The 61,709-nt window shown below is 35.6% G+C and overlaps 2 protein-coding genes across 3 annotated transcripts; both read right to left on the reverse strand.

Annotated features, from left to right (window-relative positions):
- Positions 1 to 3,366: 3,366 nt before the first annotated feature.
- Positions 3,367 to 7,668, reverse strand: LOC145213390 (uncharacterized). Its single transcript, XM_080081644.1, has 3 exons — positions 6,833 to 7,668; positions 6,650 to 6,742; positions 3,367 to 6,005 (listed from the first exon to the last, which is right to left on the reverse strand). The coding sequence occupies exons 1-3, from the start codon at positions 7,665 to 7,667 to the stop codon at positions 5,986 to 5,988; spliced, it is 948 nt and encodes a 315-aa protein (XP_079937770.1). The 5' UTR covers position 7,668; the 3' UTR covers positions 3,367 to 5,985.
- Positions 7,669 to 7,670: 2 nt separating this feature from the next.
- Positions 7,671 to 45,467, reverse strand: LOC145213388 (NACHT, LRR and PYD domains-containing protein 5-like). 2 transcript variants are annotated; one of them, XM_080081637.1, is made up of 23 exons: positions 45,330 to 45,467; positions 43,775 to 43,947; positions 42,631 to 42,750; positions 39,626 to 39,820; positions 39,006 to 39,107; positions 38,523 to 38,636; positions 32,768 to 34,491; positions 29,474 to 29,608; positions 25,906 to 25,968; positions 24,745 to 24,912; positions 24,394 to 24,552; positions 24,044 to 24,205; positions 23,295 to 23,456; positions 20,925 to 21,086; positions 18,567 to 18,728; positions 16,209 to 16,370; positions 14,113 to 14,274; positions 13,361 to 13,522; positions 11,712 to 11,885; positions 11,023 to 11,145; positions 10,861 to 10,958; positions 7,861 to 8,064; positions 7,671 to 7,730 (listed from the first exon to the last, which is right to left on the reverse strand). In XM_080081637.1, exons 1-23 carry the CDS (start codon positions 45,341 to 45,343, stop codon positions 7,712 to 7,714), a joined length of 4,719 nt encoding a protein of 1,572 aa, XP_079937763.1. In that variant the 5' UTR covers positions 45,344 to 45,467; the 3' UTR covers positions 7,671 to 7,711. The 2 variants fall into 2 exon arrangements, with proteins under 2 accessions (XP_079937763.1, XP_079937764.1); XM_080081638.1 differs by lacking the exon at positions 14,113 to 14,274.
- Between the last annotated feature and the right edge of the window lie 16,242 nt (positions 45,468 to 61,709).

Below are 61,709 nucleotides of genomic sequence, written 5' to 3' on the forward strand. Positions count from 1 at the left end.
TTACCAAGCGAGGTACCAAGCGCACTTAGCGCACCTAGCGCACCTGTAGTATTCGAAGGCACCCTGTTTCGTGTTCCACAACTTCTCCTGGGAATATAAATTCCCCTGTAGGGAAACTCCCTATTTATATTTACATTCATCTTCTGCAGCAAGCAATAATTTAATCAATCGCTGTAGTTTATTGTTTTACAAGATATTTGCAATTCGCTTTTGTTTTTACAAGATATTTGCAATTCTTTTTCGGTATCCGAAATACTGAAGGTTTTGTTGGGATAAAAACAAAAACGATCTAACAAAACGCACAAAAACTCGTCTGTCTTAAACAAATGCAGCTGTGCGTCAAGCAAGGTGCTGATAAAAACATTTTAAACTACAAAAAGGACATGCGCAGTTTGTCCAGCGTTTACGAAGCTGACTCGTGCAGCATAAAAGGCAGACAACGGTGGATGTGATTCGATTTTCGACGCGCTCTCCACAGTTCCAAAGGAATGAATGGTGTATTTGATTTTGTTCGTGGTCACATTATCAGCACCGATTTACGATTTATGTGTGGGTTCTATGCAGTGAAATTATAACTGAACCGTAACATATAGGACACTGACTTTATTATTTGTCAAAAGCCCTATACGCGACAGGTAAGCACGTAAAATTCCACTGGAAACAGCCCCGGATAGGCTCCTGTCGTTGGTTCCCACCGCAATCTCACCACATGCCTTGGTCTGTGGTAATGCTTGGGAGGCCGGTTGATTCGACATGACGCCTTCAATAGGCTTGGCACAAAAAAGGGGGTTGAGAAAAAACGCAAAACTTAAAACGGATGTGACATAATCTCAAAGTAACTGGGATCAACGCACGTCCGGCAAGACCATCGCTTGTCGTCAGGTTCAGTCATTTATTTTCACAAACCTTTGATTTTTTTTTACTTTTTATGAAAATTGTGATACTGCAACTGCGTCTCTTTGTTTTCCTTTATTAAAGGAAAGTAACTCCCACGACAGAAGTTTATGGGTATTTTTGCTTGGTTAAGTGCAAGTGCAAAGCAAAACATGGTTTAGTCAAGTTTAACGACTCAGTACTTCACCTAGCGGAGAAACAAAAACCTTATCTTGTTCGTTTTGAGACTGCGGATTGAAATCACCAGAGCGTACAACGATAGAATGTAGAGAAGAAAACGTTCCACGCTGAAGTGAAAGACAAAGTAAAGGAGAACGTAACTCGGCAACTGAATCTTTTACTTGAAAGTTTTAAACCACAAATAAAACCAGTATAAATGTTAAATATTGCCGTATTTATGCATGACCACCAGAAACAACTCGGACAGTTTCGTTTCAAGTGACCAGATTTTCCACACAAGTGGCAAAGATCGTTGCCGGTTGTTGGTGATTGCCAGTCAAAGCATCGAGGTTTTTCATATAAATAAATGTTCAATAGAAAATCCACGGCTTCACTTAATGTCTTCGGATCAAACAAAATAATTCGTATTTTGCAATCTGTTATTTGTAAAGAAACAGACAAGCCAATAAATTGTAAAAATCTCCAGTTTCGACAATCCTTACGTCATTCTCAAATAAAGTGCAAAACCAAACATCAAGAAAAACAAGTAAAAGCGGATAAAAAGGCTAGAAAATAAAATAGAAAATAAACTGCCGCACTAAAAATTCTTATGCTTTCTGGAAGGAAAGGGTGGGATGACCTTTTTAAACTTATCGAGCGCCGCAGAATCTGCGCATGACTCCGAAGGCATCCATCGGAAGCATGAAATTCCAAAGTAGCTCGGGACTGACTAGTTTGTGGAAATCTTTTGTCCAACGCGACCACTAATAAGTTGCAATTCCACTTACTCCTAACTGCCAAGTCACATTGAATCATTACTGCTGAACCAACCAAGTTAGCAGTTAAAAACTAAATTAAGATTTGCCATGCTTTGCTGGTTTTTGCAAATCAGGACAAAACGTTAATGTTGGAGAATTAAACAACAAAGTTTTGCCTACAGACCCCAAGAGAAATTAAAAAAAAATTAAAACTCGATTCTGTCGCGAATTTGTCTCTTTGCTGCTCAGCAAAGCAAATTTGAATAACACGTGCTTGATTTGGGCCTGAGTTTGCATCTGTGCCAGGAAAAGTCTTTGTGTTTGTATCTGGCCTAAACCGAGTTCGGTGTCGTTTCACAATATACGCCTGCTTTTTGTTGCGCCGAGAAGTGAATCAGTATTTTGATTGCGAAAACCTTCATGTCGTCATAACAACCGTACGATCCCGCTAATCTACAGAAACAAAGCGAAACCGACCGATTTCGTGTTCCGGTCAAACCCACCCTAATACATTACCACCGTTTGCTGCATCACCAACAACGACCACAACAAATACAACCTCCCGTACGACCTGGACCAACGTCAAGATTTCCAGCGAGTCACCAACATGCTCTTTAGCGACACCTTGTGCTAGGTTCCAACGTTGATCGAGCTCCACCAGGGGGCGTGCCCATCAACAGCACGCCGATTCATAAAAAAAACCTGATCGGGATTCGTCCCCGGGAGAGTCCTGGGTTCGAACCCCGTGAAAAAAAAAAAAAAAAAAAAAAAGTACAACAATCTCCAAATGGCTGCAACTACCATAAGCATAGGCGCCGAGTTTTACAAAAATGCAACGTGGCGGACCTAAAATATGACGTCATTTCATGTGACGTCACTAATGCGTGCGTCCAAACTCACAGCCCAACAAACTTCAAAAAAATGCAACGTTCGTCGAAATCATAATAAACGAGAATTTTTAAAATAATGGTTAATTAGCACACTTTGTTGTAACGTTTATCATTTGTTTAGCACTGTTTAAAAATGTTTGTTCATGTTGTTGTTGCTGTGTATCATCTAAAATAACCATTTATTACAGCACAATAGCATTGTAAACAGTAATGGCTAAACATTTCATTCACTTGCAAACAATTGTGTGTTTTACGTCGTAAGCAACCAAAACAGGTTACACTTTTGAGGTACGCTTGTTTAAAGCAAATAGTTCCCGATTTTCTTTATATTATACTATGTTCCGTATGATACCGCTACAAACAACCCAAATTTTCCACGGTGTCCGCCACCGTACTCTAGAAACCCAAGGTAGCGCCTACTCGGCGCCTATGGCCATAAGTATGTCGAAATCGTTTATTCAGCGCGTCTACTAGTGAGTTATAATTCCACGTTTCTTTAACAATTGTTGAATCATAATTAAACGCGCTGCAGCTACACTGTAGCAGTTCGGCGACATGATGCGTCAATTCACGCATTTCACTCTTCAGACAACATTCTCCGCTAATTATAATTTACTCACAGTATTTTCAGCACTGTTGGGCACAGAGTGCTCGTCACTCTAGAATAGTTTTTACATTTTATTTCACACCAGCACAACAATGTACTTCCACCTCCAACCAACAACAACCCTAGAATGAGCAGAGAATCAACCACCGCCACGAATGACCGCACACTTAAAGGTAGCCCAACTTAAAGGAAAAAGTAGGAATAAAACATTTTATGGTTACCTTAATAAGTTGATAATTATATTAAAATAAACAACATAGTATGATTCATTCAGTAGCCAACTTTTACAAAATGATATTTAAAATGCAAATTCCTAATCTACCTACAGTATATACAAAGTTAGAACAAAAGACAAATAATGCGTGTGCTGGTCGTAGAGGTTTAAACTTATGTATTTTTTTCATTTTTTGAAATGAATGCGAATTAACTGCCTATCTTAACTGCGTAAAAAAGTACCGTAATATTTACAACAAAACAGATTTACGCAATAATTGCATATATCCTTGAAAATATTTAAAGTCGTAGAGATTCAAATTTAAATTTCTAATTATCTGTGTGGATATAAAATAGGGCTCTTCAACCGGGGTTCCGCACTACCCTTACAGGGGTTCCGTGATCTTTAAGCGTTGCACAGGGGTTCTCAGCGGTTCGGTGTACAAATTCAAACGTGCATGTATCATAACAATATCACTGTTCCAAACAGCAACGTTTTCCTGCACAATCTAATTAACTTTGGTTGCACCATTGATCAATTGTGACGTGATAAACACAGCCTTGATACACTCAAAAAATGCGAGATAAATCTAGAAACGACCGTTACAAGTAACATGCCAAGTCAACTAATATTGTGTGCTTGGAGTGTGATAGGTAAAAATGCATGATTTTCTTTGATGTAGCCTACTTCTATTACATTCATTAAAACTTTTTTTATTGGGGTTCCGCAAAGTTTGACAAAACACCTTGAGGGTTCCGTGCTACAAAAAAGGTTGAAGAGCACTGATATAAAACAAGCTATTGGAAATAATGACAGTTACCAGCTTACGCGATTGTTTGTTTGTTTGTTCACTTTTTTATCCACGGTGGGCGCCGAGCTGCCTGCTTTATTGCAAATCCGTCGGGTAAAAACAATGCCACTCAAGTTTATTGCTCAGTAAGCTTCCAAGATAGGATTAGAACCCGCAGCCTTGTGACTGCAGGACGGTTGCGATAACCAGTAAGCAATCTTGGCGACTGAATAAGTTCTTCGAACTTTTTTTATGTCCGTCATAAGCAATCAGGATTGTTCTTTCCTGTCAAACTGTCGTTTTTTTTTTATCAATTTATGATACGGTGTAGCTGCAGCGCCTTTAGCCACTATCCACCGATGGTGTCCTCCACTTTTTTGTGTTCCATACCATTTTAATGTTGCGCAGCTATTTCCGTCATGATGATTTTGTGGTTGCGTTTTCTTTTACCAAGCGAAAATGACTCAACTTAAATTCCAACAACTTGTTTTGATTCTGACGAATAGAATCGCCTCTAGAAAAACTCCCTAGTCGTATTCACATACTGGTGATGATTTATTACAAGACACAACCACGGGATAAGCCCGGGTCAAATATCAGTGAGTTTACGTTTGTCTGTGGGTTCGACCATGGTTTGTTTGGCCAAGCGCTTGTCTGGTGGAAAGTTAAGCCAATTTCACTGATTTATTGCGCCGCTTTGCGGAAGTTTGTTACCCTAAACACAAGCCACAAGATGTCGCTTTATATCAAGAAAGGCAAACTACTTTCTCGCGACGCATTTGACAAGACCGCGACCAGGGCAAACCGCGGAAAAAGGCTCCAGCAAACACACAAAACATCGCATATCTTCAGTTCTAGGACAAGTAGAAAGGTAAAATTTTACACCTGTACTAAGTCGAGAATGCAGAATCCAAAAATGCAAAAAAAAATTATATCCCGATTTTGGTAATATTCCGATTTTGGTAACTTAAAATAAAACGGGAAAAATAAAATATTGCTCATTTTTTTGGAAAACCTTTACGTTCCTAAAAATGTAAGTCATATGCGCCAAATTTCGGGGCGGCCGGTTAAAAAAATGCAATTTTGTTGAACAATTTTATGACGTAAAAACGTGGCTGTTTATGTTTGGCGCTCAAATTTTGGGGTCAAATCGCAACGGATTTGAATGAAACTTACAGGAAATGCAAATAAGGGTCATTACTGTTTGTGGATTGGCACAGATCTGTGGAATGCTAGTTGAAAAGCAGAGTGATATGACACTTCAAAACGATTGACACATGCACGAATATGCACATATCGTTAATTCATAGTAGTAGCCCATAAAGTTATTATAGCAGCAGAAACATAAAAAGAACAAACATACAGTGAAAACAAATTGGTGCAAAAGTTTTGGAAAGAAAACAGGTAAAATAGGAGTAGGTGAAAAACACAAATGCCCTAAAAAATACTAACTGAAAATTCGTTTTTGCTAGAAACAAGTACAAGCATTGAAAAAACTGCAAAAATCATGACAACATTTTGCACAAAAATACAGAAATCATTTTGAAAGGTATCACTTTCTTTAAAACTGTGCAGTGCAATAATTTCCATAACTACGTGACTAGGCTGATGAAAACAATCCTGTCCACATTAAGGTTAATTGTTCATGGGAAATTTGGATACACATCGTAAGGTTAACAATTGGGCCCACTGTCTAAAAACAAACAATAAAAATAAAATCAATAACTTTTTGTTACAACGATGTTCTTTTAGCTACATAAACTATTTACTTTCTCAGAGGTTTTACACATGAAATTTGAAAAACCTTTGGCAAATAAATTTGGTTATTGTCAGTGGCGGGATTCAGCTGGTTTGCACCGGTTCTATAGAACCATCTCACGAAATTTTATGAGATCAGCGATCCGGTTAGCATTACTGGTTATACTGTCAATGGACTTTTTATAACAGAAACGGCTAAAAGTATGACTTTTGTGATAGAACCGGCTAACAAAAAATGTGATTCCCACCACTGGTTCTTTCATTATAATTTTACTTATAAGTTGTTAAAGTTACTGGTACAACTGCAACGTAAAACACATCTATGGACAACAACACTTCATTAATCCGCAAACTGTGTAAATTTCATCCAATTTTACCATTGTTTAAAATTTGACTGAGTTTTTGATCAGCTGCCAGGGATACTGGCAGAGGATATTAGAAACAATCTAATAAATGCCAAACCAAATGAATAAGCCAACACAATACATTTCTGTTTTGTTTATTTAAACACAAAATGTCAAGCTTGTAAAAGTAAAAGTGTCCTCTCTTTATTATAACATACTGCTAATCTCAACTTACCCTTTGTAGTGGTAATTTTATCAACTCCAACATTTGATCCTGTTATAGTGGAATGTCTAGCATCTACATATTGCACATTCACCACTAGAGGAACTGGATTAAAAAAATGGGATTATTAATTTAAAAAGCCCTGTTTGGTTTATCGTCCAAATGTTCTCAATTTCATAAAAAAACAATTGTTACCAGTAGGTGGAGCCGCAGTTGGAAGCACATTTGAAGCTGCAGTTGGAATCACATTTGAAGCCGCAGTTGGAATCACATTTGAAGCCGCAGTTGGAGCCACAGTTGGAATCACATTTGAAGCCGCAGTTGGAGCCACAGTTGGAATCACATTTGAAGCCGCAGTTGGAGCCACAGTTGGAATCACATTTGAAGCCGCAGTTGGAGCCACAGTTGGAATCACATTTGAAGCCGCAGTTGGAGCCACAGTTGGAGCCACAGTTGGAATCACATTTGAATCCGCAGTTGGAATCACATTTGAAGCCGCATTTGGAGCCACAGTTGGAATCACATTTGAAGCCGCAGTTGGAGCCACAGTTGGAATCACATTTGAAGCCGCAGTTGGAGCCACAGTTGGAATCACATTTGAAGCCGCAGTTGGAGCCACAGTTGGAATCACATTTGAAGCCGCAGTTGGAATCACATTTGGAGCCACAGGTAGGGCCACAGTTGGAATCACATTTGAAGCCGCAGTTGGAATCACATTTGGAATCACATTTGAAGCCGCAGTTGGAGCCACAGTTGGAATCACATTTGAAGCCGCAGTTGGAGCCACAGTTGGAATCACATTTGAAGCCGCAGTTGGTGCCACAGTTGGAATCACATTTGGAGCCACAGGTAGGGCCACAGGTGGAAATGGATTTTTTGAAAATTGACCCCTTGAGTCATCACCCAAAAGCATTTTACCATTGGATTCAATGACAATTTTAAACCTAATGTCATCATTAGACTCTTCTATTTGTCTTAAAGCCTGAGAAGAACCACCACATGGATTTCCATAAAAATCAATCAACTCCATTGTTGTTTCTTCACACTCAATCCATTTTGGATGCTTTGAAATGATTATTTTTGCTTTTTATAACTAAAAACAAATTTAACAAAAAAAACGGATTTAATAAAATGATCATCTGTTTGAGATTTATTACAAAGTTTATTAAAGCAAACAAAATACATTTTTGATTAGCACAGGACAAGTGTTTCAAAAAAATTACCTGACTTTAAAAGAATCAGAGCAAAGCCTACATCTTCCTTCACTCTGGCTAACCCAATCATAACCACCTAACTCATCAAATACAGAAAGGTGCATTATTCGTGATTTAGGGTTTGCCATCACAGATTGTTCTTCAAATTCACACTTTAATCTCTTATATTTGCTCCAATAGTTTGTAATCCACTCAAAAGGATAGACTTTAAACCTGCGAAGCAACTGTATTAGCTATCAAAACTATATAATCAATTTTAAGGATTTACTATAGTATTATTGCAAGCAAAAATTATATTATTGTCTAGCAAATATTTTTGCATTACATAATAGAGAAAAAATAATACATAGCATCTTTAAAAGTTTTTGTCCAAATTCTTTCTGTATCATTAATATTATGTTATGCAATAGATCAGGGGTTCCCAACCGGTGGTACGCGAGTGGATTCCGTTTCTTTTTCAGAAAAACCTCGATTTATAGCTTTATATTTTGATTGTCTGGTTTTGTTTACAAAAAAATTTCTCCAAGCCTATTGTTATTGTTACGTAACTATTCCTGTTGTTTCGTATTATTACGATCTTCAAAATACCTGTAATGGCAATTGTCAACAAGAAGTACAGTTGCTTCGAAAGGCAACGCTGTAGGATAGTGGACGTTAGTTATGTCAAATGATTGCTCTTGATAAGATATGATCTACTGTTTTCTAGCTTAAGCTACAAATAGCTCCGAATAATGCTAGTTGTAAGCTAAAAATAGATCGAAAAAATGTTTAATAACAATTACATTTGAAGAGGTGGTTTATGCTTCCTCGTAGGCTAGTTTTATGAAAGTACCGATTCTGGTGGTAAAGTGACAATGCAGGAACGTGAGCAGCAATAATGCAAGAAACTAAATTTAAAAAAGTTGTAACTACCATTTTGTGAACAACTTTAGACTGTCACATTTGTAAAATTTGGCTATTTTGTATTTACTTTTGTTACATTTTTTACTCAACCTTGCATCATCACGTCCAAGCGAAAGTATGATACTGCATACGTAAAATATGGTTTCATCTCAACTTTCGACGCGCTGTTACCAAGTTTACACCGCGCATCGACCAATTGGTGGACAGTAAACAAAAACAAAAATCTCATTAAATTTGGTGGTGGTGCTTTACTTTCGTTTAGTAGGCTAACATTCTTTTTCTGAATAAAATATGATTCGTTTAAGTTAGACGTTCTGCAAGAAGTGGTATGCATGGCAGTACAGAGCGTCCAAGTGGTACGAGATCCTGAAAAGGTTGGGAACCCCTGCATTAGATAGATAGTCAAAAAGAAGAAATTATATCAAAATAAAACAAAACTAGATAAGCAATGCTTCCAATCCGTTTAAAACTTAATATGTGGCTTTAAGAGTGCTATGCCTGATTTCAATTAAAACATCTTGTCTCTCATATTTCTATAATATTAACAACAAAAAACTTTTTTGAAATGCAATAAATATTCATGTGAAGCTTTATAACGCCGAGAATTTTCTACAGTCTAAAGATACTGTTGCTTTGTTTGGGATGTTTATGTTCTTGTCAGTTTCAAAACATTTCTAACTTTTGCAGAAAAACCCAAAGAGTATAACAGTCACTGACAAATTGGCAGATGTGCAAAAGTTAATTAGTAACTATGTTTCACACAATGTAGACGCACTTTTTCATAAGCTTAAAGCTTAAAGCAGTTTTTCTTGACCAAATGGTTGGAACAAACCGGCAATAGTCAGAAAAATATAAAACTAGAAGGGTGGCTTAGCACATTTTGTCGTTGCATTTACACTATAACCTATTTTAAAACATAAATATATTTCCCATGCCTTTTTTGTATTGGGTCCCATATTAGCCATAGTGTTTTATAACCTTAGTTGTTTCTGAGGGCAGAAACTCATGGGTCCCCACACATGTAAAGATAAAAATAGTGCACTTCAAGAGATAGCCATAGTCCACATGCTACCCAAATTTTAGCCAATTCCGACACCGTTTAATAAACTTACCCATTTTAGGGGGCTAGTAGGTTAACTAATGGGATGTGACACTAAACTAAAAAAATATGAAACCTTAATGACTCAATCAATAGTACTGCAAAATTTCAGCCCAATCGGCCAATGTTTAAAATTTCGACCACTAGAGGTGTTTTGAGCAACAACCGTTAATGCTTCCGATGTAACCCCCTTACTGCTATGGTGCAAAAATGTCCACCAGGCAACCCACCAACAAGTAACATACAACTAGTTGCCCTTAACACTACTGCGTAACAGAATTATTTCGTTTGTGGTGCCCATTAACATACAAACATGTTTTACACTTTGGGGGCTTGTGGGGTAAATGTTGGGGCTATAGGGTTGAACACAACAATCGACACATATAAATTTCATACTCTACAAGCTGTCCAAATTTCAGGACAAACAAAGTGGGAAGCATATCTACATACCCACATCTACCATCTGTGTAAGTTTCAGCCAAATTAATCAAACATTTGATGGCAAAACAAGTCGGACAAACTTTGGGAAAAAAATACCCATTTTAGGGGGCTAGCGGGGTAAATATTGGGGTAATCAACAAAAACAAAGTGGGATGCACATCTACATACCAACATCTACCATCTGTGAAAATTTCATCCCAATCCATTAAACATTTGATGGAAAAATGAGTCGGACAAACTTTAGGCAATAAATAACCCATTTTAGGGGGCTAGCGAGATAAATATTGGGGTAATCAACAAAAACAAAGTGGGATGCACATCTACATACCTATATCTACCAACTGTGAAAATTTCATCCAAATCCATCAAACTTTAGATGGAAAAGCGGGTCAGACAAACTTTGGGAAGAAAAAAAAAAGAAAACAAAAGAAAAAAAACAAAAACAAATTCGAGTAAAATCAATATGTGTCCCCTTTAGGGAAGGGGACCCATAATGAGAAAAAAAACAGTAAGTGTCCCCATAAAGAAACGGGGCTGATAATAATGCATTTAAACTATTATCTTGCCATGTGAAGTGAGTTGTATTGAACTGGTGTCTCATTTGGTTCCAATAAAAAGCTGTTTCAACATCTTTCCATTCCAAACCATCCTGACTTTCTTTTACCTGTTTTTTGAGTTAAAATGGTAAAACTAATACCATTCCGAACAATGGCACATAAAATATTTACCACAATCATCTGTTGAACTTCAGAAACAAAACAAGTTGGTAAAGTGATGGAAACAGCTTTTTTAAACTTCAGATAGTTTGGTTCACATTTGAGCCTCGGAGTAAACTGGTTTCGTTCAGACTCCTTTAAGATGATTAAGAAATGTACACATAATTAGCTAGTTTACATAAGGTGTATACAATTGGTAGTACATGCACCACTAGTAGTACCTTAGGTAAGCGCTCTTTAACCACGTTTTCTGGAAACCTTAGGGTACTGTGCTAAACTTACAGGTGTGTCCAGTACAATGTAGTTGACCTTCTCAATAAAAAGGTGTGTCTTGCCAAGTTTTGTTTAAAAGAAAGTAAATAAGTCATTACACACAGTGCACTTTACTGATTTATTCATGCAAAAGTAAACTATATTGGTGTGTCCATAAAAAAACATGTTTTTTTGCTTTATATGTTTGTAGTCATAAACAAATGTCATTATTATCAGATGGGTATTCTAAATTCTGTTTTACCAACACAAATGAAATGCAACTAAATTACAGAGTAAACACTTAATCGCAACCTAATACTATTTGTGCGAGTCTAAATTGATGTTGTTCTATTACACACTCTTTTATAATTTGCCTGCTTAACCAACTATACAAGAATGTTATGTGACAAAAATTGGGTGCATTTAATGTGTTGAAAAATATCACTTACTTTTTGACGTTTAGAATAAACTTGTTTAAGCTTTCCATAGTAAGAAGTAAGTGTGATTGTTGTTGGCTGATCCAAAGCATCAGGTGGAATTTCAACAATACATCCACCAACTTTGAGTTTACCTCCGTCCGATCCAACAGTTGATGTGGTGGTTTTGATAAATTCGTAAATATCCTGGATCAAATAAAGCAATGCTTAATAAAATAGCGTTGTTAAACTTTTGAACAAAAAGTTTACAATGAAACATTTTTGTCAGATGGCAGTTTCAAACAATAACACATGGTGTTCAAAATTCATTGCCAACATATTCCATACTAAAAAAAATGGTTTGCTTGATAACATTCATTTTAACTATCTGAAACATAGACTTAAATGGTTGTTTGTATGATTATTTGGACAGTAAATGAAGTGCAGCTGTTAGTGCTGACTTGTTTGTATTTTTTGTGACCATTTTGTGTGAGCAGACCTACAGTCAGTTTATTGTTCTTTGCTTGAATACAATCAATGCATAAAAAATACAAATACTGTTTGTGGCATCACTGTCCTAAATCACTACCAAAATATCCTAACTAAAAAGTCCAAACATTGTTGGTTAAGATCAATGAGCACATCTACTCACTTTAGTTCCAAATTTTTCAAATGACTTTCGTATATAATTTATATGTTCTATATCTTATATAACAATTTTACAAATAGGTCCCAATTTATATGCAAAGTAGTAACAGTGGTAAAATGGTGCGAATAATTTTAGATTCCATAGGACAAATTAGCTGAAGTAATCAACTCCTAAAGTTTTTTTTCCTTACTTGTGTTGTGTTTGGGGCAGAGGTTTCAAAAAAAGGTTTTCAGTCAGCATACACAAGCAATGGTGTGAAGATTTTTATTTTTGTAGATTTTTTGTCCAACAGTCTTAGGATGGTCAATTGCAATTGAAAAATATATCAATGTTTATTTTAATAATTCAGTAATGGATATTCAGTCACAACATATCTATGTTTATGAGATGTTGCTTATTGTACATGTCATAAGTGATTTTGTGTCAGAACCAACTGACACTAAATTGGAGGGTGGCAACATTTGAAGCAGCAAGCATTTTTTAAAAGTTTCATGTGGCTCCTAAAGTAGAGGTTGGTGACCACAATCTAAACCTAACAATTGCACAATTCTTTAACATTTAGCAATAAAAACACTTTAATAAGCACTTGATTAATTAAAGTAAAATTGTTAAACCGATGACAACTACAACATTTTTGGTTGTGGACATATATGCTTCATATTTGTGTGCTGGTGCTTATTTAAAATTTCAACAAATTAGAACATATTTTATATGTGAGTCTTGCCCTGCCCCGGACATACACATAGAACCAGTAAATCAGGGATATACAAAGTGTTTTTATTAAAACAAGAAAAACCCAACTACACTTGTGTGTAGATATATAGAGGTGACAATGGTTTATGAAATCAACTTCAATCCACATTCAACAAAGCAGTCGGGTAGGTTCGGGTGCAGACCAAACATTTTGTTGGTTTTGGATTTTCTATTTCAGAGTATGTAGTCAAGGCGACAGACACAACCACAGCAAACTGTGTTAATTAAGAACACAAGTGTGTCTTCAAGTTTACCAAGCATAGTAACAGATACAACTTACTGGTGTTTGTAGAGTTGACAATCCACCAGTCAATGCTGTTACTCCAGTAGATGTGATTCCACATTCATGCAAGTCAAGTCTCTTCACTTGATGCAAATATTCGGAAAGCTTTTTTGCCCCTTCATCACCAAACTTGTTCCATGACAAGTTCAAACCTTGCATCTAAAAATAAATTAACTTTCCTTTTACCCACACACTGCAGAAAACTTATATGGTTTTTATTGTTCAAACTTGAAAATACAGAGTATTGTTAAGAGAAACAAATTAAATGCAACATTCTTACAATGGTAAAAATCCTTAAAATGTGTAAGACAGAACATTTATAATGCACCATGTTTATTGAGTTTAGCAAGCAAGCAAACAGTTGAATTAACATCGTAATCACGAAATAATGCAGAGTGGTAAATCAAAATTTATATGCAACAGATTTCATATGTACTGATAAAAATCAAACAAAAAATTTAAGATTGAGGACCTATGTTTCTTGCTTAAAGTATAGAGTGTATGAGTTTTGTGTTTATCAGTGCTAACTTGTATATATTAGTTGCACAGAAAGCAAAAAAAGCACAAAATATAGTTATAGCCTCCTAACATTAAAACTCATACCACCAATTTCATTTTTTTACTAATTTCATAAGTAATATTTTTTTGCTACCATTATTAACATATCAAAATCCATTTCACTACTTTTAGTTAAACAATGCAAGATACAAATTAACTTCTTCCACACAAACAACAATTGATGAACTTACTGGTGTTTGTAACTTGGATAATCCACCAGCCAATGCATCTGCACCAGTGGAAGTGATGCCACAACCCCTCAACTCAAGTTCTCCCACCAGATGTAAACATTTTCCAAGTTCCTGGGCCCCATCATCACCAAACTTATTCCCTGACAAATTCAAGTAAGGAATCTAAGCAGGAACAACTAGTTTAGTCTTTTTGCAAAAACAAACCACATAATCCCAATACATTTAAAAAACTGAAATGTGAACAGTAATTTGAACTCAAATATCTCTTATTTTAAATTTTATTTTATTACACAACCAAGCAAAAAAATTTTTTTAACTGTGTGAATATCATCAACAAAATGACATTTTTTCTTTACACTGAAAACAAACAGTCCTATTTCTTTACAAAGCCCTGTTATTACTAAGTACTGTAAAATGGGGCAAAACTAGAAGGGTGGCGAAGCACATATTGTCCTTGCATATACACTATTACCTATTTTAAAACATTAATATATTTCCTACACTTTTTTATTTTGGGTCCCATATCATCCACTGTCCTTTATAATTTGTGGTAAACCATTTGTGGTAGCTAGTGGGGTAAATGTTGGGATGACAGGGTTGAACACAACAATCAACAATTATAAATAGCACACGCTATGAGCTGTCCAAATTTCATCCAACTCGAACATTGTTTAAAAAATTCATCCTTTTTAGGGGGCTGCAGGGTTAAACACATCAAGTATATTCTATAAATGACAAATTCTACCAGCTGTTAGGGGGGAGGGGGGGGGGGGGGGAACTGATGGGGTTTAACATGCAAAAGTATAAAATATGAAACCACAATAACCCAATTAACAGTCATATTTTTTTTCCAAATCAGCCAATGTTCAAAATTCTACCCACTAGAGGTGTTATTAGCAACATTCATTAATGCTTTTGACGTCATAAGGTTGTTAATACCCCTCTAACTGGCATGCGTAAAAACTCCACCAAGTAATGTACAAACAAAAGTACCATATGTTTGTGGCCTTTATTATACTATTTAGGGCTGTTATCAAACAAATAATTATTCGATTATTTGAAATTTTTAATTATTTGAGAATTTATCAAATAACTTTGTACTCAATTTCAAATATTCAAATAATTTTGTTCCTGGCAGAAAACTTCAATTTAGGTGCAAAATCAATTGATTTGAACACATTGGTGACATTTTTATGAAATAAAGTGTAAACAAAAGCACTGCAACATTTGTTTCCAGCATTATATAACCCACTTTCCCAAAATAATTTGGACTAGAGCATGATAATTTATATTTGAGCTTATATTTTGGTATTAATTGCACCTAGTAACATTTAAGGTTATTCAAGCAAGTGATTGAAACGTTAAAGACCAAAGTTTAACCAAGTGTCTACAGAAAAACTGTTAAAATGATAAAAAATACTTGTGGGGAATACATGGCTCTGCCAAATTAAGGAGAATAACTGAAGCATGTCTGTACCATTTGTTTTTATTTAAAAAAAGGTTTAGCATAAATTTAATGACAAGGAGCACAACCACATTGTCATTTTTGTTTAACAAGTTTGAAATATCCTTATTCTTTAATGGTTCTGGACCTTATATTGCTAAATTTTAAAATTATTTGAATTATTTGATTTGAAAGGGAAAAAAATTATTTGAATATTTGAAAAATTCAAAACGTTTGTTTGATAACACCCCTAATACTATTACACCACAGAATTCTTGGTGCATAGCAACATTTTTAGTTGTGGACATATATGCTTCGTATTTGTATGCCGGTGCTTATTTAAAATTTCTACAGTTTAGAACAAATTTTATACATGTGTCTTGCCCTGCCCAGACATAGAACCAGCAAATCAGGGATATACAAAGTGTTTTTATTCAAACAAAAAACCCAACTACACTTGCATGTAAATATATAGAGGTGACAATGGTTTATAAAATCAACTTCAATCCACATTCAACAAAGCAGTCAGGTAGGTTCGGGTGCAGACGCAAATTTCGTTGGTTTTGAAACTTCTATTTCAGAGTATGTAGTCAAGGCGACCGGCACAACCCCAGTAAACTGTTTACCAAGCATAGTAACAGAAATAACTTACTGGTGTTTGTAGAGTTGACAATCCACCAGTCAATGCTGCTACTCCAGTAGATGTGATTCCACATCCAAGCAAATGAAGTCTCTTTACTTGATGCAAATATTCGGAAAGCTTTATTGCCCCATAATCACCAAACTCGTTGTATGACAAGTTCAAACCTTGCATCTAAAAAATAAATTAACTTTGCTTTTACCCACATACTGCAGAAAACTTATATGGTTTATTATTGTCCAAACTTGAAGATACAGAGTGGTGTTAAAAGAAACAAATTAAATGTAACATTCTTACAATAATAAAAATCCTTAAAATATGTAAGACAGAACATTTATAATGCACCGTGTTTATTGAGTTTAGCAAGCAAGCAAACAGTTGAATTAACATCGCTATCACTAAATAATGCATCTGGTAAATCAAAATTTATAGGCAACAGATTTCATATGTACTGATAAAAATCAAACAAAAAAATTTATAATTGAGGATCTTGATTAAAGTATAGAGTGTATGAGTTTTGTGTTTATTAGTGCTAACTTGTATATATTAGTTGCACAAAAAGCAAAAGAAGCACAAAACATAATTATAGCCTCCTAACATTAAAACTCATAGCACCAATTTCATTTTTGTTTACTAATTCCATAAGTAATGTTTTTGCTACCATTATTAACATGTCAAAACCCATTTTACTACTTTTAGTTAAACAATGTAAGCTGTAAAGTAACTTCTTCTAAAGTAACTGTCTTTTATAATTTGTGGTAAACCCATTTGTGGTAGCTAGTGGTGTAAATGTTGGGACGACAGGGTTGAACACAACAATCAACAATTATAAATAGCACACTCTATGAGCAGTCTAAATTTCATCCAACTCGGACATTGTTTAAAAAATTCATCCTTTTTAGGGGCCTACAGGGTTAAACACATCAAGTATTTTCTATAAATGACAAATTCTACAAGCTGTTAGGGGGGAAGGTGGGGGGGTGGTAACTGATGGGGTTTAACACGTAAAAGTATAAAACCACAATAACCCAATTAACAGTCATATTTTTATGACGTCAAAAGCATTACAAATGTTGCTAATAACACCTCTAGTGGTTAGAATTTTGAACATTGGCTGATTTAAAAAAAATGACTGTTAATTGGGTTATTGTGTTTTTATACTTTTACGTGTTAAACCCCATCAGTTCCTCCCCCCAACTCCCCCCACCCCGTTGTTAATACCCCTCTAACTGGCATGCGCAAAAATTCCAACAAGTAATGCACAAACACAAGTACCATATGTTTGTGGCCTTTATTATACCATTTAGGGCTGTTATCAAACAAATAATTATTAGATTATTTGACATTTTTAATTATTTAAAAATTTATCAAATAACTTTGTACTCAATTTCAAATATTCAAATAATTTTTTTCCAGGCAGAAAACTTCAATTTAGGTGCAAAATCAAATGATTTGAACACATTGGTGACATTTTTATGAAATAAAGTGTAAACAAAAGCACTGCAACATTTGTTTCCAGCATTATATAACCCACTTTCCCAAAATAATTTGGACTAGAGCATGATAATTTATATTTGAGCTTATATTTTGGTATTAATTGCATCTAGTAAGAGGCTATTCAAGCAAGTGATTGAAACGTTAAAGACCAAAGTTTAACCAAGTGCAGAAAAACTGTTAAAATGTTTAAAAAATACTTGTGGGGAATACATGGCTCTGCCAAATTAAGGAGAATAACTGAAGCATGTCTGTACCATTTGTTTTTATTTAAAAAAAGGTTTAGCATAAATTTAATGACAAGGAGCACAACCACATTGTCATTTTTGTTTAACAAGTTTGAAATATCCTTATTCTTTAATGGTTCTGGACCTTATATTGCTAAATTTTAAAATTATTTGAATTATTTGATTTGAAAGGGAAAAAAATTATTTGAATATTTGAAAAATTCAAAACGTTTGTTTGATAACACCCCTAATACTATTACACCACAGAATTCTTGGTGCATAGCAACATTTTTAGTTGTGGACATATATGCTTTGTATTTGTATGCCGGTGCTTATTTAAAATTTCTACAGTTTAGAACAAATTTTATACATGTGTCTTGCCCTGCCCAGACATAGAACCAGCAAATCAGGGATATACAAAGTGTTTTTATTCAAACAAAAAACCCAACTACACTTGCATGTAAATATATAGAGGTGACAATGGTTTATAAAATCAACTTCAATCCACATTCAACAAAGCAGTCGGGTAGGTTCGGGTGCAGACGCAAATTTCGTTGGTTTTGAAACTTCTATTTCAGAGTATGTAGTCAAGGCGACCGGCACAACCCCAGTAAACTGTTTACCAAGCATAGTAACAGAAATAACTTACTGGTGTTTGTAGAGTTGACAATCCACCAGTCAATGCTGCTACTCCAGTAGATGTGATTCCACATCCAAGCAAATGAAGTCTCTTTACTTGATGCAAATATTCGGAAAGCTTTATTGCCCCATAATCACCAAACTCGTTGTATGACATGTTCAAACCTTGCATCTAAAAAATAAATTAACTTTGCTTTTACCCACATACTGCAGAAAACTTATATGGTTTATTATTGTCCAAACTTGAAGATACAGAGTGGTGTTAAGAGAAACAAATTAAATGTAACATTCTTACAATAATAAAAATCCTTAAAATATGTAAGACAGAACATTTATAATGCACCGTGTTTATTGAGTTTAGCAAGCAAGCAAACAGTTGAATTAACATCGCTATCACTAAATAATGCATCTGGTAAATCAAAATTTATAGGCAACAGATTTCATATGTACTGATAAAAATCAAACAAAAAAATTTATAATTGAGGATCTTGATTAAAGTATAGAGTGTATGAGTTTTGTGTTTATCAGTGCTAACTTGTATATATTAGTTGCACAAAAAGCAAAAGAAGCACAAAACATAATTATAGCCTCCTAACATTAAAACTCATAGCACCAATTTCATTTTTGTTTACTAATTCCATAAGTAATGTTTTTGCTACCATTATTAACATGTCAAAACCCATTTTACTACTTTTAGTTAAACAATGTAAGCTGTAAAGTAACTTCTTCTAAAGTAACTGTCTTTTATAATTTGTGGTAAACCCATTTGTGGTAGCTAGTGGTGTAAATGTTGGGACGACAGGGTTGAACACAACAATCAACAATTATAAATAGCACACTCTATGAGCAGTCTAAATTTCATCCAACTCGGACATTGTTTAAAAAATTCATCCTTTTTAGGGGCCTACAGGGTTAAACACATCAAGTATTTTCTATAAATGACAAATTCTACAAGCTGTTAGGGGGGAAGGTGGGGGGGTGGTAACTGATGGGGTTTAACACGTAAAAGTATAAAACCACAATAACCCAATTAACAGTCATATTTTTATGACGTCAAAAGCATTACAAATGTTGCTAATAACACCTCTAGTGGTTAGAATTTTGAACATTGGCTGATTTAAAAAAAATGACTGTTAATTGGGTTATTGTGTTTTTATACTTTTACGTGTTAAACCCCATCAGTTCCTCCCCCCAACTCCCCCCACCCCGTTGTTAATACCCCTCTAACTGGAATGCGCAAAAATTCCAACAAGTAATGCACAAACACAAGTACCATATGTTTGTGGCCTTTATTATACCATTTAGGGCTGTTATCAAACAAATAATTATTAGATTATTTGACATTTTTAATTATTTAAAAATTTATCAAATAACTTTGTACTCAATTTCAAATATTCAAATAATTTTGTTCCTGGCAGAAAACTTCAATTTAGGTGCAAAATCAATTGATTTGAACACATTGGTGACATTTTTATGAAATAAAGTGTAAACAAAAGCACTGCAACATTTGTTTCCAGCATTATATAACCCACTTTCCCAAAATAGTTTGGACTAGAGCATGATAATTTATATTTGAGCTTAAAGTTTGGTATTAATTGCATCTAGTAAGAGGCTATTCAAGCAAGTGATTGAAACGTTAAAGACCAAAGTTTAACCAAGTGCAGAAAAACTGTTAAAATGTTTAAAAAATACTTGTGGGGAATACATGGCTCTGCCAAATTAAGGAGAATAACTGAAGCATGTCTGTACCATTTGTTTTTATTTAAAAAAAGGTTTAGCATAAATTTAATGACAAGGAGCACAACCACATTGTCATTTTTGTTTAACAAGTTTGAAATATCCTTATTCTTTAATGGTTCTGGACCTTATATTGCTAAATTTTAAAATTATTTGAATTATTTGATTTGAAAGGGAAAAAAATTATTTGAATATTTGAAAAATTCAAAACGTTTGTTTGATAACACCCCTAATACTATTACACCACAGAATTCTTGGTGCATAGCAACATTTTTAGTTGTGGACATATATGCTTCGTATTTGTATGCCGGTGCTTATTTAAAATTTCTACAGTTTAGAACAAATTTTATACATGTGTCTTGCCCTGCCCAGACATAGAACCAGCAAATCAGGGATATACAAAGTGTTTTTATTCAAACAAAAAACCCAACTACACTTGCATGTAAATATATAGAGGTGACAATGGTTTATAAAATCAACTTCAATCCACATTCAACAAAGCAGTCAGGTAGGTTCGGGTGCAGACGCAAATTTCGTTGGTTTTGAAACTTCTATTTCAGAGTATGTAGTCAAGGCGACCGGCACAACCCCAGTAAACTGTTTACCAAGCATAGTAACAGAAATAACTTACTGGTGTTTGTAGAGTTGACAATCCACCAGTCAATGCTGCTACTCCAGTAGATGTGATTCCACATCCAAGCAAATGAAGTCTCTTTACTTGATGCAAATATTCGGAAAGCTTTATTGCCCCATAATCACCAAACTCGTTGTATGACAAGTTCAAACCTTGCATCTAAAAAATAAATTAACTTTGCTTTTACCCACATACTGCAGAAAACTTATATGGTTTATTATTGTCCAAACTTGAAGATACAGAGTGGTGTTAAAAGAAACAAATTAAATGTAACATTCTTACAATAATAAAAATCCTTAAAATATGTAAGACAGAACATTTATAATGCACCGTGTTTATTGAGTTTAGCAAGCAAGCAAACAGTTGAATTAACATCGCTATCACTAAATAATGCATCTGGTAAATCAAAATTTATAGGCAACAGATTTCATATGTACTGATAAAAATCAAACAAAAAAATTTATAATTGAGGATCTTGATTAAAGTATAGAGTGTATGAGTTTTGTGTTTATCAGTGCTAACTTGTATATATTAGTTGCACAAAAAGCAAAAGAAGCACAAAACATAATTATAGCCTCCTAACATTAAAACTCATAGCACCAATTTCATTTTTGTTTACTAATTCCATAAGTAATGTTTTTGCTACCATTATTAACATGTCAAAACCCATTTTACTACTTTTAGTTAAACAATGTAAGCTGTAAAGTAACTTCTTCTAAAGTAACTGTCTTTTATAATTTGTGGTAAACCCATTTGTGGTAGCTAGTGGTGTAAATGTTGGGACGACAGGGTTGAACACAACAATCAACAATTATAAATAGCACACTCTATGAGCAGTCTAAATTTCATCCAACTCGGACATTGTTTAAAAAATTCATCCTTTTTAGGGGCCTACAGGGTTAAACACATCAAGTATTTTCTATAAATGACAAATTCTACAAGCTGTTAGGGGGGAAGGTGGGGGGGTGGTAACTGATGGGGTTTAACACGTAAAAGTATAAAACCACAATAACCCAATTAACAGTCATATTTTTATGACGTCAAAAGCATTACAAATGTTGCTAATAACACCTCTAGTGGTTAGAATTTTGAACATTGGCTGATTTAAAAAAAATGACTGTTAATTGGGTTATTGTGTTTTTATACTTTTACGTGTTAAACCCCATCAGTTCCTCCCCCCAACTCCCCCCACCCCGTTGTTAATACCCCTCTAACTGGAATGCGCAAAAATTCCAACAAGTAATGCACAAACACAAGTACCATATGTTTGTGGCCTTTATTATACCATTTAGGGCTGTTATCAAACAAATAATTATTAGATTATTTGACATTTTTAATTATTTAAAAATTTATCAAATAACTTTGTACTCAATTTCAAATATTCAAATAATTTTGTTCCTGGCAGAAAACTTCAATTTAGGTGCAAAATCAAATGATTTGAACACATTGGTGACATTTTTATGAAATAAAGTGTAAACAAAAGCACTGCAACATTTGTTTCCAGCATTATATAACCCACTTTCCCAAAATAATTTGGACTAGAGCATGATAATTTATATTTGAGCTTAAAGTTTGGTATTAATTGCATCTAGTAAGAGGCTATTCAAGCAAGTGATTGAAACGTTAAAGACCAAAGTTTAACCAAGTGCAGAAAAACTGTTAAAATGTTTAAAAAATACTTGTGGGGAATACATGGCTCTGCCAAATTAAGGAGAATAACTGAAGCATGTCTGTACCATTTGTTTTTATTTAAAAAAAGGTTTAGCATAAATTTAATGACAAGGAGCACAACCACATTGTCATTTTTGTTTAACAAGTTTGAAATATCCTTATTCTTTAATGGTTCTGGACCTTATATTGCTAAATTTTAAAATTATTTGAATTATTTGATTTGAAAGGGAAAAAAATTATTTGAATATTTGAAAAATTCAAAACGTTTGTTTGATAACACCCCTAATACTATTACACCACAGAATTCTTGGTGCATAGCAACATTTTTAGTTGTGGACATATATGCTTTGTATTTGTATGCCGGTGCTTATTTAAAATTTCTACAGTTTAGAACAAATTTTATACATGTGTCTTGCCCTGCCCAGACATAGAACCAGCAAATCAGGGATATACAAAGTGTTTTTATTCAAACAAAAAACCCAACTACACTTGCATGTAAAGATATAGAGGTGACAATGGTTTATAAAATCAACTTTAATCCATATTCAACAAAGCAGACCAAAAGTTTTGTTGGTTTTGGATTTTCTATTTCAGAGTATGTAGTCAAGGCGACCGACAGAACCCCAGTAAACCGTGTTAATTAAGAACACAAGTGTGTCTTCAAGTTTACCAAGCATAGTAACAGAAATAACTTACTGGTGTTTGTAGAGTTGACAATCCACCAGCCAATGCTGCTACTCCAGTGGACGTGATCCCACATTCACGCAAGTCAAGTCTCTTCACTTGATGCAAATATTCGGAAAGCTTTTTTGTCCCATCATCACCAAACTTGTTGTATGACAAGTTCAAACCTTGCATCTAAAAAATAAATTAACTTTGCTTTTACCCACATACTGCAGAAAACTTATATGGTTTATTATTGTCCAAACTTGAAGATACAGAGTGGTGTTAAGAGAAACAAATTAAATGCAACATTCTTACAATGATAAAAATCCTTAAAATATGTAAGACAGAACATTTATAATGCACCGTGTTTATTGAGTTTAGCAAGCAAGCAAACAGTTGAATTAACATCGCTATCACTAAATAATGCAAAGTGGTAAATCAAAATTTATATGCAACAGATTTCATATGTACTGATAAAAATCAAACAAAAACTTTAAGATTGAGGACCTATGTTTCTTGCTTAAAGTATAGAGTGTATGAGTTTTGTGTTTATCAGTGCTAACTTGTATATATTAGTTGCACAGAAAGCAAAAAAAGCACAAAATATAATTATAGCCTCCCAACGTTAAAACTCATACCACCAATTTCATTTTTGTACTAATTCCAGAAGTAATTTTTTTGCTGCCGTTATTAACATGTCAAAATCCATTTTACTACTTTTAGTTAAACAATGTAAGCTGTATAGTAACTTCTTCCACACAAACAATTAATGAACTTACTGGTGTCTGTAACTTTGATAATCCACTAGCCAATGCTTCTGAACCAGTGGAAGTGATGTCACAATTACGCAAATGAAGTTCCTCCACCAGATGGAAACATTTTCCAAGTTCCTGGGCCCCATCATCACCAAACTTGTTCCGTGACAAATCCAAGCAGGGAATCTAAGCAGGAACAACTAGTTTAGTCTTTTTACAAAAACAAACCACAGAATCCTAATACAGTTAATAGACTAAAGTGTGAACAGTTATTTAAAATAGCTGCTTCATTTCATCACACATTTAAGCAGTAATAATTAAAAAAAACATTACACATTTCAGTGAAATTATTATTAAAAGTAACAGTAACATACCTTAGTTTGAGAGTTTAGGATGTTCTGAGTGATGCCTGGCATTCCTTTACATGTGATTCCACAGTCATCCATTTCAAGTCTTTTCATTTTGTGGATTGACTTGGTAATTGCACACGCTCCAATGTCACCCACTTCATTGTTACTGATAACCAAACCAACCTAAACAATAATGTACATTTCACACAACAACAATAATGTGAAGTTAACATCTATCCAGAACTAAACTTTTTTCCAAACATCAATCACATTATTAAATGGAAAATATTGTTTGAAATCATTGTTTCTCTATCAACAAATGTTCTGTAACAACGGTTATGACAATAGAAAAGTGACAAACAAATTCATAGTTACCATGGACTGTGTAGTTTCCATCTCAATATGTTCACCCAACTTAACAGCACCAACTGATGTCATGCCAATGCCTCTCATATCAAGTTCAGCTACTTTGCCCACCCCACTGCTTAGTATGCTCACACCTTCATCTCCAAAAGGTATGTTACTCAAGCACAACTTCTCCATCTGTTCACCATAAAAACAGGTAATCAGTAGTAAATAAAAAATCATTTTAATTTCCAAATTGTTTGTAGTTTTATCATTCAATATATATTGGAAAAACCGTAACTTGTTATTATTACAGAAATTTAGCAAAAGAAATCGTACGATTAAGTCAGTGGTCCTCAAACTGTGATACGCCAGAGCTTTTCAGGTGGTACGCGAGTAGATTCCTGTGATACCTTACTTAAGCACCTCACCGGATCAGCCCTGGTTTGGGACAAACTCGTGTTTTGGACATTCTTTTGAAATTGCTAAATATGCTTGTCAGGTCTAGAAAATTGGCCCATTTCTTAGGCTATTCATAGAAACAGGGTTTAGGTCAGTGGTTCCCAAGTCCCAAGGGGTCCATGAGATGGTTTCAGGGGTCCATGGAGGCAAATATGTTTAGTATCATAAACCAAAAGAATAATATGTTAAAGTTTCTCAACCGTTTTTACAATCCTGCATATAAATGCAAACTGTTTATCACACCTTAATTGAGCCAAGAACAATTACTTTTTGTAATTGTTTTCCCTGTTGTAACATCATAACACACATGGACAATAGACTTTATAGGACAAGCGTTGTCAAGTTATATATATCAGAAAATTTACTGATTTGTTGTGTTGACCGCCACATTACAGAAACTTTATTGAAATTACTATGACGGTAATTAAAGGGGTAATTGTGTACAATTCAAGAAATAAGAACATAAAAAGACCTGCGGTAAATTATGTTGAGGGACTTATACAATTTATAAAAAGGTCCTGTGACTAAAAAAAAGTTTGGAAACCACTGGTTTAGGTGATAGACAGCAATTGAAAAAGGTGTCAGATGGTACACAATCTGTATGAGATTGAGAACCACTGAAAAAAATAGAGTATTCTGTGCTAAGTTGTTGCAGTGCTTGGTGTCTGACTAAATATGACTGAAATTCTTTTCATTTATCTAAAGTTTATATTATTAAGTATAGCAAACCTGATGTGGGTGATTAATTTGCAGAAGTCCATCTTGAATGCTTCTGGCCAATAATAATGCATTCTGAAGAAAAATCTGTTTTTACATAGGTGTATTTCCAACCATGAGGTTTTGTGCTTCTTGGTTCTATGTTTCCACTGTAGTGCTTATGTAAAATTCTGCATCATTTTTTAAGTTCACAATCGTAATTCATACAATACAAAATGTATTCAGTGTATGACACTATACTTACAATTTTAAATGTATGATACTATGCAAATTCATTTTTTATTTTAATAACACCAACTAACTGAAAGGGTGGCTTAGCACATTTTGTCATTGCATATACACTATAACCTATTTTAAAACATTAATATATTTCCTATGCTTATTTTGCATTGGGTCCCATTTTACCCACCGTCTTTTTTAACCTTCGTTGTTTCTGCAGGCAGAAACTCATGGGTCACCACACATGCAAAGTAGTAGATAATGCATTTCAACAGATAACCATAAGAAAGTCAGATGTTGTAAGGCAAAGCACAGTAATTGGCACTGGGCTTAAATAATAGTACTATGTAGAGTACGAACTGTACAAATCAGATTCACCCCAGATGTTGTTTGAAGTACGTCCTATTCAACATTCTGTTTTATAGAAAAGAAGTGGCATAATGGGGTAAAACAAAAAATAGACACCTATGAATAGCAAATTCTACAAGCTCCAAATGTCATTCAATTTAATAGTTGTATAAAAATTCACCCATTTTAGGGGGCTAGTGGAGTAAAGGTTGGGGCTAAACGATATAATACATCAATAGAAACCTACATATAGCGTATTTTACATGCTATCTAAATCTGAGCCAATTCCGACACTGTTTAATAAACTCATCCATTTTAGGAGCTAGTGGGGTGAAGTTGGGGCTACAAAGTTAAACACAACAACCAGCTCCTACAAATGGTAATTTCTATAAGCTGTCCAAACTTCAGCAAATTCCGATCCTGTTCAAAAAACTCAGCCATTTTAGGGGGCTGGTAGGTTAACTAATGGGGTTCAAAACACAAACTAAAAACAAATGATTTAAACCCAATCTACCAATGTTTAAAATTTTGACCACTAGAGGTATTTTATGCAACAACTGTTAATGCTTCTCACGTCATAGGGCTGTTAACAACCCCCTAACTGCCATGACACAAAAACGTCCACCAAGCAACCCACAAACATGTGTAACATACGACTGGTTGACGTTGTAACCCTATTGCGCCTCATAAATCTTTTGTGGTGCCCAGTAACATACAAATACATTTTACACTTTGGGGGCAGTGGGGTAACTGTTGGGGCTACAGGGTTGAATGCAACAATCGACACCTATAAATGGCATACTCTACAAGTAAATAATTGAGTCATCAAAATAAACAAAGTTGAATGCACATCTACACCAGAAGAGTGGCTTTCTGATATACTTCCATTTTATATATTCTATACGATATTTACCAATTTACTATACACATCATTTGATCTACACATATGATTGTTTTTGTAAACAAAAACTAATGGGTCCCCACATGCGTGTTTTTGCGGATTTACGGTAAACAAATGTTGCGGTGATTTTTAAATTCTTAAGAACAAATTTTTAGAAAGCATTAACCCAACAATGAAAAATTTTGTTGTATTTTTTTGCACTATTATTGTCGTATAATTACAAAAACATTAAAAAAGAACGAAACAAATACTTTCAATTTAATCTCTTGCTTTGACCCAGATATTGTTGTCCAATGTCGGGTTTTAAACACAATTTTTGCTAGAAAGCTGTAACAGTTGTGTTACAGACAATTAAAAAGCGATTTGCTGCAAGTGTATACACAACTTTTCATTTAACTTTGTTTCGCAAAACGAGTTTTTCATTTAACTTTGTTTCGCAAAACGAGTACCATTGACCTGTAGTAACCTTTAGGGTGCATACACCAAACGACTGTTTGACCTTTTGACACCGTTTTCAATAGCACGCCGTCCTTGGTGTTCAACAACACCGTTTGACCTAATTTATACATGCCTTGAGTACTTGATTAAAAAAAAACGCTACGTTATGGCGAAAGAAAGTTCTGAACTGTGTTAGTAATACCTACTAATTGACCTTAAGTAACCCGTGGTCATGCAGCGGCCAACCTGACGAGCATTAAAAAAACTTTTATCTTGTAAAAAAGTCAAGTTTATTTTTTCATATTTAGTTTGTTTAACAAAGTTTTGCTTGACATTATATGAAACCGAAGCACGCTTGTTAGGTTTAAATCGCGTCATATGTGTGAAACCTTTGCCAAAACTGAAAATGTGAGTGATAACTTAATAAAATGACTTAGCATTGCTGTGCAAAACAGCTGATTTCTAATCACCGAAACGACGTCTCGTAAAACGTCTGTCCGACGTCAAGCTGAGCCCTCCTGCTTTACCCTATTATTCGTAAACATACTCTCTTGGGACTTCTGCCTACAGTGTCTTTTTTGACCAAACGAGCGTTAGACACATTTACGTTTCGGGGGCCTGTGGGTGTGTCGCTGGGTAATTTGGGGTCAAACTTCAGGTGGACCAGGTTTGGATCAATATCTAACATATGTCCAAATTTCAATAAACTTAAAGCACTCTTTCTTTACTAAACGAGCGTTACAAACCAGCGTTAATAATTTTACGTTTCAGGGGCCTGTGGGTAAACCGCTGGGTAATTTGGGGTCAAACTTCAGGTGGACCAGGTTTGGATCAATATCTAACATATGTCCAAATTTCAATAACTTTAAAGCACTCTTTCTTTACTAAACGAGCGTTACAAACCAGCGTTAATAATTTTACGTTTCAGGGGCCTGTGGGTAAACCGCTGGGTAATTTGGGGTCAAACTTCTGGTGGACCAAGTTTGGATTAATATCTAACATATGTCCAAATTTCAATAAATTTAAAGCACGCTTTCTTCACTAAACGAGCGTTACAAACCAGCGTTAAAAATTTTACGTTTTGGGGGCCTGTGGGTGAACCGCTGGGTAATTTATGGTCAAACTTCAGGTGGACCAAGTTTGGATCAATATCTAACATATGTTAAAATTTGAATAAATTTGAAGCACTCTTTCTTGACCAAACGAGTGTTACAAACCAGCGTTAGACAGAAAAAAGAAAAAAAAATACGGACAAAAACAATATGTGTCCCCTTCAGGGAAGGGGACCCATAATAACTATTTCTACCATCTGTGTAAGTTTTATCTAAATCCATCAAACATTTGATGACAAACTGAGTCGGTCAAACTTTGGGAAGAAAAAAACATTTTAGGGGGCTAGCGAGGTAAATACTGGGGTTATCAACACACACATAGTGGGATGCACATCTACACACCTATATCTACCATCTGTGTACGTTTGAGTCAACTCCTTTGAACATTTAATGGCAAAACGAATCGGACAAGCTTTGGGAAGAAAAAACATACATTTAAGAGGCTGGTGAGGTAAATGCTGGGGTTATCAACACAAACAAAGTGGGATGCACATCTACATAACTGTATCCACCATCTGTGCAAGTTTCATCCAAATGCATTAAGCAAAACCAAACTTTAAACCTTTCTGGCTGTTGAATCACCAAGTGAAACAAATGGGTCAATTAGAGAAACACCAAATCTCTCCACATGAGAAAGGAAGCTTCCAGCAAACTGCAGTTGTTCATCAGGACAATGGTGTAAGTTGAATAGATCAATCTGAAACAGGTGAAAAACTTTTATGTAACAAAGTAAATGTTAATAAATGAGCAATTAACCTGATACAACTGATATAAATTAACTAAAAACGCAACCATAACATTACAAATATATTTGAAGCAAGCAACACCAAACTTTGGAAATTCCCCTCAATTGCAATTATTTTATGAAGAAAAATAACAAATGTTTAAAAAATTAGAAAGGTAACTTATTATTCTTAAGGACAAATTATTAGAAAGCATAAACCCAACTCTGAAAAGTGTAGTAACCTCTCACAGCCCAGACGCCAAACAACAATATAATGACTTTTTAACACCGTTTGCAATCGCACATAGTCCCAGTGTTCAACAATACCATTTTGCCTAATTTATACATGACTTAAGTATAGATTTGTCAAAAATACAGAAGCTACGTTATGACAAAAAATTCTGAACTGTGTTTGTCACACCGACAAGCTGACCTTGATCATGCGGCCGCTAAGCTGACAACAAGATTTAATGATCTTTTATTGTGGCTTTTAAAAACAGTCTATCATGTCATTTGAAAAAGTTTATTTTTTACCTTTATGTTGACCAACAATGTTTTGCCTGACATATACAAAACCTGAAGCACGTTTATCAAGTTTAGGAGTAAAACCTTCACCAAGCTGAAAATACGCATGATAACTTAAAAAAATGACATGGCATAGCTGCACAAAAAACAGCTGATTTCTAATCACCGAAAACCGACCTGTAAAACGTCTGTCCGGACGTCAAGCTGAACCCACCCACTTTGCATTAAACAGCCTTAAGCGTAAACCAGTGAATTCCTCCCTTGGAACTTCTACTGACAGCGTACACATATTATGGGTTGTAAAGGTAACCATTTCGCCAATTAAAAAAAGTAAAAATTTTTCAATACTGAGCAAAACTAGGGTGGTTAGCACATATTGCCATAGCACATACACTGTGACCTATTTCTTAACATACATTTACATCAAAAACTTATTTTATACTGGGTCCCATATCGTCCACTGTCTTTTATAATCTTAGTTGTTTCCGCAACCAGAACTCATTTGGTCCCCACACATGCAAATGTGTAAATAATGAATTAAGACAGCGTGGTCCAACTGCAGGCCCGCGGGCCAATTGTGGCCCGCGAGATAATTTTGTTGGCCCGCGAAAGTCCCAACATTTTAATGACAACTATAAGTTTTGTCTTCAATAATTTAATGTTTTTAATATATGAGGATTAACGCACATTAAATACTGTAAAATCTCCTATTGTGACGCCTGACAAGGCATTGTTATGTAAGAAAGGGTTCTGCTTCTCCAAACCGTTCAGGGTCATTTCTGTACTAGAGTGGAAACTGAATGTTTTTGACAGCTTCTACTAAGTAAATAACTATAAAGTATAAAAATAAACTTATCTATAGGTAAAAAAGGTGTATAGTTAGAGTTTGATTCAGAAAAAAGTTTTTCCTGCAGAAATTTAAACCTTGGCCCGCGTAGTCAGTTAACGATTTTAAATGGCCCGCAACAAAATAAAGTTGGACCACACTGAATTAAGAGATAACAATGAAAAAGTTTGGCATAGTAACATCAAACACAGTAATCGGTACTGTGCAGAATTACATATGCTATATGAAGTACAGATTATTTAAATTCATTTCATTCATACATTTATTAAAGTTTTTCTATTTTATGACTATCTGAAAAAAGTGTTAAATAGTAAGAAAATAGGCCAAAACACAATCAGCTGCTATTAATGGTGAATTGTACATGACTCTAGGAGTCTAGTGGAGTAAATGATAGGTACTATACAGTTTAACACAATAACCAACACCTATAAATGGTACACTCTACAAACTGTCCAAATTTCATTTAATTCTGACATTGTTTACAAAATAGAGCCATTTTAGGGGGCTACTGGGGTAAATATTGGGGTTACTGGGTTAAACACAACAATTGACACCTGTGAATAACAATTTATCAAGCTTTTCAAATTTCACAATTTTTTTATCTAAATCGGCCAATATTTAAAATTATGAACACTAGAGGTGTTATCAGCAACATTCGCCAACGGTTCTGACATCATAAGGCTGTTAATACCCCTCTGACTGGCATGTAAAGATGTCCACCAAGTAATGCAAAAACACAAGTACCATATGTACTGGTGCCTTTATTACACCATTACACCACAGAAATATTTTGTTTGTGGTGCATAGCAACATACAAAAACGTTTTACACTTTGGGGTCTAGCGGGGTAAATACTGGGGTTATGAAGTCAAACAAAGCAAATAGCACATCTGCATAACTATATCTACCATCCGTGAAAATTTCATCCAAATTCACCAAAACTTTCAGGCCAAAAGTGCATGGACAAACTTCACCGGAGAAAAAAAAAGAAAAAAAAACTGAGTGAAATCAAGATGCGTTGCCTTCAAGGAAGGGGACCCATAATTTAAAATACTAACTGAGTAACCTACTGCAAACAATTGTTTAAAACTTCAGCAAATAAGGGCTTGTATTTCTGGCCTGAAAGTAAAATTGATTAATTTGAGGTTTAAGGGGTGATACTTTAGTCAGTAAAGCCTTTTCAAAAAATGTACGATTTGCGGGTCTGTGGGTGAACCGCTAAGTCATTCAGGGTCAAATTTGGATCAATAGTAAGTTTGAATGAACTTGAAGCACTCTTTCTTGACGAAACGGCAAACGCATTTGACAAACCAGAGTTAGACAGAAAAAGAAAAAAAATATTAACTAAAACAATATGTGTCCCTTTCAGGAAAGGGGACCCATAATAGTAATACATTTCAACATTTTTTCTTACTGTAATCTTACTGCAAGCAAAGGGTGATTTTAATGCATTATCTAAAAACTATAGTCACAGTTTGGTGATTATCAATTAATGCAACTTACTTTCTTCACGCTTAAAAAAATCTAATGTTATACAAATTAGGTTTTAGGTTTTAGCTGTTCTGTTTCAGGAGTTATTGAGTTTAAAGACCATACAATTGTAACAAATATATAAATACAGGAACTGAATAGGCTTTCACAAATTAAATCTCAATTGTAGCTTCATTAGTAACAACAAATATAAATTACAAAGCATATGGCCTTGCTGGAGCAAAGAAAATAATACTGAACATCTTAACACTATCTATTTATCTTACTAACTTTAACTTTGTGTTCTTGCACAAATTTTCCAAAACTCTGTAAAGCATTTCCAACAAATGACAGATAAACAGATCTCAAATGTAGAGGGGTATTGTTAAGTTCATAAAGTGAAGCCATGTTTGTGATATCAGATGAAAATACAGAACCCCTCATGTCAGCAACAGTTGGTAGAAGTTTGGTCACAGGTAAGCTAATATCATCAGTGTCAAGTTCATTCAAACATGCAAAAAGATGAAACCACTGTTGCATGTCATGTTTTTTATCACTTTCTACTAGACTCTCTTCTGTTTCATCAACTTGTGATAGTTTCTTTGCCTTGGACTCAGAAAATAAACCAAGAAACTTTTTCTTCTCTTCTATTTCATCAACTTGTGCTGCAGGAGAAAGTCGTCTGACTTCTTCAAACACATTGTCTTTGCATATACCAAAACAAAACTTTACCACATTTTCTAAATCTCCAGACTTAAAAGCATTTTCCAGGAATGATTTAAACTCATTTAATGGCATAAATAAAACAAGTCCGAGTGCAACCAACAACTCTTGCCAAGAGCGATGAACAAAGTAGCTAACTTTGTCTTGTTGCAAAATATCAATAGCAAAATCCCCTTGTTCTATTGCTGTATAGACGAGTGCTTGTGGTGTTGCCAAGGGAATTTTATAATGCTTTGGGTCCTTATCAGAAAATAAAGATTGATTGTTTTGCCACCCATCAAATCCCAGATCACACAGCTTTTTAATCACCTCCATACCATCAGGAAAGTTGCAATGCTTTGAACGAATGTATATGTTTAACATTGCAATGTAAACACCCGTGAGTGTGATATTACCCGAAGTTCCTCTTCTTCCCAACAGAAAGGTAAGAGCCATAAGCATGTTGACAGGTACTACACAGCATTCTAACAAAGCTGGATTGTCTTGGAGGACTTTCCAAACTTTCTCAAACTGTTCACCACATACACACCTAGCAAGTTTTTGCTGTTCACTCGGTGCTAAACCCAAAATTTCCAAAACAAATTTGGGTCTGTATTCTGGAGAAGCATCAATAAATCGAGTAATTCTTGATGTTACCAGCTTGTAAGAATTCTTAAGAAGTTTTCCATGTATAATGTTATATAATAGAGCCATTGGTTTTGACTTTTTAAATGGTGATACAAATGGATATAAATGTAAGTTTTCAGTTTTGGCTTCATCCAGACCATCAATGATCACTACAGTGTTGGGATCCTGCAAGATAAAATTGATCAGCTTCCTCTTTTCTGCTTCATCTAACAAAAGACTTCCTTTTGCAATCAGTGGCAAGAAAAGTAATTCAAACAAATCTGTTTCTCTCTCAAGGTCAATGGAGCCCACTGTGATGTAAAACACAAAAGAAGCATTGGAAAGAATTTTCTTGTCTAAAATTTTTCGCACAATAACTTTTGTCAATGTGCTCTTTCCCACTCCAACTGCACCAACAACACCAACTGACTTTTCATCTTTTTCAATGTCCCTGGCTTCAATCTTTGCTCTTTCAAACATGTTTTCAACTGTGATATCACCTTTCAGTTCATTTCCTTTATCTACCATTCTAGCCAATTCCTTCCGTTGATTTTCGGGATCTTTCTGTCTAGTAAATTTTACAAGCACAAGATCAACTGGTTCCACTGCTCTTCCATATTCTCTACCACATTTTTCATCTACTACTGTCTTCAGATGCTGGTGCAATTTTTCTTCTGTTGTGTCAACTGTAAAAATGCACAAACTTTAATGTCAAGCATCAAAAGTTGCTCAGTAAAATAGTTTTATAATTCAAGACTTTATTTCATGAGCACATGCAATAGCCTAAGCAGATTGGATTACTAGGTTACAGCTGCTTTATTTTAGGTGAATTAGTACTAAAAATGCTGGTTTGAATATAAATGATCAGTTAAATTGATGCATTTGGATTTTGCAGCACAGTGAATATTGTTTGAGAAAAAAGAGATATGTTTTCTATTATAAAGCAGACAAAGCATGTGCATAGATTTTATACCATGACATGCAGGCTCCAGTAGATGTGCACCGCACCAGGGGCCATATCAGTCCAAGAGGCTCATGTCATGAATATTAAAACTGAAATGCACCCAGTCATGCATAAACTTTTATGGTTTTCATGAATCTCAAAAAAGATCTGGTGGTGGCGCTTTTTGCATACTGTTCCTAGGTAATGTACTTTTGGCAGCATACTGTATCATTTGCTACCCTATTTTTTGTGAGACCAATCTGGTTCTGAGCAAAGTATATTTAAAACACAAGTAGTGCAACCCATTGTTACGCGAGAGAGCTCCATGGACGCCATTTTGTGTCTAAATTAATACAGCAGGTATAGGGAAAAACACATGTATTGTCTGATTTTTAAAAACTGGTGGGCTGTAACGCGAAATTGATAGGACAAATCGAATAAAATTTTTGAGTTGTAACATTTGAGCATGATAATGCACCTGAATGCAATATTTTGAGTTCACATGAAAAATAAGTGGCAAAATTTACCAGAAAACTAGAAAGGTGGCTTAGCACATATTGCCCTTGCATATACACTATAACCTATTTTAAAATATTGATATATTTCCTATGCTTATTTTATATTGGGTCCCATCCCATCTATTGTCTTTTATAACCTTAGTTGTTTCTGCAAGCAGAAACTCATGGGTCCCACACTTGCAAAGTTGTAGATAATGCATTTCAAGAGATACCCATGTGAACGTTTAGTGTTGTAAGGTAAAACACAGTGATCGGCACTGGGCTTAAATAATAATACTATGTAGAATACAAGCTATATAAATTTAGATTCACCCCAGATATTGTTTGAAGTATGTCCTATTTAACGTTCCCTTTCAAAGAAACAAAGGAGTAAGCAGAGGCATAAATAAAACAAAAAATAAATAGCAAATTCTACAAGCTGTCCGTTTCTCATTCAGTTCGAACATTGTGAAAAAGGGCATCTATTTTAAACATTAGTTGGTTAAGTTGTGGTGCTACAGGGCAAAACATAACATTTGAGGACTTGGTATGTTTAATAACCTTTGCAAAATTTCATATAATTAGGAGTTTTTTAAAATTTCATTTATTTTACGGGGCTAGTTGAGTAAATGTTGGGGCTACAACGTAAAACACATCAATTGAAACCTACAAATAGTATAGTCCACATACTACCCAAATTTTATCCAATCCCGACACTGTTTAAAAAATCGGGCCATTTTAGGGGGTAGTAGTGTAACTAATGGGGTCTGACACACAAACTAAAAAAATAGGAAACCTCAATGACTCAATCAATAGTACTGCAAAATTTCAGCCAAATCCGCCAATGTTTAAAATGTCGACCACTAGAGGTGTGTTAAGCAACCACAAACTAAGTGGAATGCACATCTACATAACTTTATCTACCATCTGTATAAGTTTCAGTCACATCCATCTAACATTTGATGGAAAAACGAGACAGACAAACTTTGGGAAGAAAACTAGAAGGGTGGCTTAGCACATTTTGTCATTGCCTATACACTATAACCTATTTTAAAACATTCATATATTTCCTCTGCTTATTTTATATTGGGTCCCACATTGTCCACTGTCTTTTATAACCTTAGTTGTTTCTGCAGGCAGAAACTCATGGGTCCCCACACATGCAAAGTTGAAAATAATGCATTTCAAGAGATAACCATGAGAAAGTCGGGTGTTGTAAGGTAAAACACAGTGATCAGCACTGGGCTTAAATAATAATACTATGAAACTACAATAATTCAATCAATAGTACTACAAAATTTGAGTCCAATCTGCCAATGTTTAAAGGTTTGACCACTAGAGGTGTTTTGAGCAACAACCATTAATGCTTCTGACTACATAGGGCTGTTAACAACCCCCTAACTGCCATGCCGCAAAAACGTCCACCAAGCAACCCACAAACACAAGTAACATACAACTGGTTGCCCTTGTAGCAGTATTGGGCCACAGAAATCTTTCGTTTGTGGTGCCCAATAACATACAAATACGTTTTACACTTTGGGGGCTAGTGGGGTGAATGTTGGGGCTACAGGGTTGAACACAACAATCAACACCTATAAATGGCCTCTTCTTCAAGCTATCCAAATTTCAGCCCATTCCGAAACTGTTTAAAACCTCACCCATTTTAAGGAGGCCAGCGGGGTAAATACTGGGGTTACCAACACAAACAAAGTGGGATGCACATCTACATAACTATCTTTACCATATGTGTAAGTTTCATCCGAATCCATTAAACATTTGATGGCAAAACGATGCAGACAAACTTTGCGGGGTAAAAAATTTTTTTAGGGGGCTAGCGGGGTAAGTACTGGGGTTATCAACACAAACAAAGTGGGATGCACATCTACATAACTATATCTACCATCTGTGCAAATTTCATCCAAATCCATCATACATTTGATGGATAAAAGAGTCTGACAAACTTCGGGTGAAAAGGGGGCTAGCGGGGTAAATACTGGGGTTATCAACAAAAACAAAGTGGGATGCACATCTACATAACTATATCTACCATCTGTGCAAATTTCACCCAAATCCATTAAACATTTGATGAAAAAACGAGTCGGACAAACTTTGGGTGAAAAGGGGGCTAGCGGGGTAAATACTGGGGTTATCAACAAAAACAAAGTGGGATGCACATCTACATAACTATATCTACCATCTGTGTAGATTTCATCGAAATCCATCAAACATTTCATGGAAAATCGAGTCGGACAAACTTTTGGGAGAAAAAAAAGAAAAAACAAACAAACAATTTGAGTAAAATCAATATGTGTCCCCTTCAGGGAAGGGGACCCATAATAACCCATTTTAGGGGGCTAGCGGGGTAAATACTGGGGTTATCAACAAAAACAAAGTGGGATGCACATCTTTATCACTATATCTACCATCTGTGCAAATATCATCCAAATCCATCATACATTTGATGGATAAAAGAGTCGGACAAACTATGGGTGAAAAAAAAACATTTACGGGGGCTAGCGGGGTAAATAGTGGGGTTATAAACACAAACAGAGTGGGATGCACATCTACATAACTATATCTACCATCTGTGTAAATTTCATCGAAATCCATCAAACATTTTTTATGGAAAATGGAGTCGAACAAACTTTTGGGAGAAAAAAAAGAAAAAAAAGAATAAAATGGAAAAAAAGGAAAAAACAAACAAACAATTTGAGTAAAATCAATATGTGTCCCCTTCAGGGAAGGGGACCCATAATAACCCATTTTAGGGGGCTAGCGGGGTAAATACTGGGGTTATCAACAAAAACAAAGTAGGATGCACATCTACATAACTATATCTACCATCTGTGTAAATTTCATCCAAATCCATTAAACATTTGATGGAAAAACGAGTCGGACAAACTTTGGGAAGAAAAAAAAGAAGAAAAAAACACACAAAAAAACAAACAATTTGAGTAAAATCAATATGTGTCCCTTCAGGGAAGGGGACCCATAAAAAGCAATTAAGCTTTTAATATTACATCAAAATGTTAGAATCCGAAATCTTCATTCAATATTGGTGTTTTATATAGACTTTGGTTCTGAGTAGTCATTGAGTAGGGGTGCAGAAAATTGCTTGAACAAGTGTTTTCTCTCCAAATATCTAATGACATGTGATACTGTTGAACATTAAAATTTATTGACTGCCAAAGGAGTAAGTGGATTTAAATTAAACAATTGAGTATGTTTTGAAGCAATTTGTGTTCCCACCTTTACAAGCAGCAAGTTTTCTACCAACCTAATTCATTGGTTTTTTCTTCAACAAAATCTTCCGAACTATCAGAGCCTGAATCTTCGAGTTTTATCTTGCCGCGTTTCGTGTCTAGGGAACCATGTTCAGAATACATTGGATCTGAATGAAATTAACACATGATTTGGAAAGGACCAATAAACTTACTGGGTACACTCTACTTAACCTTGTTTAGGAAGTGTGTGGATTGGAAATAGCTTACCTAACTCAGGGGTGTCCAACCTTTTTGGCCAAAGGGCCATATGCGGTTTACAAATGATTGCGCAGGTCACAACTTCTGTAGGCGATTAAGTTCTGTAGGGGATTACATGGGTTGGACACCCCTGACCTAACCAATCAACTAAAATTTAAAATTCGTTTCATTATAACATTGCAAGTTGAACCAAATGTGCAAGTTGTGCAAATGACATGATTGAACATGTGTAGTTAGCACATTATTAGCAAAATTCCTTTCATTACAACATTATGAACCTGTTTCTCCAGTTAAGCTTCCTGCTTCTAATGTTTGAGAAAATGTTTCAGGAATCTCAAGATGAAGCTTCTTCAGTTTTATAATGACTTTCTCAATATTCTCTACAAACAAAAAAGTTAAATAGAAAGCAATTGTTTTTATGGTGATGCATAAACCATAAATCCATTCCATGATTTTTTCATTTTCCATCATACAGGCTATGTATTTTGCAAATCATCAGGCCTATAAGTCTTTCAAACATTGCTATATGGGCTTAAAACATTTCATTCAAATTAATAGAAGTATTTTTTAATAAATCAAGAAATAGACCACAACAGCAAGTTCTCTGTTTAACTGAGCTCATAATATGTCTCAGTGTTTAGCCTTTTGCTCTGTGCAACATAATTGTTACAATAATTCCTGTAATTCCTTTGTCTAATCTAACTAATGGGATATATTACAATGTGTTGAAGATTGAACATGTTAAAGTGCTTTCTATAATTATTTCTTAAAATGAAGAAACCCTTGAAATGGCAACCAAACACCCAGGGTCATAACAACCAAATAACAACTTTTATTACTTTTACAATTCTGAAGTTGTTATAAATTTGGTTAAAACAACATGGAAGTTTGTTTTTACTTAGTCTGTTTGCTTTCATCCATATTATCATCATGTGATATTGTCTTTCTGCAAAGTTTCCCTTGTAATCACTCTCAATTTCTGTCAACTGAGAATCTTGTAATTGAAACTTTTGTCGAATAATTGTGTCTTTCCAAAAGCTCTCATCACAAAAAAAACGTCCAAATCCATAAACAAACCAGGAAATTTCACGATCTGTAAAACATAAAAATGTGAAAATAAGTTGTAGGTGCTAAACATTCAAACAAGACAATTTTAAATCTTGGTCTTTGTGATTTAAGAAACAAGGCAATACAACCTGCTGAACCAATGAAAGGGTGTTAACCAATTAACAAACGAATGTTAACCCAATAAAGGTAGCTGAAAATTGAAAGGGTGGCTTAAAACATCCCCTATTGCACATACACTATAATCTTTTTTGAAATGTTAACATTTTATCTATGCTATTAGTTTAAAACATTCACCCATTTTAGGGGATAGTGGGGTAAATATTGAGGCTGTAGAGTAACACACAACAATCAGCACCTTTAAATGGAAAAATGAACAAACTGTACAAAATTCATCCAATTCTGACATTGTTGAAAAAATTCACCCATTTAGGGGGCTAGTGGGGTAAATACTGGGGTTATTAAGTCAAACAAAGCAAATGGCACATATACATGACCATATGTCCCATCTGTGAAAATTTCATCCAAATCCATCAAAGATTTTATGCCAAAAGTGCATGGATAAACTTCACTGGAGAAAAAAGGGAAAAAAGAAGAAAAACAAAACTGAGTGAAATCAAGATGCATCCCCTTCAGGGAAGGGGACCCATAATAACTATGCTTTGTACACAAACTATCAAATTCCTATTAAATTTAGATATTGTCATGAGCTTGTCCTTGAAGAACAGGGGTAAATGTTGGGACTACAGAGTGAAACACATTGACAAAATGGCAAATTCAGCCAACTGTAAAATAAAATTTATCAATTCAGGCATTGTTTACTAAATTCACCTATTTAGGGGACAAATAGGGTAAATACTGGAACTATCCAGTCAAATAGAGACATTTACATGACATTTACAATCTGAGAAAAAATACAACTAATTGTTTCTGCAACAGAAACCTCATGTGTGTATCAGTCAATTGGTAACAGTGGTATGGCGTAAATATCTTTTTTAGCAAATGTTAAAAAGCCCCTAATGCATTTGTTCAATTCAACCCAAGCTTTAAAACTTCTTGTTCAACTTTTTTGCATCATTCACATCTTTATGTATTAAAGAAAAACAAAAACAAAATATTTATTCAATTCCCTCACAAAATTGAATTAATTTGTGGAGCCAAATGAGCATCAGTAATTATTTGACCGCAGTAACCTATCAGCTATCACTGCATCTAAATCTAATAATATATTAACCTTTGGTAACCTTTTTTATACAGATTCAGTCATATGTATATGATGGGTAAAACCTTTAGTCTGATGTACTCAAAGTATCATTTTAACAAGTACATTGTGTGAAAAGGAAATTAACTAGAAGGGTGGCTTAGCACATATTGCCCTTGCATATACACTATAACCTATTTTAAAACATAAATATATTTTCCATGCTTATTTTGTATTGGGTCCCATATTAGCCATCGTCTTTTATAACTTTAGTCGTTTCTGCAGGCAAAAACTCATGGGTCCCCACACATGTAAAGTTGAAAATAATGCAATTCAAGAGATAACCATGAGAAAGTCGGGTGATGAAAGGTAAAATCACAGTGATCGGCACTGGGCTTAAATAATAATACTATGTAGAATACAAGCTATAAAATTAGATTCAACCCAGATATTGTTTGAAGTTTGTCCTATTTAACGTTTTAAAAAACTGACCCATTTTAGGGGGCTAGTAGAGCAACTAATTGGGTTCGACACACAAACTAAAAAATATGTAAAAACCACAATGACTCAATGAATAGTACTGCAAAATTTCAGCCCAATCCGCCAATATTTAAAATTTCGACCACTAGAGGTGTTTTAAGCAACAACCATTAATGTTTCTGACATCATAGGACTGTTAACAAGCCCCTAACTGCCATGGCACAAAAACGACCACCAAGTAACCCACCGATGAGCAACATACAACTGGTTGCCCTTGTAACACTATTGCTCCAAAGAAATCTTTCGTTTGTGGTGACCAGTAACATACAAATACGTTTTACACTTGAGGGGCTTGTGGGGTAAATGTTAGGACTACAGGGTTGAACACAACAATCGACACATATAAATGGCATACTATACAAGAAATCCAAATTTCAGCCAATTCTGACACTGTTTAAGAACTCACCCATTTCAGGGGGCTAACGGGGTAAATACTGGGGTTATCAACAAAAACAAAGTGGGATGCACATCTACATAACTATATCTACCATCTGTGTAAACTTCAGCCAAATCCATCAAACATTTGATGGAAAAACGAGTCGGACAAACTTTGGGGAGAAAAAAAATAAGAAAAAAAAAGAAAAAAAAAGAAAAAAAAAAGAAAAAAAAGAAAAACAAACAAAAAAAAACAAATAATTTGAGTAAAATCAATATGTGTCCCCTTCAGGGAAGGGGACCCATAATTACTACTGTTGACCAGTAGAAAAGTTGTCTTTTAGACACATGTTTGGGGTGATATAAGTAATCACCTAATCATTACTTGCAAACATAAAAACATGTGAAACCAATTATAAGTTACAAAATGATTTTTAAATTTTTGCAATGCACTAACCAAGAAAATATGAAACTCCTGGATAATGTGCAAGAACAGCCATTTTCAAAATTTTCACTTGGAACCCGTGGGTCACCAATAAAATTTATAATGATCAACGAAGAATAAATACACATTACATTTGTAAATCTTTGCAAGTGGCAATGTTCACTGAGCAAGCATATAAAATAAATAGACAAAAAAAATCAACAATAACATATGACTCATTAGACTAGGGTACTATTAATTATTGTTCAAAAATGTTCCACAAGCAAAAATAATGTACTTGTTTGAAATCTTCTGGATTTTGTTATAGCTAAAAATTGATCAACTTTTTCATTTCGTTTGTTGGAATGAACTTCATCTCGTACAAGTTGAAATATTTCTGGATCACGTTTACTTGCACCTAATAATTAGGAAAAAAACTGTGTTAAAAATTAGGAAAAAATGTTGTTGTGTAAAAAAGTAACCATAATAAAATGTATAGATGAGGAAATTGCAATCAGTTGGATAACAATATATTAAAACATTTCCTTTTTCTACACCAGGGGTGTCAAACATGCCCGGTCATGAGTTTTTGTTTGGCCTGTGTAGTAACTTTAGAAAAATGTGTTTTACTGAGGCATAATACTCTGTTGGACCAGTGAGGTTACATGATACAATCATACTCTGTTAGTGGTATATGTACACTGTTTTGATAGGATGTCGAAATAACCAATCTTTAGAATCAGCAATTGTACGCCATTGTTTTCACACAAAACAATAAAGCATGGTTGGTTCTTTTACTCTGATACACTGTATATCTGTTTGTTATTTATCACATTATTGTTTTTTTAATGTAGTTAATGAACATTAGGGATGCGTCGAGCCGAGCCAGAACCCAAGTACTCGGTACCGAGCATCACTGTTTTTATGCTCGGTGCTCGGCCAACCGGTTGCACAAACTGACCCGAGCACCAAATTTGCATATTCAACATACAAATATTTTTTTGAATGGGTACACCAGAACAAAAATGACGGTTTATTTAAATGCGTTATAAGTGTAAAAACGCGTACTTCTAGGGCCTGTACAGCTTTAATACATCACTGGTGATGCTCGGTGCTCGGCCAAACAGAACACTTGCAGTTTTGGCCCATCCCTAATGAACATTTTACTTTTGTTTTATTCATGCAATTTTTTGTTGAATGTATTTGGCCCTCAAAGTTGTTTATGTTTAACACCCCTGATCTACATAATTAATTTTCTCTTGTTATTGTACTTGAAATTAATTTTATATTATTTATGTTTATAGCGGCACCTGATTTGAAATGTACATGCTTCCTTTTCCGTGTCAAATCACAAATTCATATAGCAGCACAGATAACAAAAACAGGAAACAGTATTGGTAACTAATGTTCACTGACAACCACATGCTAAAGAACTTTTTTACCTTTCCAGAACTGATACATGTCCAAATCAGTATTATGTAAAAATTTGTCAACTTGAAAATTGCGAAACCCAAGTTTACGAAGAAATTGAGTCTTCAGTCGAATGTCCATGTCTTTCCATGCTCGGTGAAAAGCATCTTTGGAGGATTTCTTTATTGGCGCCTTAATGCTTTCACTAAAAAACATAATAAGATAAATATTATGCCAAGGCAGTAGTAATGTTATGTTAATGCTACTGATTAATGTACTTCCAAATATTGAAATCTTGGAGGCATAAAATTTAAAGAACCAATACAAAAACTTTTTTGTAAAAGTTGCACAGCTCATATCAAAACTCTTCGGCTGTCATCTTGTTTTTTATTATTTAAGTTTTTGTTGTTCATATCTAAGTTATTCAATAGAGTAGTTGATCATTTACTTGCAAATTAATAGCCGGGATAACTAACACTGGGTATTATTAGTCCAACGTGTACAAAAAGCATGAATGGACTTGTGTGCATACTCTTTCTTCCGGCAGGGTTTCGTTTAGTGGTTTCTTTTCCTGTTAAACCCCACGCTCTTTCCCTAACACAGGTGGGCAGTTTATAGGGCACCCTTGACTGGTCCCACCCCTATTTGGTTTTACTTTCAAATGCACTAAACTTTCTTGTAAGCCCCAGTCATTTAACACATTTTAATGACGGTGTAGCTGTAGCACGTTTGGTTCTCATCCACTAATTGTGCTATGCACTTTTATGCACTCCATAAACAAAAAAAATTAAAAAAAAATTAAAAAATTCACTGGTGGCAAGACATTGCCTTAAGTCCTATATTTGTTTTTTGCCTGAAATTATTCGACCTGGTTCATCATTCCATTATTTACAAGTAGCTGTTTAAAAGGAAGCTCTGCACATCTAAGTACGAAGAAATTTGAAAACCAACACTCCATGGAACAGTGTAATAAACATTCTATGCCATGCTACTGCTCAGTGTCCGATGTGAAGATTGCAGGTGCACCATAAGCACTGTGTAACATCAAAATCTAAGTTTTTCATGAGCTTAGCACTTTGTAACCTGACTTTGTTAAGTGAAGCCATCGCTGATTTGTGCCAATTGACGAACATTGCTTTACCCCAGTTGTTTATGTGTTTTATGGATCAATAATTTTATGGCTAGAAGTATAATATCCATGTGAAGTTACACATGGTAATTATGTGTATAAATGAAATATTGTTCACTGATGTTTGCTGCCCAACAAAAAGCAAAGTATGACCTTCTTAAAACTGCAATGTGTTTTTGATGAAATTTATTGCACTGAAAAATATGATCGAAGGCAGGCTCTCAAAATTACCATAAACTGTATTTATCCCAATATAAGCAACATTGTTTTTGCTCTACAGTTGTGCCACTTATAATCAAGTGTGACTTACATTTTTAGGTTAAGCTAGTTATTTATACACCCCTGTGTTCGTTATTCGTGTTCTGCAAGTTAACATACACTCTGCAAGGCAAAGTTATTTGCTTGGCCAACAAATAGTTGTACAATGTGACACCATATAAATCTTTATGATACCTTACCTTGAAGATGCCATGGTTTGTTTTACACAAGATCAATGACTTAAATGATGTTTCCAACAAAAATCTTTCACCACTTCATCAAGTTCCAGGTTGAACTAAAGTTGCACAATGTTACAGCTATATTTTGTAAATCATAAAAAATATCTAAAAAAGGATGAAAATGTTGAATCTAACCAATATAGAGCATATGAAGTGTCAAAAGAAAAAAACTTTCAATACTTTTTATCCATCCATGCAGATGGAAAATGTTTGGTTACAAATTTATCAAATCTGGTTGCTTAAATCAAATGTTTAGTGACATGTAGTGGCATAAACAAAAACATCATTTCCAATCATAAAATAACACTTAAAAGTTCAACAAGGTCATCAGAAAATGAAACAAAAAAATAGAAACTGTCCACATATCCTTCTAGCAAGTTGCATTTTTTATGACAAAGGGCACAAATAGGAATAAGACTTTTGACAGTCTAACACAGTGGTACCATTTATCTCTATAATGCAGCTAATTTATCGTGATATTAGCTTATTGCATTTATATTGATATAATTACGATATTTGTTTTCTGGTGCTACACTTATGTATATATTTGTTTTAAATCACAACATGCACAAAATTAAGGGACAGGCCTTCAAACTTTAAAATTTACTAATATGTGTGTGCATAATAAAATCAGCCATTGGTAGAAAAAAGGCCCAGGTACGTGATTTGGTCACAACTTTTCACATTTGTCTTTCGTTGCCAAGCTGTGGCGTTTAACTTTTGTTCACAAACTCTCCCTGGAATATAAATTCCCCTGTAGGGAAACTCCATATTTATATTTACACATACCTTCTGCAGCAGGCTGAGCACCAGAGTAAAACCTTAAATCAGTCGCTGTACATTGTTTCACAACATAAATGCATTTCGCTGATGCTTACATCTAAAATACTGATGATGGTATAGTTAAATAAAACCAGAAACGCACAAAACTCGTCTGCCTTTAGTAATAAATGCAACTGCAGACCGCGAACCAAAGTGCCGATAAAAACATGTTAAACTAAAAAAAGAACATGTGTTGTTTGGGTAATTTGTACAGAGCTGACATGTGCAGTGTACGAGGCAGGCAACGGTTCATGTGATTCTGCTTTCTTTCTTTTTTCTTTTTTTTCACGGGGTTCGAACCCAAGACACTCCCGGGGACGAATCCGGATCAGATTTTTTATGTCTGTACATGGGTCAGGCGCGCCAGACCGTTCGGCCAAGTTCTTTCGACGGGCTCACCACTGACACAGAAACTTGAACAAAATTATGTAGTTGCAATTTTTAGTCCTTCGGTTAGTGTTGGTTAGATCGCGTTGTAACGTATTAATTTTGAGTTTTATTAATTTGCGTTTGTTTTATGGAATTTCCATTAGTAAAATGTTTGTTCCCGTTGTTTACTAGCAACGAACCGTTGGAATTTGAATGGCCCTTTTGGAATCTAGCCCAACGACCTACATAACGTTTGTTCACTGACGTCCCTTTTGTATTCACTGCAGCAACGATCATTATTCCCTTGGTAACTACTTATTGGTACTCATTCGTTCCCTGGTTCTACTTATTCCCTTGGTAACAACCCATTGTGTAGAAGTGTTTGCTTTATTCAGATAGCGTTGGTTTCGTAATCGCATTTGTTAGACAGTTTGACAGCTGATACGCTGGACGCTACTGGACAATAAGTTCTGAGCGTTGGCACCCACGTGTTAAGCGTTGCTATAGGTAATACCGGAAATTATTGACGGTTTGTCTAGATCTATATATACGTAGTAAGTTAGGCCGAGCGTTATTCTACTTCCAGTCTAATTCTACTTCTACTTGTACTACTATTCTGTTGTACTGCATTGAACTGTTGTACGTGGATTCGCTCTGAGTAGAATCGAATAAACTACAAAACAATCAACTTCTGGAGCAATTAATATCCAATCTGAACACGCAAGGTTGTAAGACCTTCAATCTCACAGCGTGGCTGCTTTAATTTGCGCTGAGAGCTAATGCAGGACTTCAAGTTAACAGTTATCTTCTGAAGTAAAAGCAAATCACAAAAGCTCAACGAAATTCCACGTAGAATAGAACTTTTTTTCTTCGTTTGGCCAACAATGCAACTATACTTTTCCGAATAACTTCAGTTTGTTCAAGATTACTTTCAAATGCACAATGGAGTAAATTGTGCCTTTCTTTTTAGCGCTGTAATCTGTTTGATTTTTATTAAACATAATTAAACTTTACCGGAGGTTACACTAACTGCAAATGACGAATGACACAATTTAAATTAATAGAGTTAAGCGGAAGCTTTGCTAACATATATTGCTACAACATTTGCTAAAAAAAACGGGCAGATTCATCAGGTAACAGTTTCTTGATATTCTTTTTCGCAAGTGCTGTGACTATGCAGCAAACTATCGAGTTTACATGGCTAGGCATGCCCGGTACAAAATATTTCAGCGTATGTTCTTGATCCACTACAACTATTTGTGCAAAACAAGCTTGTTTCCAATCTAACAAAGAAAATCAGGACTAATACAAATCTCGTATTTATCGTCAAAACCTAGAAGGTCGATTTTTTTAAATTCTACTCAGCCCCCATCAAATCGTTTGCAGAGCTGTTTTAATCTGTTTCGCGTCTCTACTGTTTCTGAACTACAGCGCAACCAGAGTTGACTTGTTAAGGTTGGCCTGACAACTCAACTGATCCGTTTGAAACACGATCTTCTGAGGACGCCTGAACAAAAGCTTCGTCCCGATCGTGTCGAGACGGCGGGTCGATTTTTACCAGGCCGTACAAGGGTGACGTTTTACGCCGAAGCACAAGACGAAGCAATGCCTGCTTTGAAACAGAAACTCTCTTAGTTGCGAAGTTTTACCCGTAGAAAGGAAAGTTGATTTCTCGAGACATTTTAGCTGTTCTGTTCTAATGTAACGTTTTGAAATTGGAAGGTCACCGGTTCTGCACACTTACAAGAATTTATAGAAGATTCTTCTATTCTATTGAGCAATGAGCCTTTTCTCTCCCGTTTACCCCTTGACAGGTTTCAAAGAGAAAAATCACTCCCAAGTTCAACACACTAATCCCACATACATAAAACGTTCTGCTTTCCTAAATCTAAATTCGATCAAAAACCATGTTCTTGGAAATATGAGAACATTATTCAAAGTGCCACGTCCAACTCTGAATTACATACACTTGTTGCGTAATTAAATTAAAAACTTTTACCAGGTTGTACGATTTTTTACCTTTTTGAAAAAAACGTATATATCTGCCAAACTTGTTAAAGTCGAAGTTAGAGTCAAAGGGAGAACCGCAGCATTCATTAACTTTTCCACGTTTGTTTATCAGGCTCTGCTGCGTAACGTATCTCAAGCCTGCAAAGCAGCGTTTTATATTACAGAGTTATCAAAGTCTGCCGAGCAATTTATTTGGTACAGGACGAGTTTCAAAATACCGATAGAGTGATTCGACAACAATAACAAAGCTGGTGGGTTGGGGTCGCTGGACGGCATTGATGCGTGACAGGTAGCAGACCATGAATGACGTCACACGACCCACCCACGTCAGCGCAGTTGATGCAAAGTTTGATTTTCTGCGATTTATCAACTAAGAAACTTTGTAACATATCCGCTCGCAAACAAACAGTTTGAATGTTAAATTTGAAACCACGGTTATAAAACATTATAACTGGTTATCAAATCGCAGCACGACAGACCTACAAAATACGTTGTATCGAATTAAGTCAGCCTTCAAGCGTTTTCGAGCGGCAAGGCATTGTTTTACAACAATCACTCTCCTATAAGCTCATAGTCACATTTCGCTTGTTAATAACGGTGTAGCTGCAGCGCGTCCATTTTATTCCTCTAATTGTGTCTTCCACTTTTTTGTGCGTAACAACGTGCTAACGTTGCTGCGTTATTCCCGACTTGGGAACTTTATTAATGTAATTGTGTCTCCATGTTTCATTTTATCAAGAGAAAGTAACTCTCACCACAGAAGTATATTCCGGGCTTGGTCAAGTGCAAGTGCAGAGCAAAGCATGGTTCAGTGAAATTAAACGACTCAGTACTCCACCTGGTGGAGAAACAAAAGCGTTCGTGCCCTGACGGCGAGTTGAAGTCACTACAAAACGATAGACGTTACCACGAAACAAAAAGAAAGCGTTTCACAATGAAGAAAAATTCACAGGCAACGCTGGGTCGAAAACTAAAGCGATATTTTAAGTAAAGTCCAATGTAGCAAAATTACAAGTCTAAACACAGCGAGTTACATTCATAAACACTATATTGCTGCCATGTTTCGTTAAAGGTTTGAAATTTGAAGGGCCGTTAAAAAAGTGTGAAAGACATTGAACTTCCAAACAAGTTCAACTAAGAAAGTGGTTCCCAAACATTTTATATTTTCTTCAAAACGGTCCCTTTGCCATTATTTCGAGGGATTGCGGTCCTTAAGCCTAAATGTGTATTTAATAAAAACGAAAGTTGATTGCATGATTTTAGCTAGTTATGTAAAATTGCCCATAATAATCACCCAAAGACAGCATGTTATGTCACAAACAGGACAAAAACATTACGATTGTGCGGCGATTCTTAATTCTCATTTGATTTAAACTTATTTAGTGGCACAAACTGACGCCAAATCAGATTATAGAATTACTTCAACCGCTTCGCGGTCCCCCCAAAATTGCCTCACGGACTCCTAAAAGACCGCGGACCCCAGTTTGAGCCCGCTGAACTAAGAGAACCTTGAATGGGTGACCAATTTATGAGAGCTTAGTTGTTTGTTAAACACTTCTCTGTCAATATCCAACATTCTTCAAGAAAGCCACTCCCAAATTCCCATTAAATCTAATATCAGCTGCAACCAGCTAACAAACTTCAAGCCAAACTGAACAACGAAGTTTTGCCTACAGACAAGTTTGTACAAGTTTCAAAAAACCGGGCTTCATTCGGGCCTGAGTTTGCACTCGGTCTTATTTGTGCCGCAATTTCAACAACCTTAAAGACTAATTTGTTTTTTGAAAAATTTTAGACAGGGTTTTGGGTTTGTATCTGGCCCGAGCCGAGTTTCGTTTTACATTATACGACCGCCCCCTGTCGATTTTTTTACAACTGTCGATTAAGATCCCATTACCCACCCATTATGACGTCACACATAAGTACGACGCTCGGTTAAAAACTGCTTATGTGGAACCGCCTGCGACACACAACGTCAAAAACATTTTTTATAAAACAGGAACAAACTTAAGGCAATTATACGATGCTACAAAAACAGTTGCGAAGGCATATTATGAATTATATTTCTCGAGTAACGCCCGAACGTCTTTTGCTTCAGCAAATAATACAAATAAATACAAATGCGTCTGCCAACAAGATTTCCCTCTAATATGTGTAGGTTGACCTCCATTCAAAAAACTCCTCGACTTTTATCAGTAAGCTGCATTTGTCACGTTAATGGAACAAACATAGAATGATGGGTTGCAAAAGTAAGTTAAGAAAAAACGTCACCGGGAAAAAGAAAATGTTGTTTTAGTCATAAGCTCAAAAAACTGACACTAGATGGATATTTTCTATGTGTCATGGTTGGTAGTAATATTATATTACTAAAGATGAATGTAATAATACGCAAAATACGCACGCTGTCTGTTGCGCCGAGAAGTGAATCAGTATTTTGATTGCGAATATCATCATGTCGTCGTAACAACCGTACGCTCCAGTTAATCTACAGAAACAAAGCAAAACTGACCGATTTCGTGTTCCGGTCAAACCCACCCTAATACATTACCACCGTTTGCAGCATCACCAACAACCACCACAACAAATACAACCTCCCGTACGACCTGGACCAGCGTCAAGATTTCCAAAACTATTTTCTGACAAACAAACTTGTTCCCAATTCATAAAAAGACTAATTACGTCACTGTCAAAATAACTTCAACCAGTTTTCTTCAAATATTCACAGTTTAAATTATACCTCGTCTGAACCAACGTCTACTAAAGGAAAACCCTTTTTGCAATAAAGTCTATACATATTTCTGTGTCCTTTACCTAGAAGTTTTATATAACTTCTGTCCTCAGAAAGTCTCTCTAAGTTAAACGTTCGGAAACGCAAAACACCTATTAGACTGTTTCTGAATTACAGCGGAACCAAAAGAGACTTGTCAAAAAGAAGGTTGGACCAACAACGCAACTGATACATTCAAGCTTGGCCTTTTTACAACACCTGAACAAAAGCGGCGTGCCCAGACAGCGGGTTAAAGTCGCCATGCCGTGCGACGGTAGAATGCAGAATAAGGAAACGTTTCACGCTTAAGTGCCAAACTGAAATTCAAGCGATTTCGGCCAAACTGAAATTCAAGCGATTCGGTACAGCACTACTTTGTAATGTTTCAATGTAGTTGTAAAGAGATTAATTCGAATCCACCTTTAATTTTTTACAATAACATGACACAAAATTAGGGAATTCCCCGTTAATAGTTTTCATAACTCATTTGTGATTAATTTTAATTTCACAAAAGGGAAATGTAGAAAACATGGGTCAACTAATTTAAATTAAAATAATTTTCTTTAGAAAATAAAAAATGGCTGTCATGGTTATCTTTAAAAACCATCATGTTGCATTTATTCTTTCTTGCATTAAACCGGAAAAGCGAAAAAACAAGTAATCTAACAACAAACCGTTTGCGTAACTGACAAATTCGATTCGCAAAACAATTTCTTTTCAATCTGTTTCGTGTCTCTACTGTTTCTGAACTACAACGCATCCAGAGGTGACTTGTTAAGGTTGGCCTGACAACTCAACTGATCCTTTTGAAAAACGATCTTCTGAGGACGCCTGAACAAAAGATTCGTCGCGTTCGTGCCGAGACGGCGGGTCGACTTTCAACAGGCCGTACAAGGGTGACGTTTTACGCCGAAGCACAAGACAAAACAATGCCAGCTTTGAAACAAAAATGCTATCTTTGTTGCGAAGTTTTAACTGAAGAAAGATAAGTTTAATTCTCGAGTCATTTTAGCTGTTCTGTTTTAATGTAGCATTTTGAAAATGGAAAGTCATGGGTTCTGTACACTTACAAGAATTTACAGAAGATTCTTCTATTCTATTGAGCAACGAGTTCTCGCCTTTTCTTACATGTTTACCCCTTGACAGATTTCGAAAAGATTTCGAAGTTCAACACACTGATCCCACATACATAAAACCTTCTGCTTTTCTAAATCCAAACCCGATTGAAAACCTCTGTTGCAGGAAAATATGAGAACATTATTTAAATTTCCACCTCCAACTATGAATTACATAAACTTGTTTCGAAATAAAAATAAAAAAAATTTCCGGATTTTACGATTTTTCACTCGTTTCAAAACACATGTAACGTACATTTGCCAAACTTATTAAAGTCGGAGTTTTAGATTCAGAGGGTGAACCGTAGCATTCACCAATTTTGCCACGTTCCTTTATCTGGCTTTGCTACGTAACGTATCTCAAGCATGCAAAGCAGCGTTTTATATTGCAGAGTTAGCAAAGTCTACCGGCAAATTTATTGGTACAGAACCAGTTTCAAAATACCGACAAAGTGATTCAACTTGGCAACAATAACAAAGCTGGTGGGTTGGGGGTCGCTGAACGGCACTGATGCGTGACGGGTAGCAGACCATGAATGACGTCATACGACCCACTCACGTCAGTTCAGTTGATGCAAAGTTTGTTTTTTTGCGATTTATCAACTAAGAAACTTCGTAATATATCCGCGTCGCAAACAAATTGTTTGAAAGTTAAATTTAAACCACGGTTGGAAAACATTATAACTGGTTACCAAATCACAGCATGACAGACCTACAAAATACGTTGTATCGAATTAAGTCAGTCTTCAAGCGTTTTCGAGCGACAAGTCAATGTTCTACAACAATCACTCTCCTGTGAACTCATAGTCACGTTTTGCTCGGTAATAACGGTGTAGCTGTTTTCCTGTTTTGGCGAAACTCGTACTTCGGTGTTTCTGCTTGGTCAAGTGCAGAGCAAAACATGGTTTAGTCAAATTAAACGACTCATTACTCCATCTGGTGGAGACGCAAAACGGTTCGAGCTCAGTAAACATGTTTAAGTCAACAGATCATGCAGTGTTAGAATGTAGAGAATAAAACGTGTGATGCTGAAAAGACAAATTCACTGGAAACATCTATTCGAAAACATAAAAGCTATTTTTTTTGTTAAATTCTAACTAACGCTTGCATTGCCAGTTTCAAACTTTAAACATAATAAGTTTAATTTCTAAATACAAAATTGCTGTCATGTCAATGATAGTTTGAAAAATGAAATGGTCGTTCAAGTGCGTTCGGCATTGTGCATCAAAACCGCATAGACAATATACCGAATTGTGAGAAATACTGCAGATTTGGCTACTCGAAGATAAAATTTTAACATTTGGAGTAAAAATTCATTTAACGCCACCAGTGAAAGCAGCTAATAAAGACTTTTTTGTCATTTTTGTAAAAATCTTTTGCTTGCTGGAATGAAAGGTTTGGACCTTTGCGTACTTTGCAAATTTACGCTTGACTTCAAAGGCATCCATCGGAAACCAGGGAACTTAAATTTCACATCATTAAGGCGACATGGAATCTCTTTTCTTAACTCATGAATTCTGTACAATTCACTTTTATCACTTAACGACCATTTTTTTCGGTGCAAGTTGGAACATTGTGCCGCAATTTCAATGACTTTTAGCTTTAAGAAGAGCTTTTCAAAAAAAAAGCTTTTCAGGCAGGGCTTTGGGTTTGTGTCTGGCCCGAGCCGAGTTCGGTGTCGTTTTACAATATACGACCGCCACCCGTCGATGTTTTTACAACTGCTGTTTAAGATTCCGTTACCCACCCATTATGACATCATACAGAAGTACCACGCTCGGGACAAACTGCTCATGCCGAACCGCTTGCGACACGTCAAGTTGAAAACATTTTTACAAAAGACAGAAACATGTCACCTATGTTATTTTCGGACAACCTTAAGGCAATTATGAGATGCAGCAAAAATAGTTACGAAGGTAAATTATAAATTATATTTCTCGAGTAACGCCCGAACGTCTTTTGCTTCCACAGAGAATACTGTAGCGAAATTTTGTTTGCTTGTTGTTTTTTGTCACCATCATTTATTGTTGTCATTCATTTTCGTTGTGGCACTTTAGTTACGTTTGTGTTATGGCACCTTCATTACTCCCCCTTGATTGGTTTGTAAAAGCGTTGATTGTGCTGGAATGTGCCTTCCTGTTCCGCATGCCGTAAATAAGGCATCGCTAGTCGATGATATGGCTTTTTCTCTGGGCGCCGTGAAACGTGGTGGTGTCGGTGTGGTGTTAGTATTAATGGTATTGGTGGTGGGTTGCCACGTGCCCGGTGTAACGTTGTGTTTTTACGTTGTTTTGAATATAAGTCCACAAACTAAACCAGTGGGCGGGAGTAATTGGCTTAAGTGGTGAGCCGTTATCGCAGGGTTCTGGACTGGTTGCGAATTAAGTAAGCAGGTTTGGTGTTTAGGACCGATTTATTAGGCCTGCCGAAATAATTCGTTAACAAATACAAATAAATACAAATTTGTCTGCCAACAAGATTTGCCGCTAAAATGTAAAAGTTGACCCTATTTAAAAAAAAAACTTTTATCAGTAAGCTGTCATTGCTCACGTTAATTAAACAAACATAGAATGATAGGTTGCAAGAGTGAGTCAAGAGAAAACGTCACCGGGAAGAAGAAAATGGTGTTTTTCGTCATGAGCTATAGAAACTGACACTAGATGGATATTTTCCATGTGCCATGGTTGGTAGTAATATTATATTACTAAAGATGAATGTAACAATTCGAGAAATACGCCCGCTTTCTGTTACGCCGAAAAGCGAATCAGTCTTTTGATTGCGAATACCTTCATATCGTCATCACAACCGTACGCTCCCGCTAATATACAGAAACAAAGCGAAACCGAACGATTTCGTGTTCCGGTCAAACCCACCCTAATACATTACCACCGTTTGCAGCATCACCAACAACCACCACAACAAATACAACCTCCCGTACGACCTGGACCAGCGTCAAGATTTCCAGCGAGTCACCAAACTGCTCCTCAGCGACACCTTGTGCTGGGTTAAAAACTTTTTTATGTTGTGTGGTGCTGAAATAATCCCGTCGTAAATTACAACAGTTTTAAGGTAATCTGCATTTTTTAAATCAAATAAAGTTAAGGGCAGTAGCGGTTTTTTTTCTATAAGTTTTTTTATTTCTGTTTTTTTAACCACGGTGTATTTGTTATCTCTGATCCATCAGGCAAGCTACGTAGTTTCGATTGTCAGACAAAGAGAAAACGGGCAAGTAATAGCTATTTAAAAACAATTGATTATTTCACGCAAATTAAACAAACAAATAATTAATTTTTTTTGAATTGTACAAATGTTCATTGTTTGGGGCAGGGGTGGGCAACCTGCAGCCCGAGGGCCACATTCGGCCCCCTTGTCTTTTTAATATGGCCCCCGTCACAATTTGGTTAAAGTACAGTACACAACATAGCATAAAAAACAATAAAATGTTGATATACAAATATTTACTTGAACAGACTTTGACATTATTGTTAATCTTCCCATTCCACAATATGACGCCAAACTTCTAAAAATCGCCACACTTGCTATATTTAACCACTTGTTATATTTGTGACGTAACAGTCACTCGATTGCCTCTCCTTGCAGCAACAAATCATTTGCCGTGCGGTGTTAGTATTAAAATGGTGTGAGAGCTATTAACGTGGATCCTTAAACATATATCATTTAAAAAAAGACAGATCGGTATAATGGAGCTACGGTGTTCCAGAAAGAATTAACAAACTATTACTTTTAAGTCAAAATAAGTGATAAACCTGTATGCCTTGTTAGTTGCAAACATGTAACAGCAAAGGAAAAATCAAATCTGGAGCGATGAAATATAAAACCACTTGTGTGTTTCGGATATTTTACATGGATTTTAAAAATAAAAAAATATTTAGCCCGCCCGAAATGCAATTCATGCAGCCCGCAATATAAAGTAGGTTCCCTACTTCTGGTTTAGAGATATGGTTATATAGCAAGTAAAACCATTCAATTTTCAAACAGCAGCCCTACTATTTAATTCACGATCAACATTGTTTTTGGCAACCAACAGCGTTTCTGGGCGCATCATACAATGCGCATTACATTTCACATTTAGCTGGCAGCATCACCGCTAGTCTGATGCTAAAGCTCCAAGCAAATAAACATTTACAAACTTTTCAGCAGCAAAATTTTGTCAAGTTTCAGTCTTACATCTTGTGCTGATGGTACGAGCAAACAATGCGAGTTACAACGTCACTCAGTCAATATTGAAAACAGCGATGTTCACGGAAAAAAACGAACATTTATTTTAAGACCGAGCTAGATCCGAGTTTAAGTTTACCAAATAAACCATTTCGCCAGAAAGTAGCGCACAAAAGTTTATTTAAAACTCGGCCGACACGCAACAATTCACATTTTGCGAGACTGGACCCGATCCGACTTACGACATTGACTGAAAACAACTTTTACACAAAAACTCAAACAAAAATATTTTCTGCAAAAAAAACGTTATTCCCAACTGAACAGAGAAACATGACTGATTACGTCACTATCAAAATAGTTTGTAATTTTAACTAGTCCTCTTAAAATATCAACAAGTTAAATAATTCTGACAACCAAACCTTGTCTAAACTAACATCTGATGTCGGAACTCATTATTTTAGAAACGTCTTCACATATTTCTGTGTCCTTTTTTAAATATATATTGAAGTTTTTATATCACTTTTGTCCTAAATTGGAAAAGTCACTCTAAGTTTAACCTGCGACAAACTTTCGTGCGTGAAACCAACACAGTACGGAAACGCAAAACAGCTATTAGACTGTTCTGAATTACAGCGCGACCAGAGGTGACTTGTCAAAAATAAGGTTGGACTAACAACGCAACTGACACGTTTAAGCTTGACCTTCTCACAACACCTGAACAAAAGCCAGACCGAGCGACGGTAGAGTGTAGAAAAAGGAAACGTTTCACGCTTAAGTGAAAGACAAAGTCACGTGCAACGCTCGCTTGAACACAAGAATGCATTTTAGTTTATTTCAATTCACACTTACATTGCAAGTTTGAAACTTTAAACACAACCAGTTGAATTCCTAAACACTATATTACTGCTATGTTTTATTAATAGGATTTGAAAATCTAAATAGACGTTATAAAAAGTTTTAAAACTCCGCACACGTGCACAATTCCAATGACCATTTTAAATCTTTTAAATCTATAGTTTTGCTTGTTTATCTCCAATAAAAGTTAAGCTTGGTCTAAATGAGCGGTTTCTCAAACTGGGGTCCTTTAAGGGTCCGTTGGGCAATTTTGGGAAGACCGCGAAGCGGTTGAAGTAATTCTATATTCATAAAAAAATCGTAACGTTGTTTGTCTGGTCTGTGATGTCACAAGCTGTCTTTGGATCATTGTTATGAGCAATTTTGCATAACTAGCTAAAAGCCTACAATCATCTTTCGTTTTTATAAATACACATTCCAGCTAAAGGACAGCGAGCCCTCGAAATTATAGCAACGGAACCATTTAAAAAAAATAAAGAAAAAGTTTGGGAACCACTGGTCTAGGTTTAGGATCTCTGTTTTAGAGGAAATATGATAAAAATTATTCAAACCGACCAAGTTCAACTCTGAATTGACTTAATATGTTGTTCTACTTATGAAATATATTTGCGGGCTTATTAGTTCAACGTGGAAAGCATTCACTAACTTTGCTGCGTTCATTTATTAGGTTCTGCTACGTAACGTATCCTAATCATGTTATGCAGCGTTTCTGGTATTGTTAACACGGTTGGCAACGGGTAAGCCCGAGACAAATACTTTACCGGCCAATTTAATCAGTACATAACTAAAAGTTAAAAATAGATGTTAAAAGAGCTTTCAGTCCGAGTCTCGTCACGTCACTTAGCAACAATAAAGCTGGTGGGATGGGGGTCGCTGAACGGCACTGATGCGTGACGGGCAGCAGACCATGAATGACGTCATACGACCCACCCACGTCAGTTCAGTTGATGCAAAGTTTTTTTTTTTTCGATTTATCAACTACGAAACTTCGTAACATATCCGCGTCGTAAACAATCAGTTTGAAAATTCATACACTTCTGTAAGAAAACATTATTGCTGGTTATCAAATCGCAACACGACAGACCTACAAAATGCGTGGTACAAAATTCGAGCGGCAAGACATAGTCACATTTTGCTCGGTAATAACGGTGTAGCTGCAGCGCGTTTATTCTCGATCCACTAATTGTGCCTTCCACTTTTTTGCTTTACAACGTTTATATGTCGCTGCGTTATTTCCGATTTGGAAACTTTATTACTGCAAAGTGTGTCTCCATGTTTTACTTTATCAAGGTAATGTAACTCTCATCACAGAAGTCTAACCCGGGTTCGGGATATTTCTGCTTGGCCAAGTGCAAGTGCAGAGCAAAACTAGGTTTTGTCAAATTAAACGACTTAGTACTCTACCTGGTGGAGAAACAAAAGCTTCGTGGCGTTCGTGCCAAGACAGCGAATTAAAGTCATCGCACAACGCTAGACTGTAGAAAAGAAAACGTTTCACGCCTAGGACAAATTCCCAGGCAACGCTAGGTCGAAACTCAAACATCTTTTTTTAATGAACTCTGACTTTCCTAAATACAAATTGCTGCCATGCTCAACAAAGGGTTTGGAAATGTAAAAGGCCGTTGAATAAGTGTGAAAAATATCAAACTACTAAACAAGTTGAACTTAGAGAACCTTAAATGGGTGAACAATGAGAGTTGTTGGTTTTACGACCCCCCCCCCCCCCTCCCTCTCGATATATTTACAACTGTCGATTAAGATACGACGCCCGATTAAAAAACTGCTCATGTGGAACCGTGTGCGATACGCCACGTTAAAAAAACATTTTTATAAAATAGAAACATGTCATCTATGTTATTTTCGTACAAACTTAAGGCAATCATGAGATGCAGCAAAAAATAGTTACGAAAGCAAATTATAAATTATGTGTCTCGAGTAATGCCTGAACCTCTTCTGCTTCTACAGAGAATACAAATAAATACAAATGCGTCTGCCAACAAGATTTGCCTCTACTATGTGAAATGTTGATAAACGTCAATATGCCGTTGTCTGTTGAGCCGAGAAGTGAATCAGTCTTTAGATTGTGAATACCCTCATGTCATCATCACAACCGTATGCTCCCGCTAATCTAAAGAAACAAAGTGAAACAGACCGATTTCGTGTTTCGATCAAACCCACCCTAATACATTGCCACCGTTCGCAGCATCACCAACAACCACCACAACAAATACAACCTCCCGTACGACTTGGACCAGCGTCAAGATTTCGGGCGAGTCATCAACCTGCTTCTCAGCGACACCTTGTGCTGGGTTCCAAACGTTGTGCGAGCTCCACCAGGGGGCGTGCTCACCACCAGCACGTCGATTCGACAACCGTACAATAATCTCCAAATGGCTGCAACTGCCATAAGCAAGTCGAAATCGTTTACTCAGCGCGTCCACTAATGAGTTAAAGTTCCACATATCTTTACGAGTTTGATAAATCACGATTTAAAAAAAAACACTTCAGCGTTTTTAATTAGCATGAAACTTTTTTTAAATCATTCTTCATGTGCGACAAACAAAATGCATTGTAACAATTGAACCCCATTGTGATGCAACGGATGTAAATTGTTAGTGGAAAACAACGTCACATCACAATGCAATGTGTCTGTCTTGTTAATTCCCGAATTTGCAACTCAAACGAAGGGATTGAAATTTTGTTCCTGGTCGGAACGTGGTTTGTATTTTATGCACAATGTTTTCGTTGCTTGTTAATGAAAAAAGGACAAAAAATATCTAAAACTCAAAGCGGTCGGCATTTGGATGAGAATATGGATAAGGGTCCGCAATAGCAAAAAGGCTCAGAAGTGAGAACCACTGATTTAAAAGGTTTCAGCTATATCTTGCATGAAAGGCAAACACGAAAATCACATTAAATAAAAATATTTACGGATATAAGAAAGAATCTCAACTGTTGGTTTTATATATTGAAACGTTTGTTTAAAATCCAGACATTTGGAGTGTTGCTTTTCAAATAGATCACCGTACGCGTACATAAGTTTTGCGCCCAAATTCCGATCAAGTCCGGGAAATGAACGTTGCGCAGCTATTTTCCCCTGGTGAATATTTTAGCGCAATTGTGCTGCTATGATTTTGGCCCGCGAATTAAACTCAACTCAACTCAAATTCCGAACGACCCGTAACCTACATTCCATATGGGGGCTCTTGTAACCTTGGTTTTACTAATTCCAAAACCGAGTAAAGAACCCTGAACCTTAAGACAATTTTAAACAAGGTAACAAAAGAAACGTGGATAAAAACAACTAACTAGGCCGAAATATTTGAGAATCCCTTAAAGGTGATTTTATGTGTTTCCAAGTAAAATAATTCACACTGTTTCATGTGCTCTTGTTCGCTCTAAATCAGGGGTTCCTAACCTGTGGTACGCGTTTTAAGTGGTGGCGAGTAGCTTCCGTTTTTCACTAACACCTGAATTTACAACTTTAAATTTTGTTCATCTTTTGCGCAAGCCTATTCTTATTGTCATGTAACTATTCCTGCTGTTTCGTATCATTACAAATTTACAATTTTCAAAGTACATGTCATGTCAATTGGTAATAATGTCAAATGATTGATCTTGATTTTATCTTCATATATGAATCATCTATAGATGATTGATAGATCTTGATGTTTCAAAAATGCTAGTTGCAAGCAGCAAGAAGTGGTACGCGTGGTAGTACAGAGCGTCCAAGTGGTAAAAGGTTGGGAACCCCTGTACAGAGCGTCCAAGATCGTAAAAAGGTTGGGAACCCCTGCCCTAAATCAATAGCGTTACAAAAACTATATTTTTTTGCAATATCTACCACAAACGTTAAATGCAGGAAAAAAATGCCTGGAAAAAATCATTTTTATGTCGTATGGTGCGCTCATATAATTCCGTAGTAAAAACAACAACAATAGTATTAAAGTAGTCTGCACATTATTAAACGAAATCAAGTTAAGGGCAGTGGCGGCTTTTGTTTAGTCATAGTGGAACTACATGACCTTATTTTATGAATTATTTTATTTCTGTTTCTTCAACCACGATGTATTAATTATATTTGATCCATCAAACAAGCTACTATTAGCTCCGCCGCTTCGAGTGTCAAACAAATTGGGAGAAAAGATACAATTAAATGCGTCTCCATTTTTTTGCGCGAATTAAAACAAGCAAAGTAGCCTATATTTTTAAATTGAACATATT

The sequence above is a fragment of the Phallusia mammillata genome, chromosome 2 (genome assembly GCF_965637545.1).
Source record: "Phallusia mammillata chromosome 2, kaPhaMamm4.hap1.1, whole genome shotgun sequence".
NCBI lineage: Eukaryota > Metazoa > Chordata > Ascidiacea > Phlebobranchia > Ascidiidae > Phallusia > Phallusia mammillata.

Excerpts from the sequence above, each read along its gene's own strand:
- LOC145213390 (XM_080081644.1), bottom strand. The coding sequence starts at position 7,667 with ATGGAGTTGATTGATTTTTATGGAAATCCATGTGGTGGTTCTTCTCAG. Across the intron at positions 6,743-6,832 it reads AACTGCGGCTCCACCTACTG|TTCCTCTAGTGGTGAATGTG; the intron begins GTAACAATTGTT and ends TTTTTAATCCAG. Across the intron at positions 6,006-6,649 it reads TAAAATTACCACTACAAAGG|ACAGTGGGCCCAATTGTTAA; the intron begins GTAAGTTGAGAT and ends GTTTGTTTTTAG.
- LOC145213388 (XM_080081637.1), bottom strand. Across the intron at positions 42,751-43,774 it reads CATGTATCAGTTCTGGAAAG|GTGCAAGTAAACGTGATCCA; the intron begins GTAAAAAAGTTC and ends CCTAATTATTAG. Across the intron at positions 39,821-42,630 it reads ATCCAGAAGATTTCAAACAA|ATCGTGAAATTTCCTGGTTT; the intron begins GTACATTATTTT and ends TATGTTTTACAG.